This window comes from Labrus bergylta, chromosome 8 (assembly GCF_963930695.1).
Source record: "Labrus bergylta chromosome 8, fLabBer1.1, whole genome shotgun sequence".
In the NCBI taxonomy this organism is placed as follows: Eukaryota; Metazoa; Chordata; class Actinopteri; order Labriformes; family Labridae; genus Labrus; species Labrus bergylta.
This window is the reverse complement of record NC_089202.1, coordinates 4,966,810-5,038,898: the sequence shown is the minus strand read 5'-3', so window position 1 is coordinate 5,038,898 and position 72,089 is coordinate 4,966,810. Positions and strand designations below refer to the sequence as shown.

At 39.0% G+C, this 72,089-nt stretch overlaps 4 protein-coding genes across 7 annotated transcripts; 1 reads left to right on the top strand and 3 right to left on the bottom strand.

Moving 5' to 3' along the window:
- Positions 1–35,632: 35,632 nt before the first annotated feature.
- Positions 35,633–47,168, bottom strand: trmt11 (tRNA methyltransferase 11 homolog). Of its 2 annotated transcripts, none has more exons than XM_020633761.3 (13): positions 47,071–47,168; positions 46,429–46,494; positions 46,219–46,292; positions 45,970–46,051; positions 45,748–45,840; positions 45,501–45,635; positions 45,262–45,418; positions 45,078–45,158; positions 44,777–44,941; positions 44,607–44,679; positions 43,850–43,984; positions 38,244–38,364; positions 35,633–35,958 (listed from the first exon to the last, which is right to left on the bottom strand). In XM_020633761.3, the coding sequence occupies exons 1-13, from the start codon at positions 47,158–47,160 to the stop codon at positions 35,818–35,820; spliced, it is 1,413 nt and encodes a 470-aa protein (XP_020489417.2). In that variant the 5' UTR covers positions 47,161–47,168; the 3' UTR covers positions 35,633–35,817. The 2 variants fall into 2 exon arrangements, with proteins under 2 accessions (XP_020489417.2, XP_065814284.1); XM_065958212.1 differs by having other exon boundaries at positions 47,078–47,136.
- A 479-nt stretch (positions 47,169–47,647) lies between these two features.
- si:dkey-29b11.3 (actin-binding Rho-activating protein-like) lies at positions 47,648–49,348 on the top strand. 2 transcript variants are annotated; one of them, XM_029277533.2, is made up of 3 exons: positions 47,648–47,796; positions 47,968–48,039; positions 48,190–49,348. In XM_029277533.2, exon 3 carries the CDS (start codon positions 48,201–48,203, stop codon positions 48,723–48,725), a length of 525 nt encoding a protein of 174 aa, XP_029133366.1. In that variant the 5' UTR covers positions 47,648–47,796; positions 47,968–48,039; positions 48,190–48,200; the 3' UTR covers positions 48,726–49,348. The 2 variants fall into 2 exon arrangements, with proteins under 2 accessions (XP_029133366.1, XP_020489291.1); XM_020633635.3 differs by lacking the exon at positions 47,968–48,039.
- hint3 (histidine triad nucleotide binding protein 3) lies at positions 49,301–53,334 on the bottom strand. Its single transcript, XM_020633649.3, has 5 exons — positions 53,159–53,334; positions 51,921–52,038; positions 51,592–51,661; positions 50,689–50,815; positions 49,301–50,366 (listed from the first exon to the last, which is right to left on the bottom strand). The coding sequence occupies exons 1-5, from the start codon at positions 53,300–53,302 to the stop codon at positions 50,319–50,321; spliced, it is 507 nt and encodes a 168-aa protein (XP_020489305.1). The 5' UTR covers positions 53,303–53,334; the 3' UTR covers positions 49,301–50,318.
- A 2,770-nt stretch (positions 53,335–56,104) lies between these two features.
- Positions 56,105–61,033, bottom strand: ncoa7a (nuclear receptor coactivator 7a). 2 transcript variants are annotated; one of them, XM_020634583.3, is made up of 7 exons: positions 60,893–61,033; positions 59,838–60,033; positions 58,829–58,981; positions 58,545–58,697; positions 58,337–58,432; positions 58,000–58,073; positions 56,105–57,779 (listed from the first exon to the last, which is right to left on the bottom strand). In XM_020634583.3, exons 1-7 carry the CDS (start codon positions 60,916–60,918, stop codon positions 57,641–57,643), a joined length of 837 nt encoding a protein of 278 aa, XP_020490239.1. In that variant the 5' UTR covers positions 60,919–61,033; the 3' UTR covers positions 56,105–57,640. The 2 variants fall into 2 exon arrangements, with proteins under 2 accessions (XP_020490239.1, XP_020490246.2); XM_020634590.3 differs by lacking the exons at positions 59,838–60,033; positions 60,893–61,033 and adding an exon at positions 59,337–59,791.
- Positions 61,034–72,089: the final 11,056 nt, after the last annotated feature.

The following is a 72,089-nucleotide window of genomic DNA, read 5'->3' as shown; positions in this document are numbered from 1 at the left end:
GAACCCAAACAATTATTCTCTTTCCCAAACCTAAAGCAATAATTTTGATATTTAAATCGAAACAAAGTTGGTGCCCTAACCTGACAAAATTGTAACTGTCACTATTGTTAACGTTGTTAGTTTTTGTTGCATGTCCAAAAGTCATAAAATGTGGAATATTTATACAGCAGGTTTCTAGTAAAAGCCTAACCAGAGACTTGTTGTTTCTGACCACAGAGCCCTGGATATTCAAAACTAAAGTTAGAGAGGTACGCTGCTGAAGTATAGTGGTCTATGACCAAGCTGCCATGTTTTTAACAACTGATGCAAAGTTGTGTTGATCTTCATCCTAATGCCACTATCAGGTTAGTCTTTTTTTCAGACTGTCAAATGATTCCTTTATTCCTTAAAAAATGGTCATTACATTGCGTAAAGCCACTGTTGTGTGGAGACTGTTAATCAATAGTTGGTCTACATTAATACTATAAACCAAGCCCTTTTATGCCACACAATAGTAAACACACAGACACTGCTGGATCTCTTCCAGTTTCACAGGTATTTGCCTTCCCCTGGGATTAGACCAGGAAATTGTCTTGTTTTCAGGGGCTCATCCATCTTATCCCTGCTCGTCTCGAGAGGCTGAGCAGGGGGTCCACACAGGAGCTGCACGGGGTCCGGACTAATACAGACTGAGTTGAATAAATGTTTATAAGAAAAGCACAAGTGATTTCTGTTAAAAATGTTTGGATTGATCTGCTCGTTCCACATATGAACCAGACAGTCTTCAGAACTTTGAACCTCATGTACAGAAAGGAGCACTCAGATGGTTCTAGAAGAAGTGTAAAAAAAGTCTTAGTTGATTCACAATCTGTTTGAAAAGAGTGCTTAGTCATACTGCAGAGTGCATCTCTGGGTCTTTACTTTCAGAATGAGCACAATGGAGCAGGTCTGATCTCAATCTGAGATATGTTACAACATTTCTCAGAAGATCAATAGAAACATTATGTCAAGTTTTTTTTCTTCTGAAGAAGTCAAATATGACTTCTTCATATTTTAATATGAGATTCAACTCTCCCAACGTAATTAGTGTTGCTGTAAAATTTAGTGAATTTAGTGTTTAGTGAATACATTTTTTTTATTGATAAAGTCAAGCAAAGACACACACACACACACACACACACACACACACACACACACACACACACACACACACACACACACACACATGTACACACCAGAGATTGCCATGATTTGACATTAACTTGGCAATAGCACATTTGCCAGGTATATGTCAGATAGTGCTTTAATGTTGAGAAGTTAGAGACTGAAGAAGTATGTGCACACACACACACACACACACACACACACGCACACACACGTTTCCTATTTTAACAGTCTGCAAATGTACAAAATACCTCTGAACCTCATCCAAGAAAATCCTTCAAACTCTGCTAATGATTTCAATGGAAAGTAAAAACAAACAGCTTTTTCTCGTGTGCATGACGGCCATTTGGGTGCAATTTCAGGCTATTAATACTTCATTTTCATAATTGTAGGGTCATCTCTCGGGTGTCTGGATATTTCCCCAACAGCTGGCTGCGAAGCACAGTTCAGTTTGGCCTGGGAGATAATCAAAGCAGAGAGTCTGGCTATAGTTACTGCATCAAATCAAAAGTGAATTTTTTGGCAATTATTTGCGAAGGTATACAATGAATACTGACAGGCAAGAGGCCGACAAGAAGAGTTATAATCTATAGAAACCAACCCAATTGTTAAACGATTAGAAGACAATGTTCTTTTCCATGTCCACTAAAAAATGAATATTCAGGGTGGATGTCACTGATTCACCATCAATACAACATGGAAATAAAGCATTAAAACATGTGTGACAAAACCAAACAGCTGAACTGGAGGGAGACATGGTTTGTTCTCATTTTGATCTTGAAGCACATGAACATTAAACGAGGAAACTTTACCAAATGTTTGTTCAGATTTCTCAATTATTTGAAGGTAAAAGAAGAAGCAAGTGTCCTATTTTAAATTCATAGATAAATAATAATAATAATAATGAATAATACAAATGTATACTTTATTAATCATGCAAGGGGAAATTTGGTTTTACACTCTGTTTAATGAACATGAACACACACATAGGCCGAAATTTACACACATCCATAAATGGTAGAACTGTGTATGGGAATAACTGTTTCCCAATAAAGCCTAACTGAAATATCCCTTTTTTCTTGTGAATGCCAAATGATCGTTTAGAAGCTTAATTATTATAAAACTACACTCCATCCATCAAGGCTCAACTCCAGCCCAAACAAAGTATCATCACCATCCTGTACTAAACCCCTCAACCAAATACAGAGAAAAGAAGTTGACACCCAACACCCATGGTCGTCAATAATCAACCACTGACCATATTAACACTGGAGATAAATATCTGCTTTGTTTCCATTTCTACGAATAGTTCCTGAAATTAAGGACTGACTTGAAAAAAATGTAGCACTACTGCACTTTAAACATGCTGCAATATGGTTACTCTGTGCAATAACTATTATTCCTGTACTTTTTGTATATATTGTGTGCTGCTGTATGTTGCCTAACCTGCTGCTTTAATATATTTTTTATCTTATATTTTTATCTTATTTGTATCTCATAGATTGCTGCTGGGCTGTTTGTCACCAACCAGATTTTGTTGTATCGCATACAATGACAATAAAGTGTCTTATCTTATCTTATCTTATTAACAGTGACATTTTTGTAATAAATCTCAGATCCTCACCACATCCAATTCAAACCAAATATCAAGCAAATATTAAATATCAGGTCTCCGGGCAGTAAGCCAACTCTCAGTGCTTAGTATTCAGCACTACTTCTCAGGTTGTCAACATGCGATTGTTAGGTAAAGGGTGTTGAAGTCTAGAGGATCATCTGTCTTTCCACCAATGTCAGTCTAAACTGGACAAGACAAATGGAAAGAAAGCTGACAGTCATAGCTTCCTCCCAAAAGTATTTTTGTGTGCAATCAACCATCAAACGTGGCCACAGCATGGCAGTGCTAGTGTGGAGAGAGAACAACTGAACGAGCCCAAAGCCATTGCAACTAACCCAAGAGCTGGACCTGTCAAGCCTCCGCTGCAGAACACGTACCGTATGTAAGTGTACATTGTGACTTCATTACATGTCAGCACCTTTGTTGCTTCATATCTTAAGCATTCAGATTTTAAGCGCTTGAGTAATCCTTGTATTGTGTATTTATTTGTTTTGTATTCTAAGCGAGATCTGCATAATCTTTCAACTTGACATGATACATACAAAGTGGTGTCTTCTGTTAGAAAAGGATGTCTCTATTAGTTCTTAAACCTGTATTAATATTGCATGTCAATGCATACAGTACATATTTGTGTGGACACTAATGGGATGGAGCAGTTACTAATTCTTAACAAACCCAAGGACCCTCTGTGTTAAAACTGGAGGCAAACAAATGCCAGTTAAATCATAGAAAATGTCAAACCTATTGGCACTGGAGTCTACATCAATCCAGTGTGAATGAAAGAGTAGGCCGAAGAAGTAAAAGAACACTGAATGTTTCTCTCTCTTTTGCGTCTTTACTGCGGGATCAGACCCCTGTAAAGTGCTGCACCTTGCAGACAGGGTCCTATTTTACATGCAACAGGGGTCTCCAACTCAAGGCCTATAAAGTCCAGCCAGCTGGCCTGAGACAGATTCATTTAACTCATTATAATACAGAGAGCAGGGAAGTCAGAGAGACAGAGCTCATAGACAGAAAGAAAATGAAAAGCAGCTGACAGGTAACAAGGCATCCTGGTAGATTTATTGGCTCAACAAGTAGCAGTTGCTTTGACATTTGGTCAGTTCTCCACTCTGGTCATGACTGAAAGTTCATGTTCTGTATTTCTGTAGAAAGTAAACGTTTATTGTTCCCTTTAGAGAATCCATGACTGTTCTCCTAATATGGCACGGGGTTGACGGTTGTTTATTTTTTATTCTTTTATGAAGTTTAATGCGACTGAAATAAAGATCTCAACAATGGGTTTAAGTGTGATGTTGTAGAAATGTTCATGATCTCCAGAGGATGAACAACCTTGATTGACCTCAGTCTAATCAACATCTCATTTTTTAGTTATTTGGTTCTAAAAGACAAGCCTGTCAACTGAAAACATCCCCTCGAGCCTCACCTGTGCATGGAGACTTAATCAACTCTTTTGGATGACACACCTGCTGAAAAATTAGCGAGTAGCACCAGCTTTATGCTATGCTAATGTTAGCCTGACAATAAAAGCAATGCTGTGCTGGCATTACTGTTGGCATGGCTTTAGACTTTTCTTATGATGACTCTTTCCTCTTTTTTTTGGCTTATGTCTGAACCGCTAACCACTAAAGGCAAGTTCCAGTAACACTGACCATGTCACTGGAGGAAAGAGAACACTTACCTACACATACATGCAGAAAAAATCCAATGTTAACCACATTAGAAATATATAATGTGAGTCATCAATGCCCTTTCAAACATGGAGCAACATCTACAAAACTCTTATTGACCTCTCTAAAGGAGGCTTAAGATGTCAACAGACAGCATGTTGTTCAGAGTCAACATGTCAGTGATTCGGAGGAACTATATGTCGCCGCTTTACAAAATAGAAAATATTTTGCAGAGCACCTGTTTATTACTATCATTATCTGAACAGGAGGCTGTGGGCTAAGTGCATCTGGCATGGCTTAATATAGCACGCAAACTACTGCATTGGCAAGCAACCATAAAACCACACATGTAGTAGTTAATATCCACCTCACCCTGTACCATTAAAAACTGATTAAAGACTTCAAACAGCCTGCATTACAGGAGCGGTCTTCTGCTTTGGTTTAGGGGAAAACAGTAAGGTCTCTATAAACAGTTCTGGTTTCGACTGTTGTGGTCTGATTGGTGTTCTACAGTATTAATGTGGTCAAAGTTAGTCATAATCATTGCACTGTACTGAAGCTCTAAAAAGGATGGTTTTAAGACCTATAGAACGGGTGACCTATAGAGGGATGCCATCTTACTTATTCACACACAAGTTTTTTCCACAAATCTGGCAGGTTTATTTTAATTCTATAAGCAGGGTTTGAAGGCTGTCCGTTAAAACGTTGAATGTGAGCTTCCTTAACGCTACATGGAAACACCATGAACCCTTTTCTTAATGTCACAACTAAAATACTACAGATCGCAGGAAAACAAAGAAAATCCAGAATTATCAACGGTTGCTTTCTTAGGTCAGTACACATTCTATCACACACAACCGCAGGTGGTACGAGTGGATTCCAGATAGACATGCACCTGAAAATAAATTAAAAACAGACAACTTTTTTAAAAAGCTGCAGCATTTTTCTCTGCTTCAAGAAAGTGAGAGGAAGAAAAGCATTCAGCACATGTAAGGTACCACTTCTATTTTCTTTCACATCGTCCCCGAAAAAAAAACAAAAAAACATGAGGTATGTGAAACATCTGCAAAGCATTTGGAGAATTAAAGATAAATTAATAAATAATAATGGGTGTCTGGTACTCTGCCAGGAGTTTGAGTCCAGTTTAATGGCACATGGCTTCATGGTTTGTATTAATTTACCCTGGGCTTTGGTGTTTGGCAGCAGAGTGAAATGAAAGAGACTCGCCTCTGGCAAAATACATCATATTTACTAATAAAAATACATACTGGAGCCCAGGGTTTTTTCGTCCTCACTTTTTCCGCCCTAAATTACTCAGCTTGAAGTGCAAATGTGTCCGTGTCTGGCAGAAGGTTAAATTAAGTGTGAATATAATGTTCCAACTCTGCATGCCAGCAGCTGATGATTAAGAGCCTGATAAGACATTAATGCTCTTATGGAAACACAACTCAAGCATGACAACTCAACACTTCCAACACTATTGTTCAGATGTACTGATATCAACACTTGGTCCTTATAAATATAGTACATTTCATACATATACTGTGATTCAGTATACACGTACTGGACATAACAGTAATATAAAAAATCAGAGAGTACTGCTTATAGGTCACAGATTTCATTCTTGCCCGACAGTTCATGTTTTTTGTGGCTTTTATATGGATACAACTTTTATAAGCAGGTAGAAGAAAGGAACCTGCCCTTTAATGAAGGCCATTTATACGCCACAGATGGTATCATGCCCTGTTTCCCTGATGAAAGGTTATGGAAATAGTCAAAAAATAGTTTGGTCCAGTTAAGAGCAGCTTGGAAACAGCTGCTAGTTGTGTTTTATCTGAAAAGTAAATCAAATCGTGACTCAAAGGTTTTTACAGGAAACTGTGATGCTGAAAATTAAAATCAAGAAAAGATCAAAAACACTCAGACGGACTTGCATGTTCTGAAGAGGTTGTTATATTCATCCAGGTATGTGTTTTCACAGTCTACGGAAACCATTTTAAAACCATTTTGTAGATATCAGCTACACAGAAAAGGGCATTTTTGATAATTAGCAAGTCATTTGCTGGCCTCAACACATTTGCTGGTGGCTTAAGGCTCTGAAAGGTGATCAAAGGCTCTTTAAACACCATTATCCAGGAAGTACTGCCATAACCACTTGAGGCTGATGCCAGGTCTAACACCCTGAAATGTCCTGGATTTGTGCATTCAACCTGAAAAACTTGCATAGCTTTTTATTTTTCCCTCAAAGGTTTCAGAGGACTACAAACTATCAACTTTATCTCAACGAACGATTAAATTGCATATTTTGTAAGAGAAGAAATGTGGCAACATTTCATTTATGTATTTGTGAGACCTCTGTCTTGATATAAAATCATTTGTAAACAAGATGACACTTCATACTTAAATTGTTATATTTTGGTGTCCTGTAAAATCGAGGTAAAAGTTAAGATATTGTCTTTTATTGTTATATTTATGTTTGAAAAAAGGAAAACAGAGAACACTGCAGTAGACTTTTTTTTTTAATGCTGTGGAGCATCTCATGACATCAACAGCAGTCTGCCTTCTAATTGTTGTTCCTATTATCTAAATGAAAATATTTTTCAGTAGTTTTACTTTTCATTCTGTTATTTCCAAAGCTAAATGTGCATAGAAACAAAACGGTTCCTCCTGAACTTGTCAGTGTTCTGTGTGGTAGCTTTATGTTTTTACTTTGAGTTAATGTTTGTTGTATTGTCATGATTTGTTTATTTCACATCACTTTGCTGTTGATTTCTAGATTACCACTCCTTCCACTCCTGCTGTAAGATAGCTCTGTTACCTTAGCGATCACTCTTTCACACACTACATTTTCTCTCGCTCTCTCTCTCTCTCTTTCTCAGGTGTGAAAACCTCTTGCTCTTTGCAGATTTACGCTGACTAAGGTGCAACGGTCTCGAGTCATCTGCTAGAGGTCTGCAGGGCTTCTGGATGTCATTTGGGTCCAAACACCTGAGGAACATGAGGTCATCCCACCCACCCACACAGACACACACGCGTGCGCACACACATTATAGCTTCTGCTTGCCGGGCTTCACTAACTGCTGGATTAAACGTGCACTGTGTGCAACATAAACCTTAATTAAGAAACAAGCAAACACAAATCCAACTTCAAACCACCTCTACTGAATCAATATTCACATTACATTATATGATAACAAACCTTGTGTTTTAAAGTTTATACTATTTGATTACTAAACGCAATTCTTACTAACTCTGTGTGTTCACACCAAGTCTATAGATTTATCTTACGACTGCAGAGCCATGTGATGACTATGAGAGTGAACCTGCCTAAAGACCTCCAGAGTTGAGTAAAGAAACATAAAACAGGTGCACACACACACACACACACACACACACACACACACACACACACACACACACACACACACACACACACACACACACACACACACACACACACACACACACACAGAAAGAGAGAGGAAATGGCCTACAGATTTTGACAGGGAATGTGCAAAGGGGGGATTTTTCCTGGCCCTGCTGAATATCAATGCATCTTATTCTAAACACCAAAGCACATGTGCAGAGGTGTGTGGGCATCTTTTGAAACCCTGTTTGCATGTGGCAGAGTGGACCAAAGCTGATATAAAAGGGTGAGGCTAATGCCACTTGTGAGATCATACTAACTCACAGATCTGTGCATTAATCCACTTGTAACTGTGCGATCCATTTTATGATCTCCCATGAGATGTGAAACTGATAATAACCTTCACATTACTACCCTGCTAGGATCCATTATCGAGAGAGTTAAAGACTATAAATATCTCGGTATATGGATAGATGACAGACTAACATTCAAACTTCACATTGATAATCTTACTGTCAAACTACGACAAAAGATTGGTTACCTAGAAATAAATCAAATTTCTTTATGTTCTGTCAGAAAATAATAATTGGAGCAGTTTTTCTCTCAGTTTTGGATTATGGTGATGTGGTCTATAGGCATCACCACTGCATTCTACATGATAAAGTTGGTTGGCCCTCCCTCACTGAAAGACGCAATAACCACTGGCACATTTTCTTTAACTATAAAGTACTTACTGGAAAGCTTCCATCATATATCACCTCATTGTTACATCTGAACCCTGGTCCATTTTTAACTCGCTCGAGTGAGAGGTTGGTTCTCCAGGTTCCTTATGCCAGGACTGACCTGGGGAAAACTGCTTTTAGTGTTAGTGCTGCAAACTCCTGGAATATTTCACAACAGGACCTGAATTTGAGCACTTTAATCCCTTATGGACACTTTAGAAATATTATTTTTAACCGTCCAATACCTGACTGTAACTGTTTTATTTGATTTTAATTTCTGACTTATCATTGTAGTAATTTCAAGCTTTTAAATTATTTTAGTGTATATATTTTATTGTTCTTATTGCTCTTTTATTGATTTTATTTTCTGTAGTAGCTTTATCTTATTTCTCGTTTTTTATCATTTATGTATGTTTTCTAGGCATCATTAGAAATGAGGGTCGCCCTCAATGATCTCTCCGAGAACTTACAGTAATAGGTTGATGATGAGATGTAGATTCAAATAGCTAATAGGATGCTGTAAGAATAATGTTTGTATAAAATAAATGCTCTATAAATCCACTATGCTTTCTCAGATGTCACTGGAAGAAAGGGAACACTTGACTTTTTCTTCTTTTTTCTTATAAATTAACTTCAGTGTATATCTCAGATCATTTTACAGCACATGACACAAACAGATTAGATCAAAACTTAGATCAGTCAAAATACTGTAAGCCTTTTATCTATTTTTTTTTCAGCTGCAAGAAATCCTAAGCTGGATTCTTCATTAATCTTATCTCTCAGAGCCCACAGCATCAGAGAGCCAGTTCTCAACCCCCTGCTGAGCATGCATATATGTATTTCTATAGTAGGCAGAAGCAGTTTATTACAGATATCAAGAATGCAGGAAGATCCATTTGTCATGGGTTCAAAACCAGCAGGGGTCCAACAGCATGTCAGGATTTTAATGTTTCAGTTTGTTTAGTGTGAATGATGACCGCTTCAACCTTCTTCTCTATAATATCAACATACATCAATGATGTTGACTTAGTAACATATATATAGTCAAATAGAGGAAACTACCTGCAGACCATAATAATAACTACAATTCAGCTGATAATGAAGATAATGTATCACCTTTAAAATGACCACAATTAAGTGAATTAGTTTCCTATAAATGCAAACATTAGAGTTTCTATGGTGCAAAAAATGAAATATTCCACTTTTCCGCTATCTTTAACATTGAACAAAAGTTTGAAATGAATCAAAACATAAATAGTGATGCATTTGTCATTTTTCTGCAGTCCCTCTTTTTTGTTTAACTCCACAACAATGCAAATCTGAAACTTTGGTTTTTCCATTACCAGTTGTTTGTAGTTAATTTTATCATTTAAGTCAGCATAGAGAAGTGAAAGAACACAATATATTACAATGATGATATGGCTTAACTCAAGGTGTTTGGAGCTTGGACTCTACAGGGAGATTTTTTTTATGTCAGATGTCTGTGTTTAGCAGTTGCAGGGTACATAACCCATGGAGTCCAGGCGATGGTGGTGGTTGCTGACTTACTAAGACCAGATAGATGATGAATTGATGGATGGTGATTCTGTGAAAAACTGGGCAGTGATGGGGAGATGGTAGGGCTGGGTGATATAGACCAAAAATCTCGAAGCCCAACATTTTAACTCCTTTGTTTGATTGGTCTTAGATAAATAGTGAACAAACGTCTACGGATGCCCTGTACCCATCATCAGTGATGTTCTTGGGATCATCAGGTGTTAATGGTCTTTCACCATCATACTCTCACCTCCAGGTGACCCATCTGGGGTCTGTACTACGAAGCAGGATTTTGGGTTATCGAGGTAACTTCAGGGTTTTCAATCCTATGAAGGTGTTTCACTTCTTACCTGGGTATATCGCCACTGTAACTTATGCTGCGCAACTAACCTGCTCCAAATCTGTTTGGGTAAGTGAAGCCAGATAACCCAAAGATACCCAGGGTCGCTTCGTAGTATAGGCCCCTGGTGGCCTATCAGACTACAATTTGTGTCAACTTTGACACCATGGCTCTCCTCTTCTCCCTCCATTGATGCCCAACCTGGTGTAAAATCTGGTCAGTGAAATGGCTACAAATCCTCAAAATCCGACCTCCACTGGTAGACATTCTGCTCTCCATCCAGCTTGCTGACAATCCCTGACCACCCTCCCTGGTGGCTGTAATATGGCTATGAGACTTCAGCTGTGGTTCAAGGTGTACCAACATTTTTTTCGGTCCCTTGCTGAAGTCAGGATGCCTGCAGGCAGGATTTGGTTGCTCTCCTGCAAGGCAAAGGCAATGGTCTTCTTGAAGGTTTGAAAACATCTAGCCTATCCTATGCAGATTGCTTCAGTAATGGTCTTCAGTCCTCCAACGGTACCCTTTGTATAGCACTTGACAATGTGCTCATGAATGCCAGTTCAGTCAAACAACTTAATGTTTGTATTTGTTTAAAATCATAATTGTAGCAGCAGAAAGTATTTTTTTGGTTTCTAGGTTCCAACCTCACCACAGATTATTTTATATGCAGGAATAAAGTGATGATATATAATCTAAAAAAAACCCTAGTCAAAGCCAAGGGTGGATGCTGGGGTGGTGGGGCTGAAAGTAAGAGCTGATGTAAGTACTGGTGCAGGTCAGAGCTGGCAATGGCGGGGGCAAAGGGTCAGACAGGAAATTTTGCAGCTTAAACAGACCAAACAATTGGAATGATGTGTTGTCGGGTAATTGTGGATGATGACGCATGTAAAGTGAGAAATTAGTGCAGCTCGAGTTGTCTGCCATGCTTCCATAGTTCAAGCTTACATGTGAGTCAAAGTCACAGTTTGCATTTGTATCCAGAAGTCTGACACTTTTAATTCTTCATCATAAAATATTTGAATTATAATTTCATTTTTCAGTAGTTTGCTTATTTGAGAAGAGTGCTGAGTGGCTAAGATGTTTTTGTTACGTCTGGTAACTTTGAAATGGAGAACTTTAAGAAATGGGCTCCAAGAAAAAGACCTTCTGAGAAGAGGTATGCTGAAAGAGAAAGAGGGAACTTGCGAGGGAGTTTGTTTGCATTCCCACATAGTGTTTATATAATCGGTGTGCCACGCAGCCATAGGACCCTGTCTGTGTGTGTGTGTGTGTGTGTGTGTGTGTGTGTGTGTGTGTGTGTGTGTGTGTGTGTGTGTGTGTGTGTGTGTGTGTGTGAGTACGTGGGTGTGCGTGCCTGCAAGGGTGTGTGTGTGTGCATCATGAATCATTCTCTCTAGGATTTGGGGGGGAGTCTCTGGCAGGGAAGTGAGACCATTAGACCTGACAAAATGTGGACAAAAGACATTTCATTCACAAGATTCAATACACTTTACTTTTCCACAGTTATGAGAAACATATTTACAACAATATAGCAACATAATCTACTTTACTCATTACTTTCAACTTTCTTTTTTTTTTTAAGTTTATGTCTTGTTATTTAGTTTTTATTTGTTTGTGGTAGACCGACTCCACAGAAAGTCTGGATAAATGAAAGTGCTGAGTCAGCCTTGTGGAAAGAAATGCACTTTCTTCGATTTCAAACCAGTTTGCTGTTAGTGTCATTGCTTTTGTCCTCCAAAGGAGAAATTCATTAGAATAAATCAAATTTTTAATTTAATTTGATTTAAAAAAAATGTTATCAATATGTGCATGTGTTAAAATGTTGAAACTATGGGTCACTGGTGGCGCAGTGGTTAGTGTATGGACGCTATAGTCCTCCAAGCAAGCGGCCCAGGTTCAAATCCAACCTGTGGCTCCTTTCCCACATGTCATTCCCCACTCTCTCTCTCCCTGATTTCCAACTATGTCCACTGTCCTATCTCTCCATTAAAGGCACAAAAAGCCCAAAAATAAATCTTTAAGAAAATAAAAATGCTGAAACTTCGGTCAACAGTATCAACATCCCAATATCAAAAATAGTCCTTTGAGTTATAGCTTGTCATGTTAAGAAATACACTGAATTGCTTTCATGCCTTTTAATAAAAAAAATAAACCAGGAAACAGTAACTTTAGCCTTGCATAAAGACTGAGAACAAGTTGACAGGCTAGCATGGCTCAAAAATAAATACAACAAAGTTCCACAGGAACCTCTAATTCTAGTATTTTGACGTATTTTGTAACCTTTGGATGGGTCAAATGAGCCGTCTCCCTCCTCCCAAGTCTTTTTGCCAAGTTGAGCAAACTTTCTCGTCATGCCAGCTCTCCATTGAACAGATTTTAATGTAAAATGTTCCTTCCTTGCTTTCTAAATATGCTCATTTAATCAGTTTCTAACTTTTCTTTAACAAAAAAAAAACAGGACACCGAGAATAAAATGGGAGTTCATTAGGGGAAGCATAAAATTCCATGCATCAATTATCTATATATACCGCTTTTCCTGTTTGAGGTCACGGGGGGGGGCAGTCAATCACAGGGCTGACATATAGAGACAGACAAGCAGCCACACTCACACCTAACGAGCATGCATGTCTTTAAAATGCAAGAGGAAGCTGGAGTACCCGGAGAGAACCACCGGGCAGCCTGGAAGCATAAATTTGCAATACCAAAATAAATTGAAAGAAGAGTACAGTAGAAATAAAAACTGTAAGACCAAAAGGACAGTGTGTATAATTGCAATTTCCTTCAATGTCAGGCAGACAACTAACGATCCAAATTCAAACAAAAAGTTGTAACTTTATAAGAAAATGTTCCTTCATTTTTTCTGAGTATAGTATACTGCACAATCAAAACCAAACTAAATCCTCTTTCCTCAGGTGAACCATGTCTCTGCAAGGATCAATTCTGCTTAACAACCAGCCTACGACAACACAGCTGCAATAGCAAAATGCAGCGTGTCCATTCCTGTGGTGTCAAGGTCCGGGGTGTCAGGAGAGCTGACCCCCAACGCACAGCAAATAAAACTGATTTACTGCTGCTTCGCTGGCTGCACAGCACTTTATAAAAGTGTCCTGGGCAGAGTTATGACCCCAAGTTACACATACATAGACACACATTCAAAACTACATGTTAACACACACACAGAGATGAAACTACTCTGTTCTTGAACATACACATGCACATGTGCACGAACAACACACATTAAACCCTTATTAAAGCCTGTATTATACATGCAAGTAGATATTCTAACAGACATGTAGTGTAGTGTGTAATGTAGTTAAACACAAAAAAACCTTTAAGTTAAAGAGTTGGGAACTCAACAAATGATAACCATCAGTGACATTTTTAAGACCAAAAAATAAGACTTTAACTTTACATGGTCTCATTTGTCTTTAGGTTTATATTTAACCTTTCTCCAAAATAACATTTCTAAAGACATGTAGCTGTGTTGGTGAAATACTATTGAAAGAGGGAGCAAATCAGAGGTGGAAAAAGTGAGAATAAAGCACAAGAGAAGCCCCTGATACTAACATGTTCACATGAGTTTTGCCTGCTCAGCACCGACATGCTTCAGGGATGTTGTGCAAGGCAGAGGTCCTGTCTTTGGAGGGAGAGAAAGCGAAAGAGCAATATGGGGAAAGATATGTTGTTAAGCTTTCCTAATATTAATGTTTCTTCACACTATGTGAAAAGTTACACTCAAGCTAACCTTCTCTGTAGCACTTCATCTCACACTGCTGAAGAGGTTACCATGGAGGTCATACAGTAAAGTCGAATATAGTTATAACATCGCTGTTTACGATGTCACTGATTGTTTACTGTTTCCTTTCTTCTAACACACACTCAGTTGAAGCACATGACATTGGACAACAAACCCTTTAAAAAAGAGTCAACATGCAAAAAGTTCTCCAAATTAAATGACAAGATCTTCTCAAGTCTGGGGTGCAGCTGTGAGACTGCCGCTATAACTTCATTTTCAATGTCCAATTTTGATCTGTATTTTGTGTTGATTGAGGCAACTGCAGAAAACAACACATCTCACACAGGTAGGATGTGGCAAACAGGAAGGACTCTCTTCATTACTCACTGTTCTACAGTTGAAGCCGAGGGTGAGATATGACTCATAATGTTTTCTTGTCTATGTTTTAGTAGTTGTGAGGTTTAGTGTAGATTGATTGTCAGCCTTATGTTTACCTGAAAGTCGTCTTTAAGAATTTGCCATGCTTTGCTAGCAATGCAAAATGATGTTTTATTTAGCCTTGCTGTGCCTCCACCCTATAAATAAAGCAAACAAAAAAAAGGACCTGGACTCAATCATAGAGCCAACAACAAACAAACTCTCAAAATCTAAGTTGTGCCTTGAAATCACCTTTTTTTTCAGCCGCCCGCCTTTTCCAAAAGAGAAGAATCAACAGCTCATGAGTTTAAATCACCCACCACTGCCACACATTCCCTTCCACTGGTTCATCCCTCCAGCTCTCTGCTGCAGCGGAGCGCTGACACTGAGCAGATGTGCTGCGTTTTATCTTGTCATGACAGCAAGCTACTGAGGCGAACAGTTAGGTCTCAGAGGTTCAGCCTGATTGTGGTTTTCAATACTACTTGATACCTCATTAAGTACAAGTCTGTGTGTTATGTCAGCATAATAATCTGATGACAAAACGTCAGAGTTTTGAAGTTGAGCAGACACCTTTTTGAGGTTGCCGCAACTTCTCTGTTTCCTCATTGTCTGGCCAACAGTAAATCAGATTCAGGCTTGGTGTGTTTGGTTAGAATCACAGCACGGATCACAATAATGAGGCAGAATTCATCTGTTTGCCACAGTAAAAGATTCTTGCCTGACTATTCTGTTGTATACAATTAAATTAGCGATTGAGGTCAACTGATTGATATCAGGTTACATCTCTTTAAACAAAGCGTAATTTTTTCAAGTTTATAAACGCACCCCTAGGGCCTGAAATCCTCACAGCACCTTAAAAGTAATAGGTAGCTTGACAAACTGTGAGTGGAGTGCTGAGACTAAACATATGTGCTCTGTGTTATCTTGTCACGCTACAGTGCTACCAAAGTTAACCCCTCACTTTTCAGAGGGCCCTGTCGGCTTGCTGCCCTCTTTTGTGGCCTTGTGACCACTAACAGTTTTCTGATTAACAGCATCTTGGGTGGGAGCGATGGCCGGCACCCATTAATAACTATCTTTTAGGGCTGTTTAAGATTGCCAAATGCAAGAAAACCAATAGCGTTTTTGATGTCTTTTTTGTGAGCTCATGCAGCTGTATGTACAAAACATGCAGTATAAAGTTTGGCATGACATCATAACAAGACAAAAAGAAAGTCCTACTCTGATAAAGACAATGGACTTTGGTGAGTGTGTGTGTGTGACCGTGTTAGCCTTGTAAACTGATGTTTGTGTTTGATGTGATTCATCATGCTAAGCCTCAGTGTGTTGTTGCAGGCTGCTCTGCTGTATTACAGTGCATGTGTGAGGTGTAGCTGACATTACGGGACAGAGGACACTCACAGCATGTCAGCTATGAGGGAAATGTCGCCTAAAGCCTTGTTCATCTTGTACCAGACCGACAAGAACAAACACTTCACACACAGGCTCAGTTGTGTCAATATATAGCAGCCCCCGCTTTCATTCTATTAGACAATACATGACCCATGCGTCACCGTGTATCTCTGTCTTTCTCTGTCACCCCCCCACCCCCCACCCTCCAACCTTCACCTCTGTGCACTAAGGCCTGGCCATGAGAGTTTAGCGGGAGATTCCTGGAGGAGGTAGGAGAGCTGATCCCAGCTCTCTGTCACCCAGCAATGAGAGGTGAGCCTGGGATTAGAGCTCTGTTGGTTCAGGCTGGGTCACTGGAGACGGACGGGGGCTGGCATGGGGACAGGAGCGGGGGTGGGGGATGTTGAGGGTGGGGGCTATTTCAGAAGGGCAGGATAAACAGTAGGTAAGTATGAAGGTAAAGGAGACCTTTATTGATATAAGTCTATATTGGTCATATTCGTTTTTTATCTGCGTTGAGTCTGGTCATGTTTCTCTGTGTTGCCCTGTCAAAGCTTAGTATAAGGGCCTTGTTGTGAATTCTTAAAAGCACTTTTTCTGTTTGTCTGTCTCGTTGTTTAATAATTGCATGTAATAAAAGAGGAGTTACGTTGAAAAACTCAGTAAACACACTTGTTTAAAAAAAGCAAAAAAAGCAAAGTTATTATTAGTAATATTTCTGCATGGTAATTCATATATTTAATTAGTTCATACACTTTTAGCCCAAAAACTATTCATTTGAAGGTAAATTAATAGTTTATTTCAAGATAGAGGGGAGTTTTATTACAGGAAACGTAAGAGAGTAAAGGCCTCTGCGCACTGAGTCCATCAAATTTTGTTTCAATCATGTTTGCAACTTTGGTCATTATTTTTCCATCTCTCTCGGTGCGTGTGTGTGTGTGTGTGTGTGTGTGTGTGTGTGTGTGTGTGTGTGTGTGTGTGTGTGTGTGTGTGTGTCTCTCTTTAGTGTCCCTACCTCAAACATATTGCCAACTGCTGTTCAGGATCAATTGCTCTGCGGAAGTTGGTGGTCTTCTTTTTAATGTGTTGTTCCAGTATAGCTAGCAGCATATCAAAGTGGACCGCTGACATCCTGAGATACACCTTGAAGCGCTCAGGATAATTCTGCAGCTCCTCTATCAACAGGTGAGTCTCTCCTTGATGATCATGCTTGTTTTCAGGAAAGGATGGACCCAGTATTTTCCTGAGTAAAAGTAGTCAGTGTGAGGCCAAAGATCATCTGAGAAGAAAAAAGAAACTTTACTAAACGTAAAGGCTCAAGGCAGGAGGATTGGTGATCTAGAGACAATGACACCTGAAGCTGTATGACATGGATAACGAGGCTAAAAGAAGAGTAGTAAATCAAACCGGCCTACTCAGGACCTCCACTCTCCACAGGTGCAGCACCTATTCTGTTTCAGACAGAGGTCACTGTCACCCCCACTGAGTTGGGGGGGGGGGGGGGGGGGGGGGGGGGGGTTCAGGGATGGATGAAGTGACAGGAGGACAGGACCCTTCAGCGCCTCTTTGGTTTGACAATGGCTTGCTTCTGCCCGGCTAAACGGTGGGTTTGTGTTTAGAGGGAGGGGTCAGGAGTCTGTGTGTGTGTGTGACAGAGAGAGGATGAGTAAACCTGGTGGAGGCAGGCACACACACACACACACACACACACACACACACACACACACACACACACACACACACACACACACACACACACACACACACACACACACACACACACACACACACACACACACACACACACACAGATCCCTTCCCTCGTTCCGCACTTTGACTTTGTACTGACCTGAGCCAGTATCTGGTTCACCTGTCCACAGGGGATCTCCTCATCCTGCTGTCAGCTCATCACTCCCTGTCCAACTATTATACCTCCGAGGCTGCACCCTGGAAAGAAAACTGACCATTGTTAACTTCTGTTTGTACCAACCAGGAAGAACAAAAATCCACATGGGATTGAAATGGAAGGAGATCGCAAATGCCAGAAACATTTTGATTGCATTGCTGCTTTAAAATTCTACTTCAATAACACTTCACACTTCAATAATAAGTGTGCACAATCTTACAAGAACTGCAAAACAGAAGTCACTTTGCAGGTGGGGGAGGTAGATGATATGAGCTTATCATGAGAAGTGGCCCTTTTGCTCCCTCCTGTGGGCGAAGCAGTCTCATCGAACCAAGGGTCATTCTTTTCAAATTAACCTAAACAAACACAACATTTAGCAGAGTTTTCTTTTCTAAACGAGGTGTATTTTATTATCAGTACAGTATGCTTGTATACACTACAGTAAAACATAGTAAACAGTAAAGGCTATCGCACTGCTCATGAAATTGTTAGACATTTAAAATTATTACTACATAAGAAGGGTTAAGTTGATGAATTCCTGTGAGAATGTCTGATCTGTCTCTTAGCTGATTTTGTCCTTCAGATGCTTACTGACAAAAAGAAATGCATCCTGCTATCTTTGTACAAGGTGAATATAAATATATGAAGAAAAAAAGGCTGTTTCTTCAGTGTGCTGCCGTCATCTACCCCATTGAAGTGGCTTCAGGCATTTAAATTAATTATAAATAATCTTTTCACTGCAGGTCTCTTTTGCAGCATATCAGTTGAAGCACGTATCATCCTCAATTTCAGTCTGTTTCATAACCATTTAAAAACATGAGCTTTAAGAAAAAGGGAATATCCTAGGAGTAGAATAAAGAAATCAGTTTCTTCTGCAAAGCCTGTGGTGGAGGAGCTGAAAAAGAGAAATGCTGTGAATTTACAGTAAAGCATAAAGAGTACATAATGTAGAGTAATCTAAGGATAAAGAGCAGTGGTCTGGAAGTAAGTGTGATGTCTAGAGTTTTCAGTGGCTCCTACTGCGAGGGATGAGTGAAGAAGAGAGGAGCACCCGGCCTTCACCTTTGTATGACACCCATCCATCCACTGTCGTAACAGGAGCGCATCACAGCATGGCCAACAATGGCCGGTGGACCGGTTTGATTCGTGCACTCACCACAATAAGAGGTCATGGAGAATATCTGTGTGTGTGTGTGTGTGTGTGTGTGTGTGTGTGTGTTTCATCACAGAGACATCCATGGTTTTCTCTACTTAGCCTCTGTTCCCATCATCAAAGGACACAGGTGAGAGCAGCATTGTGGGTCCTGAGTTCTCATGTTACCCTTTCAACTCAGGGAGGGCACATCAAAGACGGGAGCTTAGAGGGTACTACAAAATACATGCTTATACATGCACATACACAAAATCATCAAAAATGCAAGAACACTTGTGCACACACACAATATATGGGGTACAATCATTAACATAAGAAGAATGCATGCATATGCTCGAACAAAAAAAAAGCCCATCCTGGAATGTGTGTGTGTGTGTGTGTGTGGGTGTGTGTGTGTGTGTGTGTGTGTGTGTGTGTGGTCCAAGCATATATCATGTAACTCATCCATCTGTTTCTCCTCATCACTTTTAACAAATTGGTCGTAGTTTGTGTCACTCTTTTATTAAAATCTTCAATTTCAACACAAACAAAAACAAGCTTTTCCTCCTTGGCCAAAACATAAATCTTGGATTATAAAAGTACATTTTGGTACAGTACAAGTTTGGCCCTTCTTCAGCTCATCTGGCTGATGCGGGGGTCCAATGGAGGTACTAGTAATGACCTGCCAACTCATCATAATTTAAGACCCATCTAACAGTATTTTCCTCTCCTGGACCCGCATTAAGCAGATCCGTCAGGCCCTGTTAGCGAGACGGTGTGGGTATGCCAAGTGCTTCATGCAGCAGCCAATGCATGCTTTACACACCATCTGCAGGAAAAACCAAAGCTTACTCACAAACACACTTGAATCTGCCTGCCTGTGATTTAATACGAATACGAATTTAGTACGAAAAAACAAACGTGCATTTAGGTGTTCTTAAACTGTAAAAATGTTTATTTCCTTATCAAATCAAAGAAAGTGTTAAAAAGAAAAACCAAAACAGAATTGTATGGCAAAACCGATGTTCAAATTTAAATTTGAATATGAACATGGTAGGAGATTTTGATAAAGGTATAACATGCATCATTTAAATCATGAATACAAAGAGATGTCATAAATATCCTATATATATATATATACTAAATATATCATTGAGTAATAGTTTCCTAAAAAGACAGTGAAGTTGTACTCCCTCTGGGTTTGATGCTCTCTGCTCTGTGTTCACACTGACAGTGTCATCCTCAGTTAGCCCTGCCACCACATGGGGAAATAGAGACAGCCGTGTCCACTCAGGGATGCTGTATAACACAAGCGGCAACCACCGACGATCTTGAAAAAATTGACTGAAAGTTAGGCTGAGACAGGATGCAGCTGCTGCCGATGACCCCCATGCCATAACAGATGATTGCAACACTCAGGCTTTGTCCTTAAAAATGTACAGTCTATGATGTAGCGGTACAATGGCGGGGTGTAGTCGCAAGATAATTGCAGGGGATCAAACAGACTTTTGAGCTGAAGAAAATACTTCTAAAATATGTCCTATATACCCTCTTTGGTACGATCAATAAGGGAGGGAGGGGAGGTAGTGGACTAAAAGAGACTGGATTATCTTGATTGAAGTCACATACATTAAGTTTTTCCTCAAATTCTGTTTTATGGATGAATAAACTGTATGGAGGACAATTACGTGTGATATATGTCGTGATTAATTTGATGTATTTTATCTATGAAATGCTGCCAAATGCAAATACTGGAAAATTCTGTTTATTTAAACAAAAGTCTTCAGAGAGGAGAAAAGAGGCCTGAAAACCAGCTGCAGGTTTCTATGTGTTACAGAGAGGGAGGTAATCACGCCTTTTATAGGCCACACCTGACAACACAGCTGCAATCAGGACAACAATTAACAGGCATGCTGTTTATGCAAGATGCTGAAACATAGGAGGCTAAATATAATCAGATAAATGAAAACATACTCTCTCAATAAAATGAAAAGCACCTTATCTGTTGTTACCACTGTAACTTTTGCTGCTTTGCTAAAATGCTCATGATGGATAGGCCGGGTCTTTGTAATATAGCAATGAGTAAGGTCTTTTTACCTGCTCTTTTGTAATGTTAACAGACAAAGAGTAAGGTATTTTACCTGCTTTTTGTAAAGTGTCTTGAGATAACACTTGTTATGAGTTGACGCTATTCAAAATAAATTGAATTGAATTGAATTGAATAGGAAAATGATCTATTTTATAAATACTTGTTTATCTATTTTAAATTTCCATTTAATTCATTTTTATAAATCCTGTTTTCTTCTTGCTCTGTAAAACTGAGGTGACATGTTGGAGCTGAAGCACGCTATAATTGGTCGTCTCTTTTGCCCTTTTTACTTTAGAAATATTATAAAGAAGACATTTAAACAAGCACAAAATGTCTCTCTGAATACAATACAGATTTGTATCTATTGTCAAACAATATTTTGATAACTAATGTAATTTAAAGGCTAAACAGACAGTGGGAGGATATGCAGCCACCATTAGTATTAAGTCTAATTTGACCAATCACAGAAGATGACACACCTGTGATTTCTTGACTTGATTGCATGTATTTGTGTGCTCTTCAGAAAGCTTGCTTCTTCCTCTGCTTAGTAAAACTGATAAGAGATGTTGGAGCTGAAACACTCTAGCAGTGTATCTCTACTGTGTGTTTGTGAAGCACTTGTGAAGTTTGTTATGAGCGTGATGAGGTCTTTTTTTATATTGCTGCTTAGTATATTGCAAAAAGTTTTATGTAACTGAGGTAATGGTTTCCACAGCAGAGCCAGTCATGTCAGAGTTTGTTGCATTAAATAACTTTGAAGTCAGATCATCATCTGATCCAGTGTCTGGTTTAGTTTCTGAGACACGCTCAGAAACTAAACATCAGCTCTCAAATATGCATTAAGAGCAATATGAACTGCATCCAAACTGTAGATTAATTCCTGTTGAAGACAATGCCTTGAAGTATAAACAACAACCCATTCTTACTGATACTCCCCTTTGATATCTGAGGGGAATTTTTCTGGTTCTACCAGATTCAATTTAGATTCAAACTAAATCCATATCTGTGCTGAAGTCTGTCATCTGTGTTTGCTGTGTTGTTCTCAGTCTGGTTCAGATACAAACATCAGAGGTTCCAACAACAGAGCAATAAAGTCTCTATTTTCCTTAATGATTACCCTTTTTGGTACAGTTTATCATCCAATTTTTGCCCCATGATGCCATTTCATAAACAGCACATGAGAAGAAAAGGCTTAAATGTTTTTTTTTTAATGATTTGTTTTTTAGTGACACCTTTACGACATGTCCTTCCTCTTAGCTAACAAGTGACATCATGTCTGATTGTTTTTATGAGCCCCCCTGCACATCAATGACATAATCCAGTGTGGTAGTTTCTACAAAAACAAAATGTAGCTGCTGCCAACGTTTGAGGCATGGCTTTGCTAACAGTAACAGTCTAATATGAGTGAAATGAAGTTGCTGCCCGCCATACATATACCATACATACTGCACTGTTCTTTCAATATGGGGAAAACTGCTGCAATCATCCAGGACCTGCTGTTTAGGACACTAACCAGAGTATTTTTCATAGTAGCACTCTTCACTCTCTGATTAGTGACCCTAACCCAAAAAGAGGGGGAAATTAAGAAAATATCAGGGGATAAAAGGAGACAGCTGCTTGACCATATGACAACTCCTTATAAAGTCTGGCTCACACTTTGCAATTTTTCTACGATTGTATTAAAGTCGGGGTGGCATGTCAGCTCACACTGTACGACTGAATCGTTTACAACGCACAACCAGACCTTGTGATTTAGGTACTCACACTGTACGACCCAGGTGTCGGGTACGACCTCAGAGCTCACCCTGTACGAGTGTAATCGGGGCAGAGTGTTGACAATTGTTTAAAAAAAAAGAGAAGGAAGTGGAAGTTGTAATTATGAAATTATAAAATCAAAATATACGTTAAAAAAAACAGTTTGGCATTGGCAGAGAAGATTTGGCACGTTTTTCACGGGTGCAACTCTGCTGCTCATCCCACAAATGTGACAATGCTGTTCCTGACAAATGTGGCACCATTTAAAATGGAAATAAACAGGCTTTCCAACGGTATAAGATTTATTGCCAAGAAGCATTGTTAGAACAAAGAAATAATCTACCAAACACAAATGTCCTTACTTTTTGTGCGAAAACAAAGTTACTGTTGTATACAAGGTGGAATGTGAAGTTATGGAACGTAAGTTAAGAAGTAAACAATTGATTGTAAACATAGCAATGCTAATGGACAACAGTATTGTATATAAGCTTATGTTGGACTCCAGAAACCACTGTAATACGATCTCCAGGGAGCCACCAGGGATCGTTTGTCGCAAGACAAACACACATAACAAATAACTTAGAATTCTCCACACCTGCTGAAGAAGTTTACACGTTTTCCTCCAACCAGTTATCCAAAAACTTTGACTGAGTTTAAGTTGTGGCATACTGATTGTGCTCTGTACATTATGCATGTGTCTGTGGGTGAGTTTCAGTCTAATAAGTGTTACCCCTCCTAACACACATTCATGGGTCAGTGCCCTTTTGCAGACATTGGCAAGAAAGCAATGTGAGGCTGAATTTGAAAACCTTATATTCCGTTATGCTCGATAAATAAAATTGAATGATCAATTACCGACCATTACCGTCACTTAGCTGGATGTTAAATCACAGCCCTTTCATTGTCGGCACATGTGCTTGGTTTGATTCCCTGATAAAGAGTGTGTCAAGAAGAAATACAGCAAAGTAGTCCATAACCTCCATAAGCCTTTGCTGTTAATAATAGGCAGACTGTGGATTTTAAAGGGTACCGTGTGCCAATTACTGAAAGTGTTTCACAAAGCAAACTTCTTCCAGTTAGCAGGCTGAATGGTTGCAGGTGAAAAAGCACACACAATCTAACTGAATTTAATTTAGCCAGATGAAGGTTGGATTGAACGGGGTTAAAAAGAAATACTGTAGAAATCTTAGGAGAATCCACTGCTCACCTGTTCAGGATTATCCAAGGTAATAGAGTTAAAAGTCTTTCTAGACACTTCCACACATCTGTTTGCATTAACCTGACCATGTGTAAGTCACTTTTACGAGAATGACCTGCTCTTCCACTCTTGTCCACTTTACACCCCCTGACCAGCACCCCTCTTTTTTAACCCCAAATTTCACACTTTCTTTTTACCATGGAGGATGGAAACATTAACAGGAATTATACGCATGTCTGCTTCATGGATGAGTTATGTTGGAAATATTAGTGATGGACAATGACGGATTTACAATACTGTTCATGATGATACAATGAGAGAGTTCCCTGGAAACACACCAAGATGATTAAACTTCCCCTGACTCTCTACATCCAACAAGAAATACAGAGTCATTCATTGTATAGAAAAATATACAATTACATGTATAATTCATTAACTGGCTTTTTGTAAGGGGTGCTATATCAGATCCAGCCAGAGCTAATAAGTTGATTCTGTAAATGTATAAACATGCACAAGAATGCAGTTAATTTAAATACAGTTATAGTTAGCAGTATTGCAACTCAGCTTGGATTAACGCTAGTTCTATATGCAAAACTGTTCATGAAACAAAAGTAAATTCAGGAAGATTTCAGAGGCTGGCTGTCTTGAGATGTTGAGTGAATGTGTGAAAAATGATTATGTGAGATTGTTGGCTACTTTTAGTTTATATTATCTTCATATTTCTTTGCTGGCTTCCTTGTTGATGATTTATTTCATGATGAAAGTGTCAGGTTATGTGATTTCACCTTGTTCTTTGTATCTTGATTTTTGTGAAGAATGCAAACTATTGCAATGGTAGACATTGTGTGCCAGCTAAACACTATATGAGCTAGTTACTTAAAGAGTTAGCATAGAATAAAGATCTAAATTAATGTGTTACTTAAATCTGTGATATTTTAAATGTCTTTCTTGTCTTCTATCATTGCCTGAGCACAAGCACTGGTTTCTCGCAGATGGTCCTTCATCAACACTTTCTGCCTCTTCTTGGTGTTCCTCCCAAAGACATCTGCCTTCTGCTGGGCATACACCGTTTGTTTGGTGACAACTTAACAGTGGAAAAATGTACCTCAGTTCTGGGAACATGGCAGTCAGTGGTAATGCCGTTGTGCAAGAGCATTCAGCTATAAAGAACCATCTCAACATCGGTGCGTTTGGTTCTGCTCGCAGCCTCATAAAATCATCTACAGCCCCCCCCCCCCCCCCCCCCCCCCCCTTCTCCTTTGCATACAAGCTTTAATTCATTTCTCATAATGTGACGTTTCCCCTCCTCCACCAGCACCACCTTGAGGAGTGCTGGCAGCAAATCAGGCTTCACCTCCTCCCCCCTCCTACATGGCATGTCTGTTTTTTATTACAGGTTAAACGTTGTTTTTTTTTTCTCTCCTTTTTTCCACTCCGCTTTCATTACACAAATGGTTCTTTTTTGGAAATAAGCACATGATGATAAATGACTGTTGGAGGCAAACTCGGTGTTACACTGCGGGCACATGAACCTTTGATGAGGATGGAGGGGCGGGCTGGTGAGGTGGAAGAGTGATGAAGTTCTGTTTTTCTGATGAATGAAAGCTCAACCATGACCACTTCAATTAGTCATCAAAAGGTAAATGTGACACTTTATTTGACTGAAGGAGAGCAGAATGCAAGAAAAAAAGACATCCTTTTTAGACAAACTTCAAATATCTGCTAAAAAGAAATCATGGCTGCATATAAAGATTCAAATCCATTATGCCTCATGAAAGATCATACCTTTGTGTTAACCAGTCAGGCCATGCTAAAAACTTGAAACACATGCAGCAGGTCCCAGTGCACTGTGGACCTTCCTGGGAAATGCTACAAATGGAAAAACTTGCCAACACCTGCCAGTAATGCTCACCATGGCTGCAGCCTGGCACGCCTCCAATCATCCTTTTTTTTTTTTTTTTTTTACAATAAATCTGTCTGGAAGGTTGATGAGGTGCTAAGTGTGTAATAAAGGGTGAGATAAAACTCCTTAAATCTTGACATGACTCCTTTCATACTTCTTAAACAATCACTTTATCATTTGCCAAGGAATGTGAGCAACTTCAACTGGCTGTGAAAACGGTAGAAACACATAAATGTATTTTCATGCAACTAAATCACCTTACTACTACTGAGGCTTTATGAAACTTCTCTCTTCAGGCCTACCCAGAGGACGAAGGGTAAAACTTACTTTGTGACTTTGGTCAACTGTGTGGTATGTAAAGCACACTTAAGGAACATCAATGTGCTCCCTGATGTATGCACAGTCTCTTAACCAGCGTTGGGAGAGTAACACGTTACTTAACTGTTTTTGCTAACTACTGTAGTAACATTTCTAGTTACTTTTCAAATTCAAAAATGCTGCTACAGTTACAGAAATTTAAAAAGCACTTCCTCTCACTGCCACACTTCAGTTACTTAATGCAGAAACTCAGTAACTGAGTTTCTTTTTGATAGTTGTAACAAGTAAGTGTAACTAAATACACATTTTCAGCAACTTACCCTTCGGGATCGTCTCATGCCAATATGCCTACTTTTAGCGATAGCCAAATTCTCAGGGCTTCCGGTGAAACCAGCAGTCAGCAACAAAGAACATCCGGTCATAACTTCCTTTTCTGTACTTTATATATTTACAGTCAGACCCACGACCTGAGATGTGAGAGTGCAGTTGAGAGATGACATCTTAGAGCAGATTATGAACTGCACTTGCATGCAAATAGAATATAATAATAATAATAATAATAATAATAATAACGATAAATAATATAATATCCGTTGGACATTAATTAAAGCAAAATCAGGTGACTGATGAGATCAATTATTGCATTACTGCCTATATGTTTTGCGTCTTTAGCTTTACATGTGATTTGTTGAAACACTAGTGGACCATAATACAACACAGGCTACAAACAGAAACCAGAACCATCCTGACATCCAACATTGTGTCTACAGTGTCTGTATTCTTATACAGATTAAGACGGGCACTTGTAGATCCTTTACTTGTGCTGCAATAATGGAGCGCTCAGTGATGTTACACTTTCAAGACTTAATAAAAGGACAGAAGCAGTTGCTACACTCACGTTTGTCGAACACATGGCTAACCACAAAAATGAACATTGAAGTTTATGCAAAAAAAACAGATTTTTATCAAATGACTGTTCCAAGAAGCTGTCACATTGATGTGCTTTCATTCTTAAGCCCGTCACCTGTCTTTGGACCTTCACGATGTCTTTCTTAACATCCTGCTGTGCTGCTGAAAACAAGACACATCCATCACCTGCTCTGACGAGTGGGGGAGACTGGAGCTAGCAAGAGCCATAAAAACAGAACAAAGATATATAAAGACCACCAATATCAGTTCAAACCAGAGTGTACTGGTCTTTGTCATAGAAATGGATATGATCAAACAACTTTGACACAAAAATCACTGGAGGTTTTTTACTATTTCTTTTAGTATTTCTATACCACAAGGGGACATTAATGGACCAAAATAGACTTTTAAGTAAAATTAGGAGATGGTATAGAACCTGATTTTCTATAGATTCATGTGCAAAAAATAAGGAGTATTTTCAGAATACAGACACGGATCATTTCTTTTTATACCAAATTGATCTCAGCTCTTTCAAAATACATGTGGGTTTAAAAAAATACTTTATTCATGGTGTGCAGGATCTATTAGGTAAAGGGATTTGTTTTATAAATCCACAACATGCGGAAAAACCCTGAGCCAGATTGACCATGTTACACCTTGATTCAAATCAAGTCCAAATATAACAAAGTGGTGGTTTTTGGACTAGTGCTGCTGGTTGCTGATTTATGGCAGAAGTTGATTGGTTGCATGAGTGTGTGGCAGGTGGGAGGTAAAAAAGCATCAGAGGAAAGAAGAAACAAGAAAGCTGCAGATTTCAGTGGGGGCAGCTGGAAGGGAAAATGTGCAAGCAGATAGAGAGGTGTTCTGGAAAGCCCCCGTGATACAAACTGTGCAGATGAGATAGGCGTACAAACAAGGTCATGGCTGTGCAGAAAACGACATACACAAACATGCTTGTGCATACACAGGCAGAAGCTTACACAAACATATCTTATGTATTTAGATTCATAAAACCTCAAAATGTTCAACAAAAGCTATGCAAGAACGACAGAAAAATAACAGCAAGAACTTTTCATCATGCAATATCCAAACACTCACCGTAAACAAATGCAAACAACTTCCCAGCCGTCTCATGTTGCACACTATAGATTGTTGTTTGCTCCCTACATTCACTTCAAAGCCCACTTTCTGAAGGTGAAAGAGTGAGTTCATGAGGTTCGCCGTGTTTTCTCCATTCCTTGTGTCATCCAAATTTACCACCAAGGTGCATTGAAGCAAAAACTAAAGGCAATGAGAGAAAAAACATATGCATTTCATATGCTCTGGATTTCCCATAGCAACGCTCCCTGAGCCGACGAGCAGGGTCTCTGCGGTCTGCAAAATGTTTATGGTGTTATGGCAAGAAGAGGTAGCATAGCAACATTGTTTAAACACAGTAAGAGAAGAAAATAACAAAAATAAACATCAGGTCTCGTGGTTTGTTTGTGAATGTTGTTTTTTTTGTGTTAATCTGCCCATAACATTTTATTTTATTTCAACAGTTAAAATGCCTCAAAAATCCTCTTCCTCCTGCACTGAGCCGGTTGTTGATCAGAGGAACATAGGAGCTTAAACACTTTTAATAAAATAATAATGGATTAAATGTAGAGATGCAAATGAAAAAAATGTAAGAGACATTTTACTTGCATTTGACATCAGTCTTTCTTCTGCCCTGTGATGTAAAATGAAGCACTTTCAGCTCTGAGCTGCACTTTAAGCTATATGGTTGGAAGTCAGTGTTGGTCCGGACCTCCGCCAAACCAGAAAGCTGTAACAACAAGAACAAGCACTAACTCAACTCTACAAGGTTTATTTGGTTTGAGTTCCACACTGTCAGATACTGGCCAGGTCGTTTTTGGCCGCAGAAAACAGCAGGGAGGGAAATGAAGTTAGAAAAGAGCTCTGTCCAAACTCTAAGCCTTATGAGCGGATTCCTCTGATCTGAAAAGCTACAAAGAAAAGAAATATATGATTTGTCTGAAGACCTGCACCACCTGGTATGTTGTCATACCTGGTGTAGTTAAGAGCTATTTTGTACCTTTTTGTTTTGCATTTATTGATTTTATTTACCTGTTTTCTTGTAATAGAATGCCATGGAATATGATTGAATATTTACATTTTATGCATTTATTATTTGATTTACATTCGTTTTCCTAATTTTTCAGCATAAAACATGAAGCTAGCCAGCAGCTGTTCATCAAAACTGAGTAAGAGCATATATAGAGCATGACTGTGTCAACATATAAATAAAATAAATAGCTTTTTAAAAGGTGCACTTCGGTGAAAATGGTAGTTAGACCTCTGGCAAAGGCAAAACTCTAGTTTGAAACGTACATGACATTACAGAATGAGGCTTGTGAGAGAAGACAAAAAGGAAAGCTCTGGCTTCTGCAGATTATCAAATTAGCTGAATCATTGTCAATGTGAGTTAGATGACACAACTTGTGTTTATCACTGGACATTTTGATGTAAATAAGGCTGAAGAGTCAAACAGAACAATACAGGAGGAAGGTGAAAGCACCAAAGTGACTAAGAAAGTGTGTTCAGACTAAGACAAAGCAGAATAGTCACACTACAGAAAGATAACATTTTGACACAGGGAAACACAAGCAGCTGGGCTGATCCTCAGAGGGGACAGGTGTGAGTGCGTTGCCAAGAACTGATAGGGGTGTGAGAGTCTCTGCAGGTCCCAGAGAAGAAAACATTGGAGTGTCATGCGTGTATCCTGGCCCTGGCTAACGCACACCCCCATCTACAACACATTCCACTCAGCTAAACAGCCATGAGACAGCGGCTGAGGGATATGCACAGTACATGCGTACACAGCCGGGGATTTGTTCACAGACACCCAACTGAATGGCACACACACAAACTCAGAGGCACAGTACCACTAGACCTCAATCAGACCCTCTCAAGAGGCACTGATGTGCATCCCTGAAATTCAAACCCAGCACAGACCTGCACTCCTCACTTCAGCTCATCCTGAAAGATGTAATTTCTCAGCGAGAGTGGAGATGAGGGGGCTGCAGGTGGAAGAGATAGCAGAGAACCACAGGAATAAAACATGAGGGAGAAATGGGTATCTGCTGTTACTTTGGACTATTAGAGATCCCCCCCACCACCACCACCACTCTCTCTCTCACACACACACACACACACACACACAAACTGTCCTAAACAGCTGCAAACTTCATGTTTTATGTAAAGCATAGCGGATATTAATATTTCCTCTCAGTGGTGTTCTCGCTGTGTTCAATATTTCCTTTGGCAGCTCCAGTTTCCTTCCACTTTGCTAATATATGAGAGTCAGTAGAAACTGGAGACTCAAATTAGCTCATTAGTGTAAATGTCAGCGTAAGGGGGGGGTGTCATTATGCTCTATGACACTGCTAACCTGCCCAGGCTGTTTCCATGCCTTCACTCCAATGAATGCAGGATAGACTCTAAGTATGAATGAAAAGTCAGCCTGGGAAAATGAATGAATGAAAAATGCTCTCATAATGGCGTACATCCTCGCTGGTGTCTTATATTAAGACCAATTAGTGCTTTATGACCCTTGCAGGAGGAGAAGAGAAAGTTTCATGTCACCATGTTTGCCATCTTGGCTTTGTGTGTGTGTATGTGTATGTGTGTTTTACCACTTGGCAGTTTAGAGTCATTAAAAAAGGGCGTGAGGGAGCCATCCAGCGGTTTCTAGTCATTAATGAAGAACAGCACTGACAGCCACAAGAACCCACACAAACACTATAAACACAAAATAAGGCACACATGCAAACACCAAAACACACACACTGACTTTTTGTTTTTGTCTGTGTCTTCCCTTCTGTTTCTGCTACAAACACTTTTTTTCAGTCCTATTAAGTGCATTGAGCCAATAAAATACATCCACACACAGACAAACAAGTCATTTCACTAAATCAACCATGCATTTGTGAAGTGCTCTGGGGGACATAAGGGTCCCATGCTGGAACATAACAAGAAGTCAAGATGCAGCACTCGCCACAAAAGAGGAAATCTGGGGGGTTATTTTTAGGTAAGCATAAGTGGTTGTTGCTTGGTTTCCTTAGAAGTCACTCTGTTATTAAAAAAAATAAAAAAAAAACCCTGTGTGATGATATAATGGGCCTCGGGTAGGTGAAAGAAGGATGAGGAAGTTGTGTGACAAGCTGTTCAGTCACCCCATTTACTTCCCGGGCCAACAACCCTCACCACTTCCAGGCTATATCTTTAAAGAGGATGTTGTGCGTTTGGAGCAGCTCTGCACTTTCTCAACCACGGTTCTATCACTTCAAAAGCTTAGCCCCTGTTTGTTTACTAGCTGAGCGGCGCTGATTGTATAGCAAACAGTCTGCAGGCTGGAGGACAGTACACACAGGACCTCTACACATCCCTAATAGGGAATCTCTGAAGGCTTTCTCTGCTCAAGGCTGTCATCTAGTGGCTCTGGGTGCAATAATACTGGAATAAGATGCAAAGTTACTGTACCCTGGATTGTAAAACAAAAGGAGCAGGGTCTTGATATTCCTCTATCCCCTCCCTCGACTGCTCTCTCTTCCTCCTACACTCTTTTAAACATGGTTTTAGTTTCACACAGCTGTGTGAGATGTGACTCTTGTGGTGATTTGTGGCGCTATAATGACTCTTCCTCTGCAGGACTGCTCCTCCCAGACATTGAGATACCAGCTCTCACCTTACCTCGATCAACCAATCGAGGAGCAGCGGAGGGTTTCCTGGGGTGTATGAGGGCACCAGGGTGACCTGAGGGCGGTGGAGGACCTGCACCTGTCCAAACTCCCTTGGCTTTGGACAGGTGCACTGCACCTGCACCACATGTGTTCATTCACTAATGTGTGTGTGTGTGTGTGTGTGTGTGTGTGTGTGTGTGTGTGTGTGTGTGTGTGTTTAAAGCTTGGACATGCAGCTGTGTGCTATGAAGTTTCTGCCACACACACTCTTATATTTAAATCCTGTCAGGTGAAAAAAGATCATAGGTTAGCTTGTGTTCCAGGTCTCAAGGTGTCTAATCACTTTCTATCCATCAGTGCATCTGACTGCAGCGATCCTCCCTACATGTTTGTTAAGGGTACGTTTGCATTCTTCATTTCTTCTTAGCAGTTCCCATAGTAATAGTTTGTCATTTTTTGCAGAGTTACTTTTGAAAACTGAAGCACATGTTTTCACAGTCCTTCATCAGTGGCTCTCAAACTTTTTCTGTCATGCCCGCCCTTGGAATGGGAAAAATGTCCACGCCTTCTCAACTGATCCAAATGGTGACCAAAAAGGGCCAGGTTGAACTTTATTTAAATACCACCTTGAAGGTATTGTATTAATTTTGCTGAGGAATGTGTGAAAACTAACAAATGAATAGCAATTATTTACACTTTCTTTCTTCACTAATATCTGCATTCATAAGTCAAGACGTAAAAAAAATATATTAATGACAAAAGGAACACTTTTTTAAACTTAAAAAATGTATATCTGAGGGGTGCCGATAGCTTAGCGGTTGTGAAGCTCGCCCCATGTACAGAGTCTGTAGTTCTTTTCCCAGCGGCTGTGGGTTCAGGTCTGACATCGGCCCTTTGCTGCATGTCATCCCCCGACTCTCTCCTCCCAACATGCCCTGTCTCTCTTCAGCTGCCATATCAAATAAAGGCAAAAATGTTTTTTAAATCAAAAAGAATGATATCCTATACATTTTACATTGTTTTTTCTTAAACTTTCCTTTTTTTTATAACTTTAAACAGTAACACAAAAAAGTGGAACGGTTGAAATACTCTCAGCTTTATGCTTAAGAACTCGAAAACCTGTGTTCAACGTCACATTTGGAGTAACTGTTGCGACCTAGAAATATTTGTATGCAATTCAATTTGACAGAAGAAAGCACACTACACTATAAGTTAGAAAGTACTGTATATAATATTATTTCACATTTGTTTAATTTGTTAATTAAAAAAACATACAGGTAATGTAATTTCATGTTAGTTTACACAGAAATAAAAAAGTTGTTATTAACTCTTTTAATTGTAGGTTTTGATATATGACGTCATCGGCCTGCGTGCAGAGGTGACGTAAATGGTCGGAGTCGTGGTCAAGAGATGAATGCGCATGTATGCCGTTTTTGTTGTGAGGACCCGATGCTTCTTAAGAAAGATAATCATAAAAAATACAGCACCGGGAAGAATAAAGTTGCCAAACGGAAGACAGAGTCCTGGTCTTTTCATGGGTGCAACATAAGTAACAATAGGAAATGTGTCACATTAAAATGTCAGTAATTTGGAAAAATTACCTTTCCCAGTCCACATTAGTTTTAAACTGCCTTTAAAACATCAGGTTCTCACAGTACACCAGCTGATTCAGCAGTCTAAAGGTATTTTTCAGACATGAAGAGGAGTTTAATCAGGAGTTATCGTTCCAAAACAGTGACCCTGTCCTCCTACAGGGAGATCCCCTTTGAGAAAAAAAGAGGAGAGAGCAGGGAGTGCAAGAGGTGAGGAGGTTGAGGAGTTGGAGGGGAGGTGATGTGGAGGGAGAGAAAAGAAGGGACGGCGCCTCAGTTGTTATAAAAATTACTCACTTTTTCACTGAGTATCTAAGAGGGGATAATGGTACAAAGTTAGGATTAGAGAATGAAACACAGCCAAACCAATTGTTTGGATATGCCTTTTGTTTACAGTTTCAGTCTCAAATTATTTTATTGCCACTGGATTACACCAGGAAACTGTTCTGCTGCAGTGAGCATCCAACATTAAACAAAACCAGATCTAACAAGTACACACATGTACACACACACACACAAACAGAATTTCCACAGCGTCTGGACAGAATTACGTGGTGAAATGAGGAACCCCCCCCCCCCCACACCCCTCCCTAATTATAGTCTGGATCATTGGAGACGGAGGGCTTTTATGGAACACAGTTCATCACTGTACTGTGGCACAGCAAACACACACACATACAAACACGGCACCCTTCAAACACAGATCTTTAGAGACTGCATTTACGCTCCTATTCTTAGAGGGGATTTCTGTTGTGGCAAACATGGAACTCAATGACATGTGACACGCAGAGAAACACCAAGAGAGAGAGAGAGAGAGAGAGAGAGAGAGAAGTGTTAAGTTAAGAAAGGGGAGCTCTCTGACTGCCTGGTGGAATCATTCGATTTTGTGAAATGATGATATACAACAACCGGGCACTGTGGAAACATAAACAAAAGCGCACCACAAACGATGTGGAGCCTGGTATCATGTGATGGTGCCTGAAACTCTCACCCTGTGAAGCTGAGCGGACGGGGAAGTGTGGTGAGGAGGCAGAGGCCCAACTGATAAACAGAGCAGAGGGGTAACACGCATAACGGCCTGCTGCGTGCTCTCTGGAGATGAATAACGAGCTTGGGCTGCGTGTAAACTGTGGTTTGAAAAACAACAAAAGCTGCTGACTAACTGTAATGGTGTGTGGCGTGCTGGGGACGCCTTGTCATTTGGGCGCTTGCTTGCACAGGGAGGCCTCTGTCACCTAATCATGTCGGGATAAAGCACGGCAACGGCTTTTATTGTAGTCATACACAATGTGTCTCTGCAACTGTGTAGTATTCAAAAAAACAACAACAGAAGTCATGTCAGGACAGTCTGGTACAATGAAGCTATTTTTGTTCTAGAGGCAACACAAGGGAATGATGTTTTTATGTCATTAGATATGAACAATTGTTTATATACTACAGCTGATTGTGGACTTCTAACTCTGCCATATTCTATATTCCCAAATAGATACAAACATAATGACTATTCTCTGAATGAATTGTTTTTATTCTGCCATTAAAATTATGGAAAACACAGGGGCGCCTTAAGCTCAGTGGTAGAGTCGGTCGTCTCACAACCAGAAGGTCAGGGTTTGATCCCCAGCTCAGGCAGGCACATGACAAAGCGTCCTTGGGCAAGAAGCTGAACCCCAAATTGCTCCCTCTGCGTGTGAATGTGTATTCATTTTGTATGGATTAGTTAATAGTCATTGTCAAGTTACAGAGCAGCCTCTGCCTTCAGTGTGTGAATGTGGTGTGAATGGGTAGGTGTGACCTGCAGTGGAAAAAGTGCTTTGAGTAGTCAGAAGACTAGAAAAGTCCATTTATCAGAACTTTAACACTAAGTCTGTGTTGGATACTGGGGGAAAGGAGTTTCTATAAAGACTTGGGTGTTTACCAGGCATGCAGGAAGGAATGAAAGTTACTAAACTGACTACAAGTTAGGACATCTCCGCCTGGACTGCTTCTATTTTCCATTCAGTTGCCTCTCCAACCTCACAGAAGTGTGACACTCAAACACTCCAGTACCTTCCTACACTTTGACCCAAGTTCTCACTTATTTGTATTTATTTACAAAATCTTGATTTACCATTCAACCAATGAGATGTCTGGTAAGTGTAACTGTAAAAGCACTCATGAACGAACACTTATTTTATAATCATTTATTTTGAAGATATAAGTACAAGCAATAACAAATTAGATAAAATAGTGATGAAGATAAAAAGTAAGGTAACAAAAAGGTATCCGTTTGTTTCCGTCTGTCAGTCCATTAAAACCGTGTTTTTTCTATCTTTTTCGGTTTCCTTGAATCTGCATCTGGAGCAGTTACGGCTCACTGTCCATTGACATGAGGTCTGTCTTCTTCCTTGCCACACCTTTTGTTTAATCCACTGAAATACTTTTCTCTGAAGGCGTTGTGTCCCTGGTAGGGGCTGAGGTGGAGGTCTTCCATATGAGCCAGGCTGTCCAATTCCTGTAAGGAGAAAATGTGTAGAGGTTATCGAAAATTAAGTTATTTAAACCAACCCTGAACCTTCCAAGAACTTCCAAGTTTACTCCTGTTAGAACAAACTAAAATCCTTTTTAAAGCAGTAAAGGTTTTTATTTTTCACCCTAAACCGTTTTTAGACGTGACGTTATCAAACTTCCAGCAGCAAATATCTTTTGAAATGTACAGAATAAAGCCTGTGATTAGAAAAACAAAATGAAAATCAACCGGGACACGAGGAAGCTTCCTTTCTCCCCCTCCCTGAGGCACATGTTGAGACTACAAATTTGACAAATAAATAATTATTAGTAGATATAACCATGACAGCTTCATTCCAGTTTAGGGGAAACAAATAGTCAGTGTCATTCTTCATGTTTCTCATGTCAACAAAAGGACCTGTACTGTTTAGTGTTTATAATGATGAATATGAACTTTAGTTATACAGTTTGTGTTGGCTGTTAGGTCGCTGCGGGATGAAGGCAGGAAGAGAGATGCTGCTTGAAGGAATAATGAGGTGAGTTGAGTTTGAAATGATGACTCTAACGTTGTTCCTGTCATTTTTCAGCAACACCTCTCGTCTGCTTATTGATGCTGCCATGCAACCTGGAAACATTTCCATGACCACACTAAGGGGAAATAACTATGGCTGACTAAATATCCATGACCCAGAAACAATAAGGTTAAAGGGACATAACAACAAATGACAACTGTGGATATATCAACTCAGTATATGCCAAAAATCATACAGGTGAAGAGGAACACATGTTTAGTGCAATTTTATAATAATAAGTATTTTTGGCCCACCATAACATTATTTCATGCCCCATGGATGAGAAAAAGATAGGTTTCAAAGAGACTTTTCTGTGTTCGTTCAACAGAAAACATTTGGTAAATGGGCTTGAGCTTGTATGAAGCTTTTGGCAGAGGCTGCTATGCAAGTGACCACCAGAAGTAACTAATCCCATTCATACATATTAATATGCCAAGGACATATCAGACGTGGCTTCAGGGGCTGGGGATCGAACCGCAGCACCACCATTCCACAGCAATATGGCTGGCATTTGCTTAATTCAGGGTGGAAACATTGGCATTGTGTGAACTCATGTATGTTTAATAGAATTATTGACATATTCAGAAGTAAAACCTGATGATTTAGTTCCCATAGGTGTGCACCTGGGCCTATTTGGAAGAGAGAACTCTGCAAACTCAGATACCTAGAAGTTGGTGAAGAACAAACATCTGTGTGTTTATGTGTGTGTGTCATGCAGGGAACTTCATGGGAACAATTTGGGGTTTTGAAGTGGAATGGATGTCAGATCCAAAGATGGATTGTTTTCCATATAATGTGTGATTAGCCCATTTAGGTTTTCAAGTATAAAAGAAAGAAATCATATCCAGATGTTGAGGATTAACCCGAAAAGAGACACCATCACTGACTTCAGGATAGCATGTAACAAAACATGAACATATGGACATCATACATACATGAGCATGACACATACTTATGTGGTTACGCATATACAAACATCTTCTGTTCAAAAGAACAGGCAGGCGGACACATGATCCTGTTTAACATAAACAAACTTATATCTGTGATGCTGTTCATGCTCACACATATGAAACCAGGAAACATCTCTGCAGCACTTAGAGGACGGTTCTGTGCAGCTATGTAGACATTATATGTTCAAATGAGAACTAGGTGAACAAAGTCGTTTTTTGTTTTTTCCCGTTCTGTGTGTTCCTTTTCCCCTTTCTGTTGTACAGTATATCTAACTCAGGTGACACTGATTGTCAACGTGCACCGTCTTTGAGCCCCAGCACTGACTTCAAGAAGCGAGAGGCTTTTGGACTGGGGACTGCTGCTTCTTTTGATTCTCAGACAGGGATTTTGTGTTGGTGTGTTTTGTTGATTTTGTCCTCGCTTTGTTTAATGATTTGGTTCTTATGTATGTCTACAAATAAATCCAGTGATTTGCCAGTTCATGTGTTAAATGTATTTTTGTAGGATTGGTTAGTGGAATATTGTTGGCATCATAGGGCCACCTTAGGGTGGCACATAACAAACCAAAATAAAACGTTAAAAACTAAGATTCCTGGATAGATATGGTGCATAACCACCAATTCTCTGATCTCACAAAGTCAGGCAAAAATTCTCTTCTGACAAAGTTAAAAAAACAAATTTGAATCAAAAATGGAACAGATTTTAGATTTTTAAAATATGGTGAGTTGAGAACTAATTTTCTGTTGATCTCAATCACAACAGCACACACCTCTGGCTCCTTGATCTTCTCCATGGTGATGAGGCGTCGCGCTGTGTGGCTGGAAAGAGTCTGCTCACAGTTACTGATGACCCGGAGACATGGATGAAGAGGAACCATCTCCTCACAGTACCTGGAAGGAGACACATACACACTCAATATTACACACAGGCGTCCAGAGGTACACAAAGAAAGAGGTAGAGAGAGAGACAAGCAAAAACAAATGTTCTTCATTTGGGCATCTTCATTTTACATGAGTTAGAAAATGTAAGTCCTGTGAACAAAGTGGACTCTTTTTTCCCCTTGTTGCAAAAAAAGAGCTGTTGGGATACAGACGAAGACTATTCATGTCAAAATGACAACCTAAATTCTCTTCTCTTTGCCAACCATTCCACTTACTTTATCACGGAGTGTTTTAAAAAACTATATATAAAGTTTGACTTACTTATTTATGTTTCTCTCTTCCTCTGTTTCCCACCAATAAAATCACAGAACCTTTGAGTCGTAGTCTATCATCTGAGCCTGGTTCTGCAGGTGGAGCATTCAGTTTATCCTCAATAAGGTTATGAAGAGAGTTTGGTTATAAGTTTACGGTGACGTGGGATAGAACAGCCGTTAACTTTAATAAAGTTTAAAGTTATAACAAATAACAGACCAAACTGGTTTTCTACTGGGATTTCTAAAATTGGTACCATTGGGCGAGGGAATTTGCATATACAGCATATGTAGCTCTACAAAATGTGTATGGAAACATTTGAAATCCAGCAGTTTTAGTCAAAATGATCATCCAGAGCACTATGCCTTTCTTGACCAGAGTACAGGGTCTGTGCCCAGCAGAGATGTGGTATCTTGCCTTTGGCTTTTGTAAACAAGTTTTAAATCTTAAATATTCTAGATGCCACCTTTCTGTAACAGATCTGCAGAAGATCCTGACTTGCTTTTTTTTCTCAGATAAATGTTGATTTCACTACCAGTTTTTTTTAGAACAATTCCAGCTTGCTCAGTTTTGTTAAATACATTCCAACACCATAAGAAGAATCTTTATGTTGGAGGTGTAACTTAGTTGTTATAATTAAATAGAGAGACCTACTTCATTTGTGATTTGACATAATGTGACTAGCATGTGTGTTTGTTCTTTTGCTCTTATTCTGCATGCAGACTGGAATGTTTTGGTGCATGGCGTATAAAAAATAAACCAGTGCTACTACATTTGAACATTGTAGTGTGAAAACAGCTAGTTATTTAAAGGAAGCGTATGTAGTGCGAGGATGAAGATGGAAAAAGTGACCTGACAGGTTGACTGCGGTGTCTGTCATCACAAGTTTGGCCGGGTTAGGCCCTATTAACAGCAATGATGTATGTGTTTGTATATTTGTGTCAGCAGCACTTTTTCCTGACCACCATCACAGTAAAAACAGTCCCCACTCAAAGTCGGATTTGTACATCACTGTTTGTCAGCCATGTTGCCATGGCTACGCGTGGGCCTCTTTGGTTTACAGAACGTTAGGTCATCACAGGGACTAGAGGTGATGCATCCAGGAGAGCTACTCTCTTAAGCAGTCACCAAGAGCAGTGCCTGTGGTGCTAGTGGATGCAGGCATTGATTTGAACCTTTGTAAAGGACACTGGCTTCACTTGTGTCATAATAACAAACACTCTTAAACCACTACTGTCATAACAACAAACTATAATAAACTACTGCTTATTTTATTAAGATTTATTTTTGGGCTTTTTGTGCCTTTTTTAATGGAGAGATAGGACAGTGGATAGAGTTGGAAATCAGGGAGAGAGAGAGTGGGGAATGACATGCGGGAAAGAAGCCACAGGTGGGATGTGAGCCCGGGCCGCCCGCCTGAGACAACAGCCTCCATACATGGGGCGCGTGCACTAACCACTGTGCCACTGCGCCACTGCGCCACCAGCGCCCCATTAAACTACTACTTATAACATAAAAGTGATACTTTGTCAATTGGAAGCCTTTTGGGCAACCAGGAAGTCAGCAATAGCCAACTTAAGAGGGCTTCTGGTGTAGCCTAGCCTGTAGTTATCGACAAAGGACAACTGGCCAAGGCTAACTTTTCTGTGCACTGCTCACTGATTATGGTCCCACTTGCAACTTAAGAAACAAGGACTGAGTTGGAGTTCTAGAGAATGTCTAAGAGCAAATTAGTAGCTGCAGTCATATTCAGATACAGTATGTTCATAGAGATGGATAAAAAGCCTTTTCAGACAACAAACACAAATCTGAACGATTCAAAAACCGGCGGAAATAGGGCCTGTTTAATCCTTGAATTAACACCCATCATGGGTAGTCGGATAACAAGTGGTCAACTTGAAATGGCTGTAAACACAGTGAGATCCGTTAGCTCAGACTTTCAAACCGTCTGGGATGCCTTTGTCCACATTGACAAGGTCGCCTTGAGGACTGCCAACACTCCCCATTTTCAAGACAATGATCACGTGGAGTTGCCTAACAGACCACTATCCTGAGATTCTGAGATTAAAATCAGATTTTTTTTTTTCGGGAGCCAGAATTCTGACTCTGGATAAAAAGAGTTATTAAAGAAATTAAAGTCAGAATTCTGATATTAAAGTTAGAATCCTAAAAAAAAAAGTCAGAACCAATAATTTTTTTCTCAGTGGCTCTAATCTTCTTCCGTAGATTTAATATTACTCCATGTGCCTCGTCAAAATATTTGCTTTTAAATGACCAATGTCATATATGGATATGACTGTCTGTCTGTAATACACCATCCCTGATTCTATTAGGGAGATGATCTGTCCTGTATTTCTGTACATGATCAATGCCTACAGTACTCATGCTTTAAATGACACTAGGAGGGTTGACCAGCAAACTTCATTTATTCATAGCTGCAGAGCAGTAACATGGATCTGTGTGTTAGTGACGATGAACCTTCATATAATCCAAGTTTCAGATCCCCTCATCACTTCAGTCCTTTCTCAGAAGATCCTGGAGGGGGGGCTCTGTCTGATCCGAGGTTGCTACGATTAGATTTGCACATATTGAATGAAATCATGATAAAACACTTAGTGGATAGTTTATCCACAGGTGTTTTGGTAAGAACAACTGTTTATAGACTTATTCTGTTGGGATTTTATCAATGGCAAATATTAAAATTGGAAATTGGAGTTCATTTCATCTGCTGAGTATCTTTTTCTGATTCGGCTCCTCAGGGGTCCCAGCTTTTCTTAAATACAATAAGAAAGGGCTCCAAGGAAAAAAGTTTGGGAACCATTTATCTAAGCAAACTAAAGACAATTTAAAATACACTGTCTGACAAAAAGATATATATTAAATAAACAGCTGATTGATGAGTGTAATCTCGGTTGTAGCGCAGCTCACATGCTACTGGGGCAGTTGACTGTGTGGCCTTTTGTAAATATGACAGAACCATGAACTGAGAGATTTATCTTAATGTCCAGAGGGATACATTAGAATAAAAATGAATGACCTCGAAATGAAAACATGGTTCATTTACATTCTCTGACACATGCATCATCTTACTTTATCACTTTGCTTCATGTGTTTATGTTGTAATTAGGTCACTTTATGGCTGTGATGACTGATTTTCCATCATCTGTCTTGATACTTTTTCTTTCTTCATTTATTTTTCTCAGTTGAGAAAAGGAAGAGAGGGTTAGGGGTCTGACCAGGTCTAGACGCGGGTCTCTTGCTGACAGGACTTTGTGTCACCTGTCATCACACACACACACACACACACACACACACACACACACACACACACACACACACACACACACACACACACACACACACACACACACACACACACACACACACACACACACACACACACACACACACACACACACACACACACACACTTCAATGAAGCAGGCGGACACACACAATCCTGTGTTTCTATCACAGCCATGGATGCTGATATAGACAAATGTGGGGGTGACAGAAACGCGATATCTCCCCCGTAGAGCCCCAGATTAGGCCCAGGAGACAGGCTCGGCTTGCACGCACACGCACACGCACACAGACACAGACACAGACACACACACACACAGACGTCAGACTGTAGAGACAGATAGTTAACAGATCTGACTCTCCCGGCCTCCGACGTTTATTTTGGCTCGGCACTCTGTCAGGCACGGAGTCAGCCACCGGTAGATGAGTAGCAAAGACAAATGTGTGAACACGATGACACATATGTGTGCACGGCTTCATACACAGGACCACACAGATTCATGCAAATGTACTAATGCATACACACAAAGGATGAATGGACAGGGGAATAAGCCTGCCTGTTTATCAAAAGGTCCAAAGGAAAATCCAAAGGTGGATGTTTCTTTTCCCCTCACATTTCCATACCCACACAGTCTAAAACCCAGAGGATGCAGGACTATCTCATCTCCTCCCTGCTCTTATAAAAAGTGTCCAAAGGGAGTGCCAGCCCTGCAGGGGTATTATTTCCCTAACGTCTGTTGGTGCCGATCTCTGTTGTGGTTTTACACATTTACAGTCGAACACCTGCTCTCAAAGTCTGCTCTTTATTTTCTGCTAATGCAAAGAAAATGGAACAATATGCAACTTTGTTTCCAATGATCCCTCTTATAGAGCACACATATAAAGGAGTCGTCAGTTGTGGTTTACTGTAAACCACCTCAACACACCTGTAACAACCCAGTTCAAACACTCTCATTCATACAGGTAGTTACAGTTGCAGGATGATGTTTAACAGGAACGGGAATAGGAAATAGCTGAAGGGAAAAGTTTGAGGGAAGAAAACCAAAGTGGATACCTTAATATGCAAGTTTACTGGACACGAAGTGAGAGATTCATAAACAATCCTCAAGAGTTTAAAGGTAAGTCTTCAAGTCCTTTGTCAACATGTGTGTATTCACAGACAGTTGCTGCAGTCAACTTACCATGTAGACTTCCCTTAGTTAAATATCAACATCAATTGTTAATACTATTACAGTAATTAGATACTGTAAAGGTAATCATGTATAAATTAAAATGAAGCCTCTGTGCCTTATGAGGATAAATCCTTATTAAGACATTAAGTGATAAAGGTTGTGTTCCAAACTATTTCTATTTTAGAGTTCAGGTTTTATGGAGTCAGTCTGCCCCCTACTGGTAGAAAAGCACCTTTTATGAAAAAAAATGTCTCAATCTTAGCCTGATGGAAAACTTTAAACTTATCACATCAAAAATCATCAAACTATGAGAAATGTTTTCAACATGAAGTCAAATATATTTGTCACTTATAAGAAGTCACTAAAAACAGTGAATCTAAAGTTCCTCTTGACCAGCGGGTATGACAGTGTGACTATAGCAGCATGCTTAGCGTTCTAAATAGTATGAATTATTATCAACTAGTGACACCATACAATAAGTCTGAATATTGTGCCAAGATGGCGCCGTGGATGGTTGCCACAGTAATGTGCTCTCTTGTACTTGTTGCATTTTTCTCATTTAGTCTTGTATATATTATTCTTTGCTTATTTATGTTTATACAGTATTTAATGTCATACTTTTGTACATTGAGAGCACAGTTCACCAAAGACAAAGTCCTTGTGTGTGTAAGCACACATGGTCAATAAAGCTGATTCTGAAAACTCACTCTGGTCTGTAGACAGGCAGCCAGTAGACAAGCCTCCCGCCCATGACCAGGTGGAGGGCAGAGGAATGTAAGAGATCCGTGAAGATGTCACTCAGGTGGTACGCCTGTGACACAGGGACGTGAGAGTCAACGTAGCTTAGGAAGAAAAAAACAAATAAACACACACATGGTTAGACCACAGAAACATTTTAAAGAAAATGAAAAGGTTTTAGTGAACACACTGAAGAAAAACGAGGTTACTCTAAATCAACACAAAGGTTAACTGTAGTTAGTAACAAATATGTTATGCCTTGAGACTAGGGCTTGATTAAATCAATAAAACATATATTTAGAAAATTGGGATTTTCATAAATGAAAATCGAGATTTTCTTTAAGATACTCGGCCACGTGTGACCCGGGCATGTCCCACCCAGCTACAGCTTTTTTGCTGAAGTTGCTCTGTCTCATCTGTACTTTTGCTGTACCCTGAAACTACACAGAGCACTTTTAAAGACAAGTTTACAGCTTGACCTTTAACCCCTAGAGAAGAAATACAGGTTACTTTATTCATCTCAAAAATACATTCAGTTTCTTTATGTTACATTTTATTGACAAAATAAATCAAAACTTGTTTGAAGTCATTTCTTCCTCAATTTTTTTAAGAAGAAAAAAAAAAGTAGATTAAAGTCATAATTCGAGTTAGTTATGGAAAAAAATCCCAGCCCTACTTCAGACCTATAAGATCCATTTTGTGTGCAGAGCAAACAGCTGAACTTACATGCCATCGTGCGGTTTACTGATGTCTTTATGAGAGCCAGTTCTCCTTGTAGACTCGCGGATACCATACGGAGCTTTACACCACAAAGGAATAATCAAATGAGACACGTTAGATATTCAGCATGTCTCAAGTGTTATTAGTGCTATGTGACGATGAACTTGATGACCTACGATCAGTGATGATGGCGTCAAACAGAGCAGCCTCCCTCCACACGGGCTTGGAGGCGTCAGACACCATAACATCGACATACATCTTCTCTGTTCCGTACTGCCGCAGGTTAGCTCGGATGTTCTCATCGGGTCCTCGCCACTTCTGGCTTTTACGACTCGACCTACCTGAGAGACAAAGACAAAATCTGGTTTTCTAAAGCAATATATGTAACAGAATATAATGTTAAAGGTATGAGATAAAGACACAACATACTATACAACAGTTAACATGCAGTTTAAGCTCTGAGTAGACAAAACTTACCTTTTCCATGAATGGTGTTGAAATCGATATCTGTTCCACAAACATAAGCTCCAAACTGAGAGCAAGCTACCAACAGGCTCCCTACAACAAACAGATACAAGGATCAGGAACCATTTATTGACACTGATTTCCCAAAGCGTGTGAAGTCCTGTATTTACATGTGTGTGTGCGAGGATTATCTTACCTGTGCCAACAAACGGGTCGAATACCAGGTCGTTCTCTTTAACTTTAGCATGGTTAGCCATAATGAACGAGAGTCCAGCATCCATACTGGTGTTTCCTATGAAGTGCCTGTTCTTTACACTGTGAGAGCGAATCAGTTCACGCTGTCCATCTGCAATCTGGTGCAGGAGAATCAAAGGATGAAATGTGCTCGAGTGCAGATTCATTTTTATGAGTCAAATGCAAACTAATATATCTCACCCATCGGCCAAAATAGATGTAGTTTGGATGCTCAGGGATGTTGTTGGGGTCTGTGCCGTAGTCTTCCAATAAACAGAAGATGTGTTCAGGGCTTTTCAGACTCACTGCGCCCTCAAACGGGAGATAGTCCAAAGCCTGGAGAGACAATACAAAAACATGATATCCTGCACATTCACAGAGAAATCCACAGATGAACATACACCACATACATCTATATGTTTTCACATCCAAACACAAACATACTCACATCGATCCTTTTGATTCTGTCCGCAAACTCCAAAGTCTTGTTGAAAGTGTAGACATTGATTTTGTAAGTTGAGTCTTTGTGCATGAACGGTAACTGTGTAAGTATGTGGAGGAGAAAGCGCAAAAAAAATCTTAGACTCTCTATGTTCCAAATAGAGGTTTCATATAAGTGCAGGGATTGGTCCTTCAACAAGATCGAACTTTAAGCCAAAGCATCACAAACCATGTTCTCCAATGGGTAGTTCAAGAGAGACGTTTTGAGCTCACTGTGCGTTTGTCCATGACCCCAGAGTTCAAAAGCAGACCTGCAAGAATAATGCTGCATAAACTAGAGCTGCACATCAGCTGAGAGAGCATATGAGATATACATTCAAGTCAATGTGTGTAGGCGTTTATGTACAACATTACAGGGTCATTCCATCGCTGCAGAGGCCATTATTTACCTCCTAAAAAAAATAAATAATAAACTTACTTTGCACAAACCGATCTGGCCATGATGCCACGTACATCCTCCTCACACAAACCATCCAGACACCAGAAAGGAGACTAAAGAGAGTGCATGCGAGACAGGGAGTTACTTTAGAGGAATGAGGTCTACAGGACAGAACTTTTAGATATGGATTACGTCTTTAATAACCAGTGTGTTTAGAAACAGCTGAGCAGGTGCATATCACTTGCAGACCTTTTCTGTGAAGTTTGTTCTGGGATGGAAGGGTTTTCCTCTGAGAGCCAGCAAAGCCTTAATTTCCTGAATGAAAAACAAAAAGTTCAGAAATCACAAATGATCATGCTTTATAATCAATTGGAAATACACAAAAACTAAATAAGATTATTAAAGGGATAGTGAGACAATATAGGATCCCACTTTCAAAAAGTTTGGGGACACTTGACGGAACCGTTTAGGACTTAGGGTAAGACTAGTTAACTCATAAACACAGTTTAAGTTTCTCTATTTACAAGTCTACATGTTAAGTTTGTTTGTTAATCTACATCCACAGGTTCAGGTGTCTTTACATGTATAACATACACTTCACTTATTCAGATTTAGGGACAAGATTACATTTTTGACCCAAGAAAAGCAAAATATTATGCAGGTGTAACCTTTCAGTTTATTGTCATGATAATAAGACCTCTCAAACTAATTTCTAAATCTTATATCAGACGGCTGCAGCAACATGAGTGTGTTTAACACTTTAGCGGCTAGCTAATGGGAGAAGGGACTTGTTAGCTTGTTTCTGCTTTTGTTTATCAAGAAAAACTTGAACTAAAACATTCAAAACAACAGCTAAAAAAGTAACTAAGAGCAATTGTTAACGGAGGTTACCGGTAACCTGAAGTCCAAATTATCTTGGGCAAGATGTATCAGATATTGGTTGCATGATCGATTCAGGGTGGTCGCCATTTTGATGCGCATTGAAAACACGTCCGACTAGAAACCATAATGTGAGGCAACGTACCGCCTGAGGACAAAATTACAAAAAAAAAAAAAAATAGTAAAGAATGAGGGGTTTGTTTTTAAGTTCATACAAAGTATTGCCTGGAATTTAATCGTGCATCGTGTTTGTTGAAACGTGTTTTTGCAGTGTGTCGACGAGCTTCAGTTGACTTAAGATAAATATAATTTGGATCATTTGTAACAATTACTTTACTTAAATCGTCCGTTTTTTTTTTTTAATAAAATGTTCCCTATGTTACCCAACTTTTTAATTACTCTAATTCGGTATATCTGTGTGTCTGTGGAGACACTGCCTTCCTTTTCTTCTTGTAGCATTATAAATCCCTCTCCCTCCGTAGACTGTAATCTGCTTTACTTCAGTGACACCTTCAGCCTCTCTGATTGGCTGCTTGGATCTCCTCTAACATGCCACTGGCTGTCTCAGGTGTCCATCACAGTGGTTTTGTTTCGGGACAGAAATGCACCCGCACTTCAGCTGCAGTCAGCACTGCTGCTTTATTGTTAAGTTGTAAATTGTCATAATGGTTTCTATGCACTTTGGATGCAATGACATGTAATGTCGAGGGAAGAGAGGTCCGATTCAGTCTGTGTCATGTAAGTTTGATCCTGTTTGACCATTGTTAGCTCGCAACTTCTGGCTGTCTCTGTAGTTCTGTTTTTACAAATCTAACTTGTTTTGATAATGAACTTATAATAATGTAGTATAATAATATTTTACCCTGTTTCCTTTATTTTCTTCAATGTCAATGAAATTATTTTGTTTAGACTGTGGGTAAATCCTGTTAAGCAATGCTGAACTCTAAGCCATCCAAGGTTCATTTGCAGATCCAAACAAGAGTAAGTTAGATCAAGAATATTCATATTAAAATCCAAACCTCATGTATTTTTATTACGAAGCATTAAAAAGATAGAGATCTATTCTTCAGTGAGTGCGTTGTATCCCTTCTTGCAGAATAACTGATTAAAGCTTTGTAATTTCCCCCACAGCACAATCAGTTATGGAGACAAACAGCCAGCGCTCTGATGTCCTGGAAACTGATGATGACGTCCCGGCTCTTGCACAAGTAAGAGATGACACTTCAGCATCCATCGTCTCTGTGAAAGGCCTGAAGGAGAACTGGCAGAAGTGGTCCCATGAGCACCAGGAGTACCAGAAGCACAACCCCTTCAGCAACAACTCCACGCCCAGTGTGGTGGTCCCTCAAAGAGGCCAGGATGACTATGGGAAGCCCCTGCAGGGATCCATGACAGAGCAGCGGGGAAAGGATGCTCACACACGCATTTACAGAGAAGTTCAGGAGCTGTGCGAGGTTATAAGGGACATTGGAGAGCACAGAGATGGAGATCTGGATGGGAAAGTGATCGCTGTTGAATTTGGGAAACTGTTTGAGCATTATGTGACCATCTCTAATAAACTGGTTGGGATTCTTCTACGAGCAAGGAAACAAGGGTTGGTTGACTTTGAGGGGGAGATGCTGTGGCAGGGGAAGGATGAGCACACAGTTATAACTCTGTTGCAGTGATCAAGAACTTGGAAAACAGCGTTGAAGTTGCATGCAGTACAGAGCTACCTCAAAATAATAATGAGCCACAATTTTCAGCAATCACAGAAGTTATCAGCATGTTGATATGTGAAGAAAAACATTTGTAAGAGAGGTTAAAGGGCATGCAAATATATTTTAATTGTAGATCAAGTAGATGAGTGAGCTGCTGAAATTAAGTCAGCCTGACCCAAGGAAACAACATGGTGCTTCATAGCATGTAGCCAACCTGTATACAGTTTGAAACTGTACCACACTGAGATTAGAAGTATACACTGAAAATGCTGTTTTTATGGAGCCAAAACTCCCATCTTCTACTATGCACTGATATCAAAACGCCATAATCTCTACTGCCAAAAAACATTGCCATGCATTATAATGACCTTTTTAGCCGAAAGGTAGAAGTAGAATGATGAGTGTGAAAGTGCTGCTTATGGTATGATAATAAAGAGGTAAGGTAAGGTTCTTTGTTAACAGTAAGCACTGCCTCGTGTAGTTTAACTAATGACGATGAGACCGTGTAAACTGATATGTCACTTCAATGGAAAGACACTGAGAAGCAGCAATACATTATTTATTGTAATAAAACTCATTTATAAAGTGAATACACTTTTTTACAGTACATTAAGTAGGGTCTTCTCTGTTTACATTCCTTTATACATAAAGCATAGCATTGAATACTATAGTTATTCTTAATACGCTTACCAGTCAGTTCACATTAACCATTTTCACATAATACATTAACATACATCAGCCTATACACCACTATGTTTCAGTGCTTGTTAGAAACATCAAGCATCATTACTTTCTTCAGAGGATGATGTAGTTGCTTCTGCTGTAAAGGAGCCGCATTAATAATGAAGGATGAGGTTTCTCTGTGCTTTGAGTGTTAGTGATCTCAGCTATGACACAAAATTCCCTTCAGTAAGAAGACCGAACATGCAGTAGTTGAGGAAGTCAGAGTACACATAGGCTATCAATATATTACGATATCAAACTGCTTTTTCTTACGACTGTTCGATACAATTTCAGCTCTACATGCAGGACCTCAAAGCTGCAAAACATCAAGGCATCCCTGCATGTAAACAGTTCAAATCATTTGTCAGTTATTCTGGTGTGTTTGGCTTCGAACTGATGTTAAAAGTAATATTGAAACATCTATTGTTCTTCGAGAATCACCTTTAAGTAAAAAAAAAAAAAAAACCTTCCATATCTTATCTGGATATTAATAGACCTGAGACTCACTGTATGCTTTAGTACTTGGTCCATTTTGTTCATGCATACATTTTAAACGAATGCATGGAGATTAAATTCACCTCTTCTGTAAAAGAGGAAAGTTGAAGAAAGTTGAATTTTCATTTGTGAAAATTTAATTTGAAACATTTTGATACCAAAGAGGAAAACTAAGTAATCCATCATTACAATCATGTCACTGGTTTAAAATACTGTCATCGGCCACAGCAAAATAGACAGCAACTAATGACTACTGTCAAAAATGACATCTGCTAGAAGTGAGATGTTGTCGTCCCTCGGAAAGCAGTCAGGTAGTATAACGACTGTTTCCAGAGCACTTCATCAGTTGCTCTCTCCTTTAGAGTTGAGGAGCTCAATTAGCTGCTCTGCCTGCAAGAGATGAACAGATAAGGAAACAACAAAAGTTAGACTAGCAGCAGTACTGCCAGGCCTTTTTTTCCACTAGGATAAACAAAATGACAGTGTCATGGTTACAGTCAACAAGAGAAAAACTGAGCGAAATAAGATGCATGTGTTATCTTTACAGATCTACAGTGCAAAATGTCGGCTTTTATTAATCAATCATTTAGTTTTTACACACAAGAATACTTTGATACTTAGTAAATGAACCATTTGCACTTCATTGAACGTTTCCTCATCTTAACCTATGTACCACTGTAGCATTTAAATACATACTGGAGAGAGTGCTTACCGTGATAAACCAATAGGAGTTGAGCCTGTAGAAGAGGCGGGACATGAAGCCCATTTGACTGGCAGGTGCCAGGACGTGGAGGTGTAGGTGTGTGACAGAACAAAATGGGGGCCAATGAAAACCAAACCTGCAGACATGAAGACAAGAAACAAAAAAATGTTTCTTACTGCTTGAAAGAAAAAGATTCCACTGATTGTTTCAACATCACAGCAGGAGACATGTTACAAAAGCTAAATAAGTGAATGAGTTACACAACTGATATACAGACAAGATATTATCTGTAACATAACGTACATTAGATCAAGAACTGCTGTTGACTTGGTAAATACAGTTCTTTGTTTACTCTTAATTTGAGTAGATACTGCGGTGACAAGAATGTTTGCCATTGCCCTGCCATGGGTAGGGATTATTTGCTAGGATTCTGTCTAAACAGGTATTGTGTTGATTATTGATTTTCAACAGAGAGGCAGTATACCTCAAAGTAATGTATCAGTCACTATGTGTAAACAGTAAAAATCAAGCTGATCCTTGACCTGTGCTGAATAACTTTAAGGGACATTAGCTGTTAGAGTGAAGATGTTCGTAGTAAACTGTCACCCTTACATAAGGGCGGCTGTGGCTCAGTTGGTAGAGTCGTCGCCTCTCTCCCCAGCTGAGCAACATGTCCAATGTGTCCTTGGGCACTTAACCCCGAATTGCTCCCACTGCTTCAGTGGTGGTGTATGAATGGGATTAGTTACTTCTGATGGATGATACTACATAGCGATCATCACTACCATCAGTGTGTGAAAGGGTGTGAATGGGTGGGTGTGACATGTGGTGTAAAAGTGCTTTGAGTAGTCGGAAGACTAGAAAAGCGCTAAATAAGCTCAAGTCCATTTACCATTTACATGCATTACCCACCTGACATCGCTGAGGTCTGTTACGTTGTTTTTCTGGAGGATCTCTTTCCCTGTCTCCACCATCCGCTTTACTGTGAGGGAAAACAAAAACATCATTTTTAAAGACACAATTTTCCATTAAAAATTTGAATTCACTCAAAGTTGAACAAGATGTGCTTTATATTTTACAGCGCGCTTCATATTTACTTAGTCCAACTTAAATTCCAGTCAACTGCATACTGTAAGTAAAGGGAAAACATTCAAACTGTCTTCCCACATAAAGAGGAAATCATCATGAAGTATTTTTTTTTCTTCTAAGTTCAACCTTGTTAGTAACAAGACAATCCTTACCCAAAGGCACATGTTCTTTACTGAGAGATTTACAGTTTCCAACATGCTTGGATGGGACGACCAAGTAATGGTGAGGGGCTCCAGGTTTGATGTCTCTGAAACATGAGATTTCCTCATCCTGTTGCAAAGAGAGGAAAAGACTTAATAGATAGATAGATAGATAGATAGATAGATACTTTATTGATCCCGAGAGAAATTCAAAGCATCCAGTAGCAGGTTACAAAGACGTACATGACATGAAACATTTGTCACAAATCAAGCCGCAAAAAAAGCCGCAAAACCAACGCCCCCCTCCCATACATATATATTAACTTGATAAAAAGATTTAAAGAATACCTCTAGATGAATCAAACTTAAACTGTGCAATTAAAAATAGACTTATACAAGAAATGTACATAACCCGTGCAGGGATAAAAATATATGTGTAATTTAAACAAGAACCTTTAAACAGTTGAGGAAAAAAATCTGTAATTAGACCTGAATATAAAAAATAAAAAAGTGTTGACCTTCTGAAGTTGTGTTGTTTATATATGAACAGCAATGTTTAAAAAAGCAGATAGTTCAGAGTTATCAAAAACAGACATTAAATAACAGGCAGTGCAAACATTAAATTAAAAGTGCTATTTAAGTAATTGAGGTGATCATTAAAGTGATAAACAAATTCAAATAAAGAAAATAAAAAAGCTTGAGGAGTAGGCTACTCATTTAAAAGGGTTTATGCTAAAATGGTGACTTCAGTGACTTACATATTAACTTCATGTGAGTTTTAGTTATTTATATTAACATCTGTGGTTTACAGACTGTAATTTACAACTGGAGAGTGTTTCAGGTAGATTGAACAAGGTGAATTTGTCAGGGTCCGTAGTATTAAAAAAAGATTATTAAATATTAGAGATTAGTATTCAGGACCAACATAGAAAACAGATCTAACAGTGAATACATAAACAAACACAACAAGGTGAGGCCAGCATGTGAAACTACAATATGTATAGCCTGTGAATGCGAGAGTTTACATATTTGATTTTAATTTCTCTAATAATCCGGGTTTTGTCATTTTTACAGTCTATGGTTTTGTCATTTTTACAGTCTATGGTTTTGTCATTTTTACAGTCTATGGTTTTGTCATTTTTACAGTCTATGGTTTTGTCACACAGATCAATCTAAACAGCTGATTAGCAACAGGCTAACGGGTGCTAGCTTCGCTCTCAACAGTTTTTAATCTTTTCCAATAGTCTCACACAGTGAAGAAGCTCTGTTCCCAGTTCATTGTTTACAATCCTGCAGAAAATACATTTCTTCTCATAGCCTTCGGTTGGCACACTGCCCGTTTTGGAGATTTCCACCTGGGCAGGTTGTGTAACGTTAGCCTCGACGCCGGCCATTGTTGACTGTTGGCCTGCAAGACCTGCTCAATAGATCTCAGAGATCATCGAGCTGTCAAGGGGAAACTAAAAGATTGTCGATCTATTGCAAGTCTAATGTGAGAAAATAGCCACCAGAGAGCGATGTAGTTCAACTAACTCCATATTCTGTAACCATAGACTGTAAATATGACTGTTATACAATATAATTATTATAATATATTATTATTATTTATATGATTATATATTTATATTATAATATAATTATTATATATAATATTACTGTTATATATACTGTTTATATAAATATTAATATTAAATATTATGGTCTGTAACCCATTCATGAGGGCAACCATGCCGGCCCCGCCGCTTTCTAGGTGAAATCATTTCACCTGAATGAATGGCGGTTAATGGACAAGTTGGGTCGGTCATTACTTTAAAACTGCAAGTATGAGCATAAATCTGATGACCAGTGATGTAAACATTTAAAATATGACATTTCTGAACAGAGATCGACATCATAACGGTATAAAATGAACCATGTACGTGAGTGTTCAATCTCTCTCCGTCAAACTGCTCAAACGAGTCATCAGAGGAAACTGACTTTAAACACCTGATGAGTCATTAATAACCGTGTTACCTGAGAGGGATCTTTATTTTTAAATAACATTTATCTGTCATAGTTTCTAACAGTGTTCATAGCTGTAATGGAGAGGTTACAGACGTAAATAATGATGAGTGGGGCGAGACGAGGTGTTATCGAGCTAGAGCACTTTTTATTTTGACATTTATTTTTCAGTAAGAGGATTTGGTGTAGTGTTTCTTCATTTAGAGACATTTTCACCAACATATTTATGTGATGTGATAGTTGAAACGTTGTTAATACATTAGTGAATGTGTGAAGAATCTGTTAAGACTTCTTCTGTCACTGAGCGATCACTTTAATACTCTCTAGTTTCAGTCCAACTACACACAGCTCTTCTTTTACCCTCCTTCGTCATTTGAAAATGAAAACCCGATACTAAATTGTGTTTTTAAAATAGTCTGAAGTACAAAAAGATACGCGTTTAATCTCACTGCTTCCAGTGTTTTCTAATCTACTTCCGACACATTCTCAGGGCTTGTTTTCACTCTGGCGAGCCGGAAGTGACGCTTGACTTCAATTCCGGTAAACGTCACAACCATAGACTGTAAACAACCGCTACATATATTCTATTGAATTCAATATCATCAGGGCAGCCTGCTTTACGTAAACATTAGGTTCCCTCATTTTGTCAGACATAGGGTAGCCAATTTTATAAGAACATTTAATTAATTAGACATAACCGTAATAAATGTAATGTAAACATAATGTAATAAAACTTCCAATTCAGTATTTTAACAATGGTTAATAGGTCTTTGAATGGCACTTTTAGCCATAAATGACTTTGTTTTAGCTTAAGATATCTCTAGCAAGAACTGTTGGTCTTTATTGACAATTACTATTATTATTATTATTATTATTATTATTATTATTAGGCTATTCGAACGCTCACAGGATTAGTCTTAACTTAAGCGATTATGATTATTCTGTAGGCCTATAGTAGAATAAACATCTGAAAAATCGTACCTGTTCTATTGCCATCTTTTATGGCCTAATTCTCTTCCCATGCAGATCAAGCTCTAAACATTGAATAAACAAGAATAACATTGTAAGGGCAACTTAGCCCTGAAACGTTCTGATAAGAGCTGTCATATCAAATATTGGCTCTAAGCCTTGGGGCCTTTTGATCTTTTAGCAACTGCATGCACTTATCAGCTCTTTAACACACATTCAGTTTCTATTCTCCCTACATCTGTGACAAACTCTCAGAAAACTGCAGGTCAGCTGAAACTCTCAGCTCTTAAAAATTGAGGTTAAAGACTCACCTGTTTACAGCTGCCTTACATTAAACAGTTTTAATAAGATTTTCAACTCTGCACTGTAACTTTTAGGCTTTTTATTTTTCATTTTATTACTATTACTCTGCACTGTAACTTTTATTGTTATTATGTAACTCTTTTTATATTTTAATTTTATTTATTTCAATTCATTTGTTGAATGTTTCTGAAGTAACATTTAAGCCTTAATCTTACATTAATCCTCAATATTGGATTAAAATCCTAAATATTGGATTTTCTTCTATTGTTAAATTCTAAGCATTGGATTTTCTGGATTCTGCATACAACCGTAAAAATATGCATCCTGTCAAGACGTTTTCAGGATTCAGGGAAAATCTCACGCGAGTCCTTCAAATCTGGGATCTGAAGGTAGCAAAAATGCAGTAAAAAGGGATTTTCTATTTGAATGTTTCTTTTTTCCTCTGTCATGAAGCTTTTGATGTTTTGTGTGAAGCACTTTGAATTGCCTTGTTACTGAAATGTGATATATAAATAAACTTGCCTCGCCTTAGCTATCCACCCATTCCAATGTCTTCATGGTTGTGCTGGTTGTAAAATCAATACTGATTATCAGGTTGTAAGTTGACGACTGGGTGCTGGCCGTTTAACAGACTCAGTTTCTGTATGGTATGCAGTTGTTTTGTAGCCCAACAAAAAACATGCTTTAATTGAGAGAGATGCCTTGCTCTGCTGTTTTCAGGGATTTTCTAATTGCGTCTTAGTGTACTCTTTTGTGACTCTTTGTAATACATATTAATACATATAAGAAAATGTCTTCTGTCATACTTCTCATTTTCTTCCATATGCCTTTCACACCATTACAGTGGAAAATACAAATGTGACTGCTCATATTTATACTTTGAAGTCTTTTAATGCTTACAAGAACAAAACTGAACAAACAGCTTCCTTTGTGAAAAGGTGATATTTTGTTTTTGAATTTTATTCACAGTTACATAAAGCTTGTATTTCACCAGGAAAGACAACATTTTAATGTGGTTCCACAACACAATATCAGCAGCACCAGCACTGCCTGACAGACTCAAACTTGGAGAAATGAGATACAAAAAACAGCATACAAACAGGGAAAATATCTATTTCTTTTGCTTTCCTATTTAAATATTCTTCAAATAAATTTTTATGTTTAACTTAAAATGATCTCATAAAACATTTCAAATTCATGCAAATAAGGCAGGTGTGTCACTTCCAAAAAAAAAAAAAAAAAAGAAGTTACAGTTAACGGTTGAGGTACCTTCCTCCACAAACTTCACGCATCACTGATAAAAAGTTTTAGTAGGCCAATTCTATGCTTCTATTTTCAAGCCAGTTTCCTTGTTCTTCATTTTTAGCTTTAGTATTCATATGGAGAACAGTCAAAACATACATCATTTAGAAAAAAAAAAAAAAAAAAAAGAAGTGCATTCAGAGTTCAGACGTGGGTCCTATCATGTTCCAGTGTTCAAACCAAAAATTACCTATTTTATTCTTTTGTCTTGAGGATATGAAAAGCCAAGTGCCAATGTGCCAAGTATGCTTCATAATCCTTTAGGCCAGTGGTGTCCAAACTTTTTTCTTGCAGGCCAAAATTGTCGTGCTAGAATCGCTCGTGGGCCACAGGTTTTGTTTTTTAAAATATAGTTGAAAACATAGTAAGGCTTTGTAGATCAGAATCAAAAGGCTCTCTTAATAAACCCTTTAATAATAGCAAATCAAATATTTTGATTTCTTCGTTCTACTTTATTTGTTTTTTTCTCAGAATCAAGCCTGTAACGTGGTTCATTTTTTTGGAAAAGCTTTCAGCATTTAGCTTAGGTCATCAAAATCTTTTGATTCTTCATTTGAAGTCACGGGCCTCAAAATATCCCCTCAAGCAAATAGCCCTCGGGCCGCACTTTGGACACCCCTGCTTTAGGCCATTAAACAAGTAGGACTACGCACACACACGTTCTGTAAACACTATTTATATGTGCCAAATGTTTCACATTGTTTTTTGAAAGGAAGAAAAAACAATTCTTACTTTTCTTATGTGCTTATCGTAACAAACTTTTAATCCAACAGTGTTACTCTGACTTTTGTATTATAATGCTCTCTATAACAAAGATGAGCCATGGAAGCCTTTACGCTTTAGATCCCATGTTACTAACTTGGCCAAGCATTGGGATAGTGGTGACTGGCTGGAAGTTTGCAGTTAGAGGACCCAGATCTGCAGATTTTAATCCCGCCACATGGATTTTAACAGGGACAGATCACCCCAAAACTGAACATGAAGCCCAGGCCGTGAACCAGACCAGGCCTGAGTCTGAGCCAGGTGCACTTTACAGCAGCTGCTCCATCAGGCCATGGCTGAACCACGCATACAGCCTTTTAGTCTAGAAGTTCTGTTACTCCAGACAATTCTTTAAGTTTTACTTTGTTTTATCTTGTCGTTTTAGATGTTCTCTATCAGTTCTGAACAGTCCAAACTTCGAGGTCTTGTACAATGAAGTCTTCCTGCGATGACAGAGACACATTGTGGAAGGTGGGACAGGAGAAGCTTGAACCATGGTACAGATCAGCATCCAGCCACAGGCCAAATCCACCCCTACAGAACAGGAAACAAATAGCAATTCAATGCACAATCTATTAAAAGCTCATATAAGAGACATTGTAATCCAGATGTTTATCAGGTAGGTAGTTTAACAGGTATAATCACAATCCTGCTTTGTATTACTATATGATACTGCTAGGCCTATATCCCGCCTTCTCCTCAGATGAGCATGTCTAAGTTTAATAGGTTTAGTTTTAAATAACCAAAAACGTACCCTCCGCCACCAATCTGCAGAGACTCCAGGTTCCCGCTCACAAAGTAGGAATTCTCACCGCTCCACCTGTACGCCTGAAAATCCAGAACATAAAATCATTGGAAAAAGGCAATCAAACTCAGAGCACAAGTCTTAAAGTTTAAGTATAATTTTTGAAAATTCTCTGAAATTCTTTATTTGTTTCTTTAGCGTAAGAATTTCTTTATATTTTGCAAACTTTACGGCTACTGTTTTATGAGAAAACACAAAAAGCCTTCTTCTTGTCAACATGAACACTCATCCTTTATAGCCTCTCTATAACTGTACTATAGCTGATTAAAAACCATTCAAATCTCACCTGGAATTCAGGGTTGGAGCTGAACAGGAAGGTTTCTCCTGTGCCGTAGGAGTATTTACTGACTTTGAATGGATCAGAAGAAAAAGCACCAAAGACCTGGGACGAAGTAAGATAGCATTTCATTAAAGGAGTACCAACAGTTATTCCGTGAAAGTGTCAGTTTGACTCCATTTGTTTTAAGAAAAGTGTTGTTTATAAAGATGCCAACCTTTTGCTGCATGTCTTTAATGACAAGCAACACAGGGCTGTCCAGGCCGGCCATGTTCCTGTACAGAGTCTTCAGGCTGCTGCCATGGATAGCTGTACTGTAGACCAGCTGCCATGGATACCCTTGGGTCCTTGCTGGCATCTGAGCAGCAAGCTGTTGAAAAAAAATGTTGTTCATCAAATGATGTCTACCTGACATGTAAAAAAAAAAAAACAGGTATTGTCCTCCACAAAATTGTCATCCTTGCTTTTTTCTTCCAAAAAATGAGTGTGTATATAACTTACTCTCTTCAGTTGGTGGTCATCCAGCAGCTGGCTGTGGTCTCCCAGCACAGGGAGGATGTCCTCATCTTCTTCCTGGTACTCAGGCTCCTCTGCCTCAGAGTCGTCAGAGCTACACAGACTCAGTCGACGCTTGGCTTCTTGTACTTTGACGATCTGAAGAATAAACAAAAAGTAACAAGTCTGTCAGAAAATGTATCAAACAATATAAAACCTTTTCTCAATGGTTACTTTTCTCAGCTGTCCTATTTTTTTTCATTAAAATGTCCTGTTAGTGGTGCAGTGGCTCGAAGGCAGTGCAAACATGACATTTTAAGATTAAAGCTAAGGAGTGGGAGGCTGCACAAGCACAGAGCATTGGAACAGCAACATAGCAAGTGGATTCATAACTTGAGTGCTGGATGACAAGCTTCTTTGGAAGGACAATAAATAAACATCCTTTCTCTAAAGTACATTACATTGTTCTAAAAATAAGTAACTGACATGTAAACATGCAGTACAGTAGTCCTACCTGGACATATGGCTCCACACAGTCACGAGCAAAATAAAGCACTTTGATATTTTTTGGAAGCAGCTTCATAGCTCCTGATTTCTCTGTCAATAGCGACACTCCACAGTACCACATGTCTATTTCCTGAGCTAACCAGCATCTTTCACATTTATACAGTCTGGATTCCTTTCACTTTCTTGTTGTGAGATTTCATTGGTTGGAAACTTGAGTGCACAGGCTTCTCATTGGTTTGTTCCAATGCTGAACAGTTTCTTTTCTCTCGAAGAGGAAAGTGAAGCACAGTTTTAGATGCTGGCAGGCAGGATGTCCATATATGGAGGCAATGAGATTTCCCACAATGTCTGGGACAAATGCCAAGCACTTTACAGCCTCAATTACTGTAAGTCGACATTTTATGATTTCTATCTGAAAATATTTGGATTGTGAAGTGCTTCTTGTTATCCTGCAGCCAAGGAGGGCTTTAGTTGAATCTTTAGACATATAATATTTACAAATACATACCTCCCAGTTGTTAGCAGTGCTGTTTGCAGAGTTGCTGAGGAGCTTGTTGATCACAGCTACCTTTTCCTTCTCCACTACCAGGTAGCGGTTCTGATGTTTCTCCCTGATGAGATAGCGGGGCTTTGGTTGCTTCTTGTCCCCCTTCTTGTATAATGCAGGAGACCACTGCACAAAGAAGGTGTAAAGGTGATCAACCCTGTTGAAGCAAGAGGACAAAGTGCACTTTTTACTTACAGATAACATACTGTGTACTAGAGAGAGATTGTTTAAGATGCATGGGGCCTGCCATGTCCTAAAGGAATTGTAATTTACTTTGTAAGGGCTAAAGGGAAAATACAATGACGTAACTGTTTAACAAAAAAATGACTGTATGTTTCACCATTTAGACTGGAATACATCCGATAATCTTTGACCTATACTGAGCATGTACCTGATGATTTTTTAAGATGTTAATAATGGTTGCCCTGGCCTCCATTTCCCATGAAAAAGAGGAAAAAAATCTAAACTTATCAAGAGCCACTATGCAATACTGGGATATTTGTTGAAATGTGCCAAAACATGACTTGCCATGAAGGGAAGCATGCCCTGAATGTGTAAGGCATTAGTCATGAGGACATGTGGAGCAAATCAGGAACTTTAGACAATTCAATGATGAAATCCAAGACCGTGTGTGGTTTCGAACTAGTGTAAACCAGTTAGGTTACTTCACCTCAATCAAAAAGCACCCCCAGCCCACTCACTTCCCTTTTCTCCATCTTTCTGCCATATACATTCACACCCAGAAAATCACACTAGGCTATTTCCAAACTCTTGGACCTATAATTCTGCACTGCAACAACTTTTTAGTGACCCATTAATTACCCTAAACTTTTGCACATAAAGATTAAGATCAGAGTTTCCTATTAAAATGGTAACTGCAGGTCCTATAGCTCAGAAATGACCTAAACTATCTTAAATAAGCAACAAAATAAAACATTTAAAACTTTATACCATTAACATCTTCAGAACCAGGAAAAAAAAACATCCAAAACGTCTTAGTCATTTGTTTCACTTACTCTCCGACACTGTATGCAACTCCCATGGTTGAAGAAGAGGAAGGTGTTGATGGTAAACTGTGAGGAGAAGGAGCGAGTAGATGGTTTGGAGGCTCAGTGCTTGAGAAGCATGTCCACACTGAGTGGCCACCATCAGCAGCATTTTATACCCAAGGATCAATCTCTGGGATAAGCCCCTGTGACAATAAACCCTCCCTTTCTCCCTATAAGCTCTACATAGCTTGCACATTTTTTTACGCAAAGATTACACAATGATGCCTGAAAGTTTGTGACACATTAACCTGACCTGCCAAGTGTCCCTGTCCTTGAGTTTGGCAGCAGGCCAGACTGTCACTGTGTCAATGGCTCAGTGACCACTGAGGTGGCTTTATATAGAGATAAATGCCTGCATGTCCATTTTATTGTCTTTGCAACGAGCCAAACCATCTGTTTTCTGTAGTCTACTTTTCTGCCGCTCTTTGTGCACTTTGCAGCCAGTTAGGGGGTTGTTTGTTTTTCAGGTAACATTTAAAAAATAAAAAAGCATTACAGTTTGCTTTTACATTATACCTTTAAAGTAGTTTAAAAAGGTCCACCTATGGGTGCTGATGGCCTGCACCCTATTACAGGAGGCTATAGTCCTCCAAACGAGGGGCACCGGTGTAAGTCCGACCTGGGCCTGTCTCTTAATTTCCTACTCTATCCTATCAAATAAAGAAAAGAAGCCCAAACATTAAGCTTAAAAAGAAAAAAAAAAAAAAAAAAGGTCAACCTGAATGCAAAACAGCATTAAATACTTCATCGTCAGATCATCAGTTCAAGTATTTGATAGATTCCTTTCTGGGGAATGAGCACTTTGAGAACTATTGTTTATGACACTTGAATATGTTTACTTCAGGGATTAGTCTGACATGATCATTATTAACTTTGTTCGTGTGAGTTACACCTTATTTGAAGCTAGTTTAAAAAAAAAAAAAAAAGAAAAGGTAAGCCTAGCTGGAAAAAACAAAACAAACAAAAAAAAAAAAAAACGAGAAACACTTTTGCTCTGTTCAGCTAAAGAAATTTCACTTACCAGCATCTTTGAAGACTGCAAATAAACACATATCGTGCATGTTAAATCTGCACAAACCTACAGGTTATGATTCCAGTAGGGAATGTGTTGGTTTTAAGCAGAGGCTTCTGGCACACCGTGTCACATTCAGGAAAAAAAAAACAAAAAAAACAAGGAACTGGACCCAAGTGCAGATGCTAGAAAAATAATTTATTTAAATAAAAGATCAAAAGTCCACAACAAAAACTTAATATCAAAATCCAACAGGAGAAAAAAAAAAAAAAAAAAAAAAAAAAAGGAGCCACTGGTAAACTGACGACCGACATAGACTGACAATTAACATTCCGGCCTTTCAGGCAGAGGGCCTGGAGGCAGGACACATAGCCAGGACAGTTCAGGCAGGCAGCTAGAAGGGGGACCAGACTGGCAGGCCAATTCAGGGGCGCAGCCAGGAGCCCAACAAAACAGGCAGACCAGTTCATGGGGGAGGCCAGGAGGATTAGGCCTGGCCTCCTACAGGGACACAGTCCACAGGACCTCCGACCAGGAAGCAGGAGTCAACAGAACCTCTGATGAAGGGGCAAGATGGTGCAGTGCCTCAGACGAGGGTGCAGGAGTCGAAAGGGCCTCAGACGAGGGAGCAGGAGTCGACTGGACTGTCGAGGCGTAACCAGGAGTTGGCTGGACAGCCAAGGGGAAACCAGGAGTCAGCCGGACTGCCAACTGAGAACCAGGATGAATGCCCCACTGTGAAACAGGGGGCTGGAGTCTCTCAGCAGGCACAGGGGGACTGACGAGACTCTGCCGGAACAGGAACACAGGGAGGCTGAAACCCTGGGAAGGTAGAAGGCTGGGGCTGAGGCTCTGTGGAGCTTTCTGGCTCCAATGCGAGGTCCAGCAGAAAAACTACCAGAGAGCTAGAGGATATAGACTCCGGACATCTTGAGCCCCCACTGCATATCCTCCTACCTCATGTACCCAGAAAAATAGCGAGCCGTGTTCCCGTCCAGGGAGATGGCTCAGAGTAAAAACCAAAAGAAATCTTCTGGTTCCATGATTTTGGTCAGATCATTCTGTCATGTTCAGGTAAAAAAAAAACAAGGAACTGGGCTCAAGAGCAGAAGCTAACAAAAATGATTTATTTAAAATAAAGATCAAAAGTCCACAACAAAAACTTACTATCAAAATCCAACAGGAGAAAACAAGGAGCCACGAGGAAGCACAAGGAGACACTAGTAAACTGACGACCGACATAGGACAATGATCTGACACAGAGGAGAAGAAACACAGAGACTAAATAGACACAGGGGTAATCAAACACAAGTGAGACCATCAAGACACAGGTGAGGACAATGAGGGTAATCAGGACTGGAGAGAAACACAACAAGGAAGAAATAAATACGACAAGAAACACTGAGCACAAGAACTACAAATTGAATCCAGAACCACTAAAGACACACAGAACTCAAGAAACAACAATACACACTACACACTAGAAGACAGAGAATAAGAAATTACAAAATAAAACAGGAAACACTAAAGATATATCTAGGAAGCACACAAGGAAACAAGCAACATGGATAAACAGGATAAATGAAGACAAGGAAACCTGAAATAGACAAAAAAAAATAAACAACTAAATAACATAAAATCATGACACGACATAGAAGAAGTCCTCCTCACATCATCCTGTTTTTACACTTTTGCTTTTTTGAAGATTAAACAAACAAGATCTAAAACCTTAATTAGCTTTCAGATATGAGAACAGGCTGCTAATGTATCGTCATCTTTATAATACACACGACAGTGGTATTGATCATCTCATTCAACACCGTACTTAAGAGTAAATCGGGACATTGCCCAGATTTTGAACTATTCAACTCTGAAATTAACATTTTAAACTAAAAAAGTGGTACTGCTTCTAAAAAGATCTTTCTCACTTTCTTTGTTTTTTTTATTTCTCTTGCAGCTCTCAAGTTGTTGTTTTTTTTTTTAATAAAAAGGAAAAGCCGAAGTGATTGACAGTTGTTTTTGCCACTATACAAAGACTGAGTGCATAAAAAAATACTTGTGCTCTGTCTTAAAGATGTAATTAACAAATAATGCAATTATATTGGGAGAATTTTGATGTTACACAACACCAGACATTGAGCTATATGATTTCAATCTCACTGTGTCTATCAAGAAAGGCTTCCATCTTTGAAGTCTCCACATATTAGCATTAGTCTCAGACTCCATGTAACCACACCACAGGTAACTAAACCCAAAAGCACGACTCAAAACGCAGTCTTTGATTAGGGGGGAAAAAAAACAGTCTTTACTCTTTTAGCAGACACAATCCAAAAAAGTGATCAAAGAGGAAACAAAAGGCTTGAACGCTTCTCACAGGGGTCAAAGACGAACTGGCACAGAAGGAAGGGAAGCTTCAGACTAAATACTAGGGTGAGGGGAAAGACAACGAGATGCAGCTGGGAACAATCAGGGCGGGGCAGACAATCACACAGGTGGGAAACACATGAGGGCAGGAAGTGAAGGATCTGAAACAAGAAGAGAAGTTAGTGACCCAAAACAGGAAATAATACAAGATAGAAATAAAAACAACCTAAGACACTGAGCTGGACATGACACTCCAGCTTTCCTAATGAGATTTAATCAAAGCAACAAACCCTGATTGCAATGTTGACCTTGATCAAAAATGATGAATATCCAATACCAACCATTCAGAATCACTATGTTGTCTGTTTTTTTTTTTAAATCTGTGGTCATTAGGATTACATGGGTAAAAACAAATATCTTCTCAATGGGCCAGACTGTGAAAACATGCCAAGCTCTTGGAGCAAATCCCCAAATCTGCCTTTTTCTGACCAGCGGGTCTTTCTAGAATTTTCTCTTGACCAAAGCACATGATAATGATCTTTTAGAAAAACTGTGCTCTTGCACTTAAACTAAATGCTTATTCAGTAAAAGAGAGAGACAACATTATTAGAAATTATCTTATATTATACAATTATTATTAGAATTATTAAAAATGATAGCGATTACAGTTTGTTTTGGGTCTGATATAAGGTCAGGCGATCCCAACAATCAGTCATGAGGTTTTTACACAATAGAAAAAGGAGTGGAAGATCAATTAGAGACTATGTGCAGCCAGACACACAGACAGGATCGATCAGTAAACACACAGATCTACACGTACACACACCATACAAACTCTTGCACACAGGCAGATATGTCCATGAATGTGTGCAAAGACCAGCAGACAGATGCATGTCAGATTCCACACGTGCACACTCACACACAAGCAGAAGAACCTTTAGCTCTTAATGATAGTACCTTCAAGTCTATTTTGAAAAAGATCACAGCTGAGATTTCTTTCTTCATGCAATTCTTCTTGCAGTTCATAATTAAGCCAACCACTTTTAATGACTTCATGTTTAAAAGCAGTAATGCCAGTTGGTCCAACCTTTGTGAGAAAGAAATTTAATTACATGTTGAGCAACTTTGGATATCTTAATATCTATTGAGACAGGCATGGACATGACCGGTCACAAAGTAAAGCATACTTTAAATGTTGAACGTATTAATCATGATGACGGTGTGCGAGTACATGAGGGAGAATTAGTTATGTCCGATTAGTGGTCCAAACAAAACCACTTTCTGTCAATATTTGTGCCCTATATTAACCTTCTTTAAATGATGGGAGGTTGAATCTCATTGAGCCTCAATTAAGATATTTGTCTTCTTTACATTGTTCATCAATTTGGGTTTTACATTTTTGAAGTAATAATGAGAATGTTTGACTTCTGCATTATTGATCTGGAAGAAATCTGTCACTGGCTTGCATTAGTCACTCATATTATATTAAGCTACTAATAATGTGGCACTGGGCTTTGTCTGTTTAAATTCATATGTTAACAGCAGCGAATGAGCATTTTGTTCAATCATGCATTAAGTGCTTGAACGAGAAGGTTTAAGAGGCCTCAGAAGTGTCTATTTGGGGCAGTAAAATTGGTCGTTATTTGCGTGGTTTATTGTATTTCCTGTCACTGGAGCAAGCAAGAAATGATTTGCTGCTGAACCCTGAGACTGAACTGAAGCAGAGGAAGAAAAAAGACACTGAGGTCCTGTGGAAAATGATGTGGGTGCACAGCTCACAGACATATCCTCACATGCACGCACACACAATGAACGTGCCTTTGTCATTTATTTATTTTTTAGCAGCAGCTTTGGCAGCAGTTATTGCAAAGCTGTTGTTTTCTTGATTTCCCTCCAATTCCTGTAAATCCATTCTGCCCCTACACGTTCACAACTGCTCTTGGGAAAACTTCCACAAACCAGTATGCTCATTTCTCTTGGTTCAGTACAAACGTGCGCGCGTACACACAAACACAAACACGACGAGGCAAACAGTAATACAACGGCTGACATATAAGGACTTGTTTTGGTTTGGCTTTCTGGCACTGTACAGCATTTTGAGCACTTGATGACCTAATTTCCTAAAAAATGTTAAGACACTTGTTTACGTGACTGATTAATTGGCCAGATGTTTGATTTTGACATCATGAAGACGAATGTCTATAGTAGGTCATGCTTGTTGCAGAACATCATTGTTTTCATCTAAAGCAGTTTGGGTCTGAAAGCTTTTAGAGAGTTGTTAAAGCATGTTAGGAAAATCAGTAGCCTAAAGTTACATATCACTTTTCCATTTCAAGAATAACTGTCATGCATCATGAGTAAGCTGAAAAAGTATGGTGGTCCTTCAATAGCCCAAGACTATCACTGGTGGATAAATCCATTGTTCTGTTTAACAAACAACTCATTGCCATTTAATTCAACATGATATTAAAAGTGTACCTTTTTACGTTTGTACATTTGTACGTTTTTGATTCCATTTTAAGAGTAGGCTCCCTGTATGTTTCAGTTTTGTGGTTTGGTTAAAGAGCTATTGCTATTCAGACAGAAGGAAAAACCTCTTAACAATCCTCTCAATTTGTCGTTTCAATATGTTATAAAAACGTGTCAATTTGTTCTCTTAAATAAACACAAAAGCCCTCCAAGTGTCACATCTTCATAGCGGGACTGACTGTGGATCAGTGGCCGAGTCGGTCATCTTTCAATAGAAAGATTGGTGGTCTTGCAGTCCACATCTCTAAGTGCACGCAGGCAAGACACTCCCATGTGACTGCTTGTGAATGGGATACGTTACTACTGGTGTGCAGTTTACACACAACACTCTGCCAATAGGAGGGGTGTGGTATGTGTGGAGAGGTTAATGAAAGCTGTTGAAAAGTCATTTATATGAGCTTTTCACATGACAAGTATTGACTCAACGTGCTTTAAAATAAAAGTAGATAACGTACATGATAACAACATTATACAATATACAAAACACAAGATGAAAAAACATGTTGAAAAGTGTATAAAATGAAAAAGTGACACAATAAAAAATTAGTAGGAATCAATACATATTCAAATAGAAATAACATTTCCTAGACGTGTTTTAAGTCTGCTTTTAAAAGCACACACAGTTGTAGCCGGCCTTGGTTCATGTGATAAAGAATTTCAGAGAGTTGGACCATAATGGCTAAAAGCACCATGAGCTGATCTGGAATTCATTTAGGGTACGGGGAGGAGACCTTTCTTTGACGATCTGAGGGACCTGCCTGGTGTGTACTCAGTCAGCATGTCAACCGCATAGAAGGGAGCTCGGCCGGTCATAGATTCTAAAACAATAGGAAGTATTTTTTTTATCAATTCTTTGTTTTAGTTGCAGCCAATGAAGAGTGGTTAAAATTAGATTAAAAGCACTTTAAGTGGTCAGAAGAGTAAAAAACTGCTATGAAAGTACAGTCCATTTACTGATTTGTCATAATAAAGGACTAACTAAACAGGAAAGTTAATGTTGATTGTTTAAACTGAATTGTAACAGTTTTAATATCTTATAACATTAACAAAACACAGGGTTTTTTTTTTTTATAATTGCGAGAATGGATTTTGAGTGTGTTTTACCATACCTGTATGCAGCTGTGCATCATGCAGCTTTGTGTGTTACTGGAGTCAGCAGCATGAAGATGAGTGAAGCAGCTCCGAGGTCATTCAAAGTGACATGACCAATCTGAACTCTCCGGGCAGAGGCATTGATTTCTGTCTATCCAAAAGTCCATAAGTGGCTATTGCTGAAACTCACATAGTGTGTGCATGACCATGAGTGTGTGCGTGTGTGTGTGTGCGTGCGTGCGTGCGTGCGTGCGTGCGTGTGTGTGTGTGCGTGACCATGTATGTGTTTGTGTGTGCGTGCGTGTACGTGTGTGTATGTATGTGTGTGTGTTTGTGTGCGTGAATGTTGCATGGCCATGCCTGCTCAGACTTGATCTGTAAATGAGAATTTTTACGCAAGACTTTCTCAACCGCTCATGTGGAGGTGAACATGAATGTCAACAGTGTGTGTTTAAATGATAATGAAACACAACCAAACTATTGTTGATCAATTAAGAGAGCATGGCCCTTGCAAAGTTAGCACAAAGGTTACAGGTGATAGGGTATCAGCTCCAGTACATTTACAGGTGAATTGCATTAAACAAACTTTACTGAAACAGATCAAACAAATCAACCTTTAGATTTTGCTCACAAAGTCTTACATAACAACGTCAGTTGAAGTTCTTTCTCCAAGGCTGAGCCGGGCAGCTGTAGCTCAGAGGTAGAGTTGGTCATGTTCTAAATGGTAGATTGGCGGTTAGAGGAAACTTCCTCTTGCAGTCTAAATGTCTAACTGACCTCTGGCAAGACTTTGAACCTCATGTGTATCCTAAAGGCAAAGCCATCTGTGTCTGATTGTGCGTGGTGTATGGTCTGATGAATAAAAGGTCAAATAAGTAAGTCTTTGTATTTGTGGGGGTCTTGCTTTAAAAAACACTTACTTGAAGTTGGAGACTGTAAGGTTATAAGTACATTTTCATCTCACTTTTTCCTGCAACCTTTACTTTTTTCAGTGTTATGTGTGATTAAAAACAATGCAAATGCCTCTCTATGGTGGAGTGTACACAGTCAAAGTCATTTCCCATAGCTGCTCGTTGGGAAGCATTGGTGTTCAAGTGCCTGCCTGCAAACAGGCCAAATCTGAGCTCACAAAACTGGTTATGGCTGGATAAGGCTGACTGCTTTGGCACATTGTGTGTCAGGTGTGTGTGTGTGTGTGTGTGTGTGTATGTACATTTTAATTTGTATTTAAAATGTTATAAAATGAATTGTTTAAAAACGTTTATCTTTAGAAATGCATCTTAAAACAGGAAAATAACATGATTAAGACAGTCATAGTTATTGAAACATACAACCCACTTCACTTCACTAAAAAAAGATGAATAGATAATTCAAATAAAACATAATGTACAATGGAAAATAAAAACCTATTTAAAAAAGAACAAGTTAAAACTAAAGTAAGGCAAGAAGATATACAATTCAGTTGTCTTTCGAGCAAAGTTTAGAAAAAACCAATGACGGAAAGAAACGTATAAGCACAACTGAAGCGATACCTTTTTAGCCTCCAGCTTAGTTTAGTTTAGTTTATTTGCACATTTTTTTTGAAAGAAGAATCAAACAGAAAATTAAAAAATTAAAAATAAAACACATGTGCAGGTGAGGTAGAAACCCATGAGGGCTTATCTCAAAACCTCACTTCAAGAGATTAAACAAAGTTAAAATAAAATACAGTAAAAAGTAACAAAGTAAGAATATTTACTAAAAAAAATTTACCCAAATGAAAATTACATACAAACATTGAAAACATAAAAATAGAGCAAAACAGGACATACAGTATGTAGACAATATAACAAAATCAGGACAATTCACTATTCACTACAAATCTTTCTGACATCAACGCATTTCTGAGTCTCAATTTGTATCTTGAAAAAGACAAAAAATCATCAAGTAAATAAATATGCGTGTTCCATAATTTGACTCCACGGTATCTTATTGAGTACTGTCCTCGAGATGTACAACACATTGGTAGGTATAGGTTATTGGTTTGTCTAGTTGAGTAATAGTTTACTTGAGAATTAAAAATGAAAAATGCTTTAAAGCTTTCTGGCAAGTTTGCACTCATGTATTTAACTTTAAAAATAAAGCTACTTATTTGAAGAATATTAATATCAAAGATTGTCAATATGTTACACTTAAGAAAAAGAGGGGAGGTTGCATCACAGGACTTGGAAAAAGTTGCCATTCTGACAAAACGTTTCTGGAGTAATAGAATTTTATGAAGATATGTTTGGAAAGTGCTGGCCCATACAATATTGCAGTAAGTAATATACGGATACGGATATATTAGGCTGTAATATAATGTTGAGATACAAGAAGAGTGTAAAAAACCACACATTTTTCTAATAATCCCCAGAGATTTTGTAACCTTACTACAGACAAAGCTGATGTGATCTTTCCATGTAAGTTTCTCATCAATTATTGATGTTACTTTAGTCATTTCGTCATCATTTATATACAATTTCACCATTTCAGAGTTATATTTCATTTTTCCAGCAAATATCATGAAGTTAGATATTTTCACATTTAATGCCAACTTATTTGTTTTAAACCATTTTGAATATGCAAGAAGGCCATTATTTACTTCATTCATGAGTTCTGACAAGTTTTTATTGGAGACAAGTAAATTAGTATCATCTGCAAATAATAATGGGCATATTGTGTTTGATACTGCTGCAAGATCGTTAATGTATATGAGAAACAGTAACGGTCCTAAAATGGACTCTTGTGGGACCCCACACTGCATCATAGTTCTCTCAGACTCTACACCATTTATGTTGACATACTGCTGTCTGTTATATTCATAATTACTGAGCCACTTCAGGACATTTCCAGTAAATCCATATCTATATAGTTTAGCTAGTAAAATTTCATGATTTACAGCACCGAATGCTTTAGAGAGATCCAGAAAAATACCACATGAAAACTTTTTCTTTTCTAATGCAGAATGAATCTTGTCCACTAATTGTAAGAGCTTGCTTCTCTTATATCTTCATGACATCTATATTCTTAAACTATCTTCATCCCTTATTCACATGTGCTTCTCTCAGTCTTTAAGCTAACCCCATCAGGTGAACTGTACACTCAGCACTTTGTTCCCAGTGCCATTTAACTTTAAAAGCTATTTAGTGACAGAGTCTGATACAACGTGTGTAGCATTAAGTAGTAAAGGCCAGATTTAGTCCTGATGACTGTGTAATGACTCCCTCTCTGCTGTGTTAGTCAGAGTTAATCAGTGATGTTTCTGAGTAAGACTTTCATTGACCCACATACGGAAAGATGCATTGTGGAACGCCAAGGTTAATACCACCCACCGCTCGGTCCAGAAGAAGCCAGATCAAGTGGAAGTTTTGACACTTTGCTGCACAGGAAATTGTGGAGTGTGGCTGTGATGGTTTGATCTGGAGGATGTGCATAGCGACCTACTTAAAGTACTGTTGAACAAACAAAACACCACAGACCTAAGGTCTTTGCTTTCCTTAGAATTTCATTTATTTTCTACTTTAAAGGTTGTCATGACTTGATCTGGTTTTGTGTTTTCAGAGTTTAGATTTTCTTGTTTGCATTTCTTCTTCTTCCCTGGTGTTGCTTGTTTCCCTTGTGTGTTTCTTTAAATTAATGTTTCCTCGTGTTGATTGTTTAGTATTCAGTTCACCTGTGTCATTAGTCTGACCTGTGTCTGATTGCCCCATGTCTGTTTAGTCTCTATGTTTCTTCTCCTCTGTGTCAGATCATTAGTTGTAGTTAGTTCTTGGATGTTGTTTGTCAAAGTCAGTCATGGTGGGTGGTAGTTTTCCTCGTGGCTACTAGTGTTCTTTACCCTTTGTTGTTTTTTAGTTGGACATTTTGGATTTGATATTTTTCACTTGGGTCCTCCTCTACGTTGTTTTTCCGCAAACTGTCACATAGGTATGCTCTATAAACTATTTAATGTCATGATAAACCAAATTTCTTATAAAAATTAACCCATGATATGTGTTAACTTTGAACTAAAGTCCAAGAAGCCTCTGTTTAGCCTCTGTGCTGCCCCAACACTCCTCCTAAGGAGAAAGACAGACCTCCACTGAGTTAGATTTAAAATAAATAGTTTGAAATAAATATTTGCCTTTGTAAGAGTTCGTCAATGTTGTA

Bases quoted from the DNA above. Each gene is read 5' to 3' on its own strand.
- trmt11 (XM_020633761.3), bottom strand. From the start codon at position 47,160: ATGCGCATCAAAATGGCGACCACCCTGAATCGATCATGCAACCAATAT. The intron at 46,293-46,428 runs GTCTGCAAGTGA...CACTCTCTTTAG, and splicing joins GAACAAACTTCACAGAAAAG to TCTCCTTTCTGGTGTCTGGA. The intron at 45,636-45,747 runs GTGAGTATGTTT...TTGTCTCTCCAG, and splicing joins ACAGAATCAAAAGGATCGAT to GCTTTGGACTATCTCCCGTT.
- si:dkey-29b11.3 (XM_020633635.3), top strand. From the start codon at position 48,201: ATGGAGACAAACAGCCAGCGCTCTGATGTCCTGGAAACTGATGATGAC.
- hint3 (XM_020633649.3), bottom strand. From the start codon at position 53,302: ATGGCCGGCGTCGAGGCTAACGTTACACAACCTGCCCAGGTGGAAATC. The intron at 52,039-53,158 runs GTGAGACTATTG...TCTTTGCAACAG, and splicing joins GAACAGAGCTTCTTCACTGT to GATGAGGAAATCTCATGTTT. The intron at 50,816-51,591 runs GTGGGTAATGCA...TCATGTCTGCAG, and splicing joins ACAGACCTCAGCGATGTCAG to GTTTGGTTTTCATTGGCCCC.
- ncoa7a (XM_020634583.3), bottom strand. From the start codon at position 60,918: ATGGGAGTTGCATACAGTGTCGGAGA. The intron at 58,074-58,336 runs GTGAGATTTGAA...CTGGATTTTCAG, and splicing joins GCTCCAACCCTGAATTCCAG to GCGTACAGGTGGAGCGGTGA. The intron at 57,780-57,999 runs GTACGTTTTTGG...CCTGTTCTGTAG, and splicing joins CTGCAGATTGGTGGCGGAGG to GGGTGGATTTGGCCTGTGGC.